A 70,678-nucleotide genomic window follows, 5' to 3' on the forward strand; every position below is an offset into this window, starting at 1 on the left:
AAACTGAAATTAAACATTCGTATGAGAGGGCTGCATGTCAGCCACAAGGAAAAAATAAAATTCGTATGATGTGACAAATGCTTTTCTCCACAATGAACGAGAAGATGTTCACATGACCATACATTTTGGATATAAACATGTCCATAAGGGGGGTATGATTTGTAAATTGAACAAAGAGAGATAGATGGAAACTGAAATTAAACATTCGTATGAGAGGGCTGCATGTCAGCCACAAGGAAAAAATAAAATTCGTATGATGTGACAAATGCTTTTCTCACAATGAACGAGAATAGGTTCACATGACCATACATTTTGGATATAAACATGTCCATAAGGGGGGTATGATTTGTAAATTGAACAAAGAGAGAGAGATGGCAAACTGAAATTAAACATTCGTATGAGAGGGCTGCATGTCAGCCACAAGGAAAAAATAAAATTCGTATGATGTGACAAATGCTTTTCTCCACAATGAACGAGAAGATGTTCACATGACCATACATTTGGATATAAACATGTCCATAAGGGGGTATGATTTGTAAATTGAACAAAGAGAGATAGATGGGAAACTGAAATTAAACATTCGTATGAGAGGGCTGCATGTCAGCCACAAGGAAAAATAAAATTCGTATGATGTGACAAATGCTTTTCTCCACAATGAACGAGAAGATGTTCACATGACCATACATTTTGGATATAAACATGTCCATAAGGTTGGTATGATTTGTAAATTGAACAAAGAGAGATAGATGGAAACTGAAATTAAACATTCGTATGAGAGGGCTGCATGTCAGCCACAAGGAAAAAATAAAATTCGTATGATGTGACAAATGCTTTTCTCCACAATGAACGAGAAGATGTTCACATGACCATACATTTTGGATATAAACATGTCCATAAGGGGGGTATGATTTGTAAATTGAACAAAGAGAGATAGATGGGAAACTGAAATTAAACATTCGTATGAGAGGGCTGCATGTCAGCCACAAGGAAAAAATAAAATTCGTATGATGTGACAAATGCTTTTCTCCACAATGAACGAGAAGATGTTCACATGACCATACATTTTGGATATAAACATGTCCATAAGGGGGGTATGATTTGTAAATTGAACAAAGAGAGATAGATGGGAAACTGAAATTAAACATTCGTATGAGAGGGCTGCATGTCAGCCACAAGGAAAAAATAAAATTCGTATGATGTGACAAATGCTTTTCTCCACAATGAACGAGAAGATGTTCACATGACCATACATTTTGGATATAAACATGTCCATAAGGGGGGTATGATTTGTAAATTGAACAAAGAGAGATAGATGGGAAACTGAAATTAAACATTCGTATGAGAGGGCTGCATGTCAGCCACAAGGAAAAAATAAAATTCGTATGATGTGACAAATGCTTTTCTCCACAATGAACGAGAAGATGTTCACATGACCATACATTTTGGATATAAACATGTCCATAAGGGGGGTATGATTTGTAAATTGAACAAAGAGAGATAGATGGGAAACTGAAATTAAACATTCGTATGAGAGGGCTGCATGTCAGCCACAAGGAAAAAATAAAATTCGTATGATGTGACAAATGCTTTCGTCCTCAATAAACGAGAAGATGTTCACATGACCATACATTTTGGATATAAACATGTCCATAAGGGGGGTATGATTTGTAAATTGAACAAAGAGAGATAGATGGGAAACTGAAATTAAACATTCGTATGAGAGGGCTGCATGTCAGCCACAAGGAAAAAATAAAATTCGTATGATGTGACAAATGCTTTTCTCCACAATGAACGAGAAGATGTTCACATGACCATACATTTTGGATATAAACATGTCCATAAGGGGGGTATGATTTGTAAATTGAACAAAGAGAGATAGATGGGAAACTGAAATTAAACATTCGTATGAGAGGGCTGCATGTCAGCCACAAGGAAAAAATAAAATTCGTATGATGTGACAAATGCTTTTCTCCACAATGAACGAGAAGATGTTCACATGACCATACATTTTGGATATAAACATGTCCATAAGGGGGGTATGATTTGTAAATTGAACAAAGAGAGATAGATGGGAAACTGAAATTAAACATTCGTATGAGAGGGCTGCATGTCAGCCACAAGGAAAAAATAAAATTCGTATGATGTGACAAATGCTTTTCTCCACAATGAACGAGAAGATGTTCACATGACCATACATTTTGGATATAAACATGTCCATAAGGGGGGTATGATTTGTAAATTGAACAAAGAGAGATAGATGGGAAACTGAAATTAAACATTCAGATGAGAGGGCTGCATGTCAGCCACAAGGAAAAAATAAAATTCGTATGATGTGACAAATGCTTTTCTCCACAATGAACGAGAAGATGTTCACATGACCATACATTTTGGATATAAACATGTCCATAAGGGGGGTATGATTTGTAAATTGAACAAAGAGAGATAGATGGGAAACTGAAATTAAACATTCGTATGAGAGGGCTGCATGTCAGCCACAAGGAAAAAATAAAATTCGTATGATGTGACAAATGCTTTTCTCCACAATGAACGAGAAGATGTTCACATGACCATACATTTTGGATATAAACATGTCCATAAGATGGGGATGATTTGTAAATTGAACGAAGTGAGATAGATGGGAAACTGAAATTAAACATTCGTATGAGAGGGCTGCATGTCAGCCACAAGGAAAAAATAAAATTCGTATGATGTGACAAATGCTTTTCTCACAATGAACGAGAAGATGTTCACATGAACACACATTCTGGATATAAACATGTCCATAAGGGGGGTATGATTTGTAAATTGAACAAAGAGAGATAGATGGGAAACTGAAATTAAACATTCGTATGAGAGGGCTGCATGTCAGCCACAAGGAAAAAATAAAATTCGTATGATGTGACAAATGCTTTTCTCCACAATGAACGAGAAGATGTTCACATGACCATACATTTTGGATATAAACATGTCCATAAGGGGGGTATGATTTGTAAATTGAACAAAGAGAGATAGATGGAAACTGAAATTAAACATTCAGTATGAGAGGGCTGCATGTCAGCCACAAGGAAAAAATAAAATTGTATGATGTGACAAATGCTTTTCTCCACAATGAACGAGAAGATGTTCACATGACCATACATTTTGGATATAAACATGTCCATAAGGGGGGTATGATTTGTAAATTGAACAAAGAGAGATAGATGGGAAACTGAAATTAAACATTCGTATGAGAGGGCTGCATGTCAGCCACAAGGAAAAAATAAAATTCGTATGATGTGACAAATGCTTTTCTCCACAATGAACGAGAAGATGTTCACATGACCATACATTTTGGATATAAACATGTCCATAAGGGGGGTATGATTTGTAAATTGAACAAAGAGAGATAGATGGGAAACTGAAATTAAACATTCGTATGAGAGGGCTGCATGTCAGCCACAAGGAAAAAATAAAATTCGTATGATGTGACAAATGCTTTTCTCCACAACGAACGAGAAGATGTTCACATGACCATACATTTTGGATATAAACATGTCCATAAGGGGGGTATAATTTGTAAATTGAACAAAGAGAGAGAGATGGGAAACTGAAATTAAACATTCGTATGAGAGGGCTGCATGTCAGCCATCAGGAAAAAATAAAATTGCACTGAGGCAAAAGCAATTGAATCTTCAGTTGTAGAGAGCCCAACAGACGCACTTCTAGACCAAAAATCGATGACCCATCATGGATAATATCAATCAATGAGAGGAAATGACATAATTGTCCTGTACGAGGGCTCCCTGTTCTATACAGTGAGAGATGCACCATTATCATCTGCTGTCAGGCTCAGTATCATAGTTGCAGCCTTCGGCGCCCTATTCAGTCAAGAAATAAAAAACAAAGACATTTAACCATAAATTCATTGAATCATGTGACATTAAGTGATTCAATTTGTAAATTTCCATTGTGTAGAAAAGGTATAACATCGCGCAAATAAAAGATCAATCAAGATAAATATTGAAGCAGAATGAAACTAAAAGAGTGTTCCCCAGAGAATAGTGAAAGTATTAGAGTAAATGATTGAAGGATGGAGATACCAAGATTCAGGAGATTGATAGAGACTTGCGGAGTTCCCAAAGCAGGATGCAAGCATATCAGTGTTCACAACTCCTGGGTTGAGCGCAACTGCCGCCATTCCAGTTGGTAGTTCTTTTGCAACAGATCTAGTCAAACCCTCAATAGCCCACTTTGAAGCGCAATACGGTGACACCTGAAAACCACATGTATTTTTTAAAGATATTTTTTATGAATTTTAACAGGACAGAAGTATAGGGTAGTCAGTCGATGACAAATTCCTCATCATCATAGTCATCCATTTTTGGTACAAAAGAAATGATGCGACAAAGATGACACAATGACTAGATTACTGGACAATGACGAATTAGCCATCTGATGATTTTGGCCAATGCTGATGATGATTTATCATTGTCATTATCATCATCATCGTCATTGTCAAGATCATCGCCATCATCATCGCCATTGTGGACAGCAAACACATCCCAGCAGATAACACAAAGCTTTAGTTCAAAAAGTATGCATCTGTTTCCTTGTTATCTCAGTTAAGAGGGTAGAGACGGCCCACAAATGATAAAATTACCTCTGCAGCAGTGGATCGACCCCATCCAGATGACATATTGACGATGATCCCTTGCTTCTTTTCTATCATCAGTGGCAGAAAATGACGGAGTACATTGGCCGTCCCCTTTATATTGATGTCTATGACGGAATCAAACTCTTCGGGGGAGATCTCCCATAGCTTTTTATTTTTGTTTATCGTTCCTGCATTGTTAACTGCACAGTATGTTTTACTTCAGAAATCGAAATTGTGATACCATCATCCATGAAGAAAGAATCAGACGAAGAACAAATGACGTAGATATAGAGAAATAAAGAAATCAAAATTTCAAAAAAAGATGTGGAAAATAAACAATAATCAAGACACATGGACCGTTCTTATTTAAATTACGGATCTCAAAGCAATCGATTTCATTGTATTTTCCACTTTCAGCTTTTGAAATTTCTCTCAATCTTTAATTGCATTTTGCGGAAGGAACAGATCCTCTTTCCAGTAATGTAGATTGAACACGGAGAAAATGGGATAAAAATAAGAACAAAAAATAACCTTGAAAATGACGAATAGAACAGGCAAAAAAGAGCGAAAAAACAATAACCTAAAATTTATGTGCCTTCATCGGTTGAATAAGGCAAGGAAATGTCAAAAAAAAAAAGAAGATTTTTTTACAGTAAATCGTACCCAGAACATCCGGCACCTGCTTCGCATCCACCAGAATCCTCGCCAGTTCCCGAACACGAGCATCGGAGCTCTATTCGCGAAAAAAAGGTCAACAGCATACATTAATCCAACGATTTAGTCGTAAAAACAAACAATTCAAACAAAAACAAGGCCACATAAACGAAATCCAATCGCACCACATCGAGATCGGTGAAGAAGTGCTTCTGAGCGGCGACGCCGGCAGGAGTAACGGCGGCGATTTCGGCCTGCAAAGCCTGGACCTTTTCAAGGGATCGCGCGCAGCCAACGATGGTGTGGCCTCTCCTCGCCAACTCCAGAGCCAGCACCTTGCCCAGACCTCTGCTAACTCCCGTGATCATCACCGTCTTGGAAGAAGCCGGCGAAGCTCCGGCCATGGCGACGAAGTTCTCTTCCCTTCTCTCTCCGCTTTTCTGCAGCCATTAGAGCTCTCTATTTCAATTGCTTCATCACGCGCGGTAACGGACGACGAGCTCGACGTCCACGTGGCGCGCATCTGACCGCACGTTTCTTCGATAATTTCATCTTTTTTAGAAATAATTTCTCAGAAAGATATTTGTTTTTAATTCGATATTCATCTATTTCTTCTTCTCTACTGGAGTTTTCCTACCGGTATTCGGACCTCATATAACATAAAAAGTAATGTCTCGTTTATTTTTTTTATTTTAATGATAGCAAAAACAACCTTGGTTAAGGGCATTAAGCATCAGTCTAATGATAGTGTGGAAAATATGATTAAATAAGTGTTTTACATTATTTTAAAAAAAAAATATCAAGAATCACTGTCACGAGTTAATCCAAAAACTGTGATTAAAATCCCACATAGGCATCGTTAAAATTCAAAAACTTGAATCATATCAGGAGCTCAGTGCATTATCTAATGCTAATCATTTGAGAAAATATATTAGATTTTAACTGTTGGTTATCTGCGGACTCCATTCGCGACGAGTTGGTCAGTAGAATGTGATGTATATTAGCAAGTAGAGTGTCATTATCAAAAACCCCTTCCCACATCAAACTTATTTATTAGGTAAATATGCTTTAGATTACATTTTAATAAATGTATTACAACTCATACTGTTTTACATATTTACGACTTAATTTTTTTAAAAATATATATAATAATTTATTTCCGCAAACCAATATCCAATATCAGCATCCATGTAAAACTGATTTATATACCAGGTACCAATACCCTCTACCAAACTTATCTGTCATCCAAAAATGGTAATATAATATTGGTTGCCTCAAATATCATTAAGACCTTAATGACATCCCATAGTGTTAATAGTCAAAATGACAGTGTCTGATATCTGAGGCTGATATCCATTTAGATATCAGTATCTAATGAAGGTGTCCAATATCTGAGGCCGATATCGATTTCAATATCGGTATCCAATGTCAGATTTGGACATGCAGGAAATACTTCCCAGCGAGTTATAGCAAGTGATCATGCTAGCACTAGTGCACCAGATCCCATCAGAAGTCCGAAGTTACACGTGCTCGGGTGACAGCAGCACCGGGATAAGTGGCCTCGTGGGAAGTCCTCGTGTTGCGCCCCTCGAGATAATTTCTTGGAAAAAAAAACTACACAAAATGACAGGACTTTTTTACACATATACCCATCTTTAGAGGTTTATAAGAGATGTGTCAGAGCCTTTGGGGAAGGAGGTTTTTCCTGTATCCTGAGAAGGCAAAAAATTGCTTAGATGGGCCGGTGGGCCGTCCAACTACGAAAGATCTTCATGGTAGAGGTGAAGGCCCAGCCCGAGGCGCGCACAGGCCCTGCGAAAAGCCATTCCTTCTGCCTTCTGCACTGGATCTCCATAACTTGTGTCGTCCACGGAGGCTGTGCCCGTTGATTCGCGGTAAATCTGGAAAAAACATCAGTTTAATCACAGTTTGAATATTTTAATTTCATATATTTCATCTAAGTCATTGCATACAGTGATGCTTTTATCCCAGCCAACGTTTTTCTCTTTGATTTTGGTTTAAAAAAAATGAATAAATGGGCATAAAAATGACGACGATTATTTCTTTAATTATGTTTGATAGAAATTTTATGCGATGGATTCTTTGTCTGGATAAATAAGATATTTATAAGTAAAAACATAAAGGGTGGGCAGAAGATGAACTGAGATCATAATATTAAACACAGATTGAATATTGTTTTCTTATTTAAACTTTGTTTCTAAAGGACGATCTGATTTTATCAGAAAAAACATTGAAGGAAAAAAAAAACGATCCGGGTATTGGGTAGGCATACCTCTGCATCAGTTCCATAGAGAGTGACACGGTAAATAACTGAAACCGACTTGCCATCAGCAGAATATGTGATGTTTTTTACTTCACCAGACCACTCTACAAGCCGAAAAATGGAAAATATGTGTTTATGTCGTATAAACACCAACTTGGACGAGAGAGCATCAATAATAAATGATAATAAACATGATATTAAATGATTGTTTTGATCTCTAACACAAATGTACCTGGGGCCTGCATATTCAGAATCCGGTTTACAATATGCCTGTGACAAAAATAAAGATGATTATCATTATAGAAGTTGACAGTTTCCTCGCAAAGCAGAAAACCCAAGACACATTACACTTCAGGAAAATACAATTTTCTAAAATCTAGATAAAGTCGCTAGAAAGTATTCCATGAAAAGTCAAAAGCAAAACAACAAATTAGATGGTACTACTATTAGATATCATTTAACTTTAAGAAATATTTAGCATAAATATCCCATGGAATTTTTCGAAAGAAAAATAAAATTAGCAGTTTACTAATAGAAATGAGATTTTATCTTCAATTGGATTTTCTAAAACCTAAAGAACGATGAGAGAAAATGTACATGCGAAGTCAAAAAAGAGATATTAGACTATTTAAAATCGAAATTACATGGTATGTTCAACAATATTTTATAAAACCAAAATAATATTGCTAATATCCACTGAAAGGTCAAAAAAGAGAGAAAAATAAACGATACCAAAATATGAGATTTGTTAACAATGAAAAACATAGCTTTAATATCCCATGGAAAATAAATAAAAAATCAAATTAACTGATATCAAAATCGAAATCAGATCTTCAAATAAATAGTGTTGCTAAAAATATAGAACGGAAAGTAAAATAATAAAATAGAAGTTAGATGTTATCTCAAACTTGATAACGTGTCTGAAAAAAATATCCCAAAAAATACACTTATAAGATCTTATTATAGGGCTCTAAAATTGACTAAATAAAGAGAAGTGTGACATCAACCACCGAAATCTAAAATCATTCGCCATTAAGATCGGCTTTGCGAAATTGACGAAAGATGGCATGCCAGGCTGTAATTCGGATTCAGATAAATTATAATTGGCTCATATTATGCACAATAATTACTAAGGTCCCGGTTGAGTCCAGAGAATGTCATACTATTCACCCAACAAGGGGATCATGATCCTTTTACCAATCTCTTTGCAAAGGTTTTCTCTAGAGCGCGTGAAATTTCGAAATTTAAGCGAGGAATCATAGGCGGATCAAAAAAAATCAGCATAAAACCCGAGAAACACGCAAATACGGCAGCAATCAAAGGGCAAAGCACTTCGGAAACCGCACCAGGGAACATATTTGACTTGCATCCCATCTTCAAACCGAGTTTTGATGAAGGATTCGGGAACTCGCTTGCCGAGCTCGCGGAGGATGTCTGAAAGAGGCCGGCTGATTCCCGACGTCGGGACATCCTCGATCGATTCCACAGGAGAAGGAATACCCTTCGCGGCAAAACCCCGACTCGCTAGAAAGCTCCACGCCTTCCTCCTCGACGAAGATTCAGCCGTCGCCCTCGAGAAAACCGCTCTCGCGCAAGAAGAAGCCATGAACAGTCTCTGTAACTCTTCTCCTCGAGCGGGGTTTTATAGTCCGAGGTTTATGCAGTGTTACAGTCACCGACGGTCAGCGTTAGAAAGCGGTGACCAGTAATATTGAATTTTCGCAATTTATGGGAATTTTTCTATTTATGGAACTTTGTAAATGGGCCGAGTGTGGGGAAGGAATGCGGCCCAATTAGAGTGGAATCTCTAATGGGGCTCTTGGCGGTTAGGGGAGACGTGCTCCTGAGCTGCATGACCCAACTGCCCCATGTCTCTCTCCTCCCTCATCTCTCTCTCTCTCTGTCTCTTCATATCATTCACACAAGCTCTCTCTCTTTCTTCTTCCCTCTATATCTCTTTCTATCACTCACGCAAAATCTATCTCTCTCTTGTCCCTCTTCTCTTTATATCTCTTCATAACACTCTCTCTCTCTCTCTCTCTCTCTCTCTCTCTCTCTCTCTCTCTCTCTCTCTCTCTCTCCTTCATATCACTCACAAGCTCTCTCTCGTCTATCACGCACAAACTCTCTCTCTCTTCATCTTCATATCACTCAAAAACTCTCTCTCTCTCTCTATCTCTCTCTTATTACCACTCACAAACTCTCTCTCTCTATCTCTCTCTTAATATCAGTCACAATCTCTCTCTCTTCATCTTCATATCACTCAAAAACTCTCTCTCTATCTCTCTCTTATTACCACTCACAAACTCTCTCTCTCTATCTCTCTCTTCATATCACACATAAGCTCTCTCTCTCCTCTATAACTCAAAACTCTCTCTCTCTCTTCATCTTCAGATCACTCACATACTCTCTCCCTCTCTATCTCTCTCTCTCCTCAAATCACTCGCACAAACTCTCTCCCTCTCTATCTCTCTCTCTTCATATCACTCACACAGACTCTCTCCCCCTCTCTCTGTCTCTCTTCATATCACTCACACAAAACTCTCTCTCTCTCCCTATCTCTTCATATCACTCACACAAACTCTCTCCCTCTCTATCTCTCTCCCTATCTCTTCATATTACTCACACAAAATCTCTCCTTCTCTATCTCTCTCTCTTGATATCACTCACACAGAATCTCGCTCTCTATCTCTCTTCATATCAGTCACACAAAACTCTCTCTCTCTCCTAATCTCTTCATAGCATTCGCACAAACTATCTTCCTCTATATATCTCTCTCTTTATATCACTAACGCAAACTCTCTCCCTATCTATCTCTCTCTCTCTTATTGTCCATATAAGTATATGTGCCCATCATTTAATGTCTGTTTTCTCTCACTCTTCTACACCTTCCATAAGAGAGGGTTACCCCCACGGTTCCTCTCTTTCAAGCAGACGCATCCTTCCCCTTCATCTCAGGTATCTGATGGCTTCCCTTCTTTTCTCTCCTTCTTTCTCTCTTTTTCTCTCATGTTATCTATCTTTATCCTTCTTTCTCCCCATCTTCGCCCCTCTATACATCTCTCATCCCTTGCTCTCTAGTTCTCTCTTTCTCAATCTCTACATTTCTCTTCTTTGTTCTCTCTTTCTAGTGATCTCATCTTCTCAACGTCTACCTTCCTCTCCGTTCTTTCTACTCTCCATCTCAAACTCTCTCTTTCTATTATATAGCTCTTTCTTCATCTTCTCCTCCCTCTTCATTTGTTTCCTTTTTACTCCTTGATATGTACATAGCTGTCTCTCTTCTCCCCAGTTATCTATCAATCTGTGTACCTCTCTTTCTTCTATTTTAAAATCTTGATTCTCTATATCTGGCTGATCGATTTCTCACTCATCTCTCTATCTTCATTTCCTTTATATTATTCATAATTGTATCTCTCTCACACTCATCTCTTAACACCTTCTCTTCCTCTACTCCATGACTCTACGTGTCTCCTTCTCTCCAATTATCTATCGATCGGTATTTCTCTCTTTCTTCTATTTTAAAATCTTTCTTCTATATATCTGGCTGATCGATTTCTCACTCATCTCTAAAAACCTTCTCTTCCTCTATTCCATCAGCCTATGCGCTTCCTCCTCTCCAATTATCTACCAAACTATGTCTCTCTCTTTCTTCTATCTTAATCTCTTACTTCTCTACTGGATGATCGTTTTCTCACTCATCTCTCTCTTTATTTCTTATCTATAATTCTCTCTTTATTACTCATCTCTTAACATCTTCTCTTCCTCTATTTCATGAGCCCATGTGCCTCCTCCTCTCAAGTTATCTATCAATCAATGTCTCTATCATTCTTCTATCTAAATATATTTTTCTCACTCATCTCTCTCTCTTCATGTCCTTTCTATCTATAATTATCTCTCTCTATCATTCATCTCTTCCATGAGTTAATTTGTCTCCTTCCCTCCAGTTATCTATCAATCAATGTCTCTCTCTTTCATCTATCTCAGTATCCTTTTCTCACTCATCTCTCTCCCTCTTCATTTCCATTCTATCTATAATTTTCTGTCTCTGTATCACTCATCTCTTAAGGCCTTCTCTTTCTCTATTTCATGAGCGTCTGTCTTTATTTCGCTGTGCGTGATGGCAGAGAATGGAGAAGAAGGCGCTGCGAGGAGGGAAGACTCTTCCAGGGAAGGCGACGACCACGCTCATCGCCGCCTGCTTTATCACCGGCCTGTTTCTCTGCCGCCGAATTCTACCGCCGTTGCAGACCGAGAAAAGCTCCACACTAGTGTCTGAAAGAGACTCCATGACGAGCCCAATCGACGTAATCCAACAAGTCAAGAGTACCCGCGAAATTCTTCAGTACGTCATCTTTTCTTCTTCTTCTTCTTCTTCTTCTTCTTCTTCTTCTTCTTCTTCTTCTTCGTCTTCTTCTTCTTTGTCTTCTTCTTCTTCTTCTTCTTCTTCTTCTTCTTCTTCTTCTTCTCCTTCTCCTTCTCCTTCTCCTTCTCCTTCTCCTTCTCCTTCTCCTTCTCCTTCTCCTTCTCCTTCTCCTTCTCCTTCTCCTTCTCCTTCTCCTTCTCCTTCTCCTTCTCCTTCTCCTTCTCCTTCTTCTTCTTCTTCTTCTTCTTCTTCTTCTTCTTCTTCTTCTTCTTCTTCTTCTTCTTCTTCTTCTTCTTCTTCTTCTTCTTTTTCTTCTTCTTCTTCTTCTTGATTTTCTTGTTATTCGGTTCTTGTTATTATTTTTTCTTGTTCATGGTCTTCTTGTTCTTCTCTTTCTTGTTCTTCTTGTTCTTCTCTTTCTTGTTCTTCTTGTTCTTCTAGTTCTTGTTCTTCGTGTTCTTAGTGTTCTTCGTGTTCTTCTTGTTTTGGTTCTTATTTGTCTTGTTCTTCTAATTCTTTTTCCTGTTCGTGTTCTTCTTCTTCTCCTTCTTATTTTCTTGTTCTTCTAATTCTTTTTCTTGTTCGTGTTCTTCTTCTTCTCCTCCTTCCTCTTGTTCTTCTTATTCTTCTTCTTGTTCGTGTTCTTCTTATTTTTCTTGTTCTTCTAATTCTTTTTCTTGTTCGTGTTCTTCTTCTTCTCCTCCTTTTTCCTCTTATCCTTATTTCTCTTCTCCTTCATCCTCTTCTCCTTCTTCCTATTCTCCTCCTTATTCTCCTTCTTCTTCTCCTTCTTCCTCTTCTACTTATCATTCTTCTCTTTCGTCCTCTTCTCCTTCTTCTTCTCCCCCTTCTTCTTATACTTCTTCCTCTTCTACTTATCATTCTTCTCTTTCGTCCTCTTCTCCTTCCTCTTCTCCCCCTTCTTCTTATACTTCTTCCTCTTTTACTTATCATTCTTCTCTTTCGTCCTCTTCTCCTTCTTCTTCTCCCCCTTCTTCTTCTTATACTTCTTCCTCTTCTACTTATCATTCTTCTCTTTCGTCCTCTTCTCCTTCTTCTTCTCCCCCTTCTTCTTCTTATACTTCTTCCTCTTCTACTTATCATTCTTCTCTTTCGTCCTCTTCTCCTTCTTCTTCTCCTCCGCCCTCTTCTTAATATCTCTCCCATCATGCTCTGAGCGGCGGCATTTCCTGGAGGCAGGTCTCTGGACAAGACGATGACGTCGCTTGAGATGGAGCTGGCGGCGGCGAGAACTGGCGGTGGACCGGCGCCAAAACTTCGCAGGGCCTTCGCCGTGGTGGGCATCAACACCGCCTTCAGCAGTAGGAAGCGGCGCGACTCGCTTCGCCAGACGTGGGTTCCCCAAGGTGAGCTTGTTCGTACAGCATTAACTATATTACAAGGAAAAATAAATGAAAAAAATGAGAGGAATAAAGGGTTAGGTTCGGGGTTTCTGATGCGGCAGGGGATGAGGGAAAAAAAAGGAGAAAATTTTGAATATGAGTAGAAGTTGGATAAAATATTTTACAAGGACATAAGCTTGTTCTAGTTCCATTAAATATCTTACAATGGAAAATGCGTGAAAAATGGTAGGGGTTAGGGTCTGGTTTTTTTCTGGTGTAGTTGGGGATGAAGCTGAAAAGAGAAGATGCTGGATGAGAAGAGAAAATGGATTCAAGATGTTGTATGAGAAGAGGAGCTTGATCTTGTAGCATTAAGTGTATTGCAATGACAATGCGTCATAATGATAGGAAAAATGGGTCAGGGTTTGATTTTTGTGGTGCAACTGGAGATGACTCTGAGAACATAAGACGTTGGCTGGAGAAATTAGGTTCTATCATTTAGCATTTGACAGATATGATGTTGAAGATTTCGCCGGAAATTGAATTAGGATTCAACACTAAAAAAATTGAAGCAGAAGTTGCATTTGGATTTAGAATAATTATAATTTAACAAAGTTTCATTAAATTATATTTTAACCTACAGTAACAATGTTTTACCCATAGTGGATTGCATGATCAAACTACGGTTAGGTAAATGGAAACTTGAAGATTTATCAGGAAACTTCAAGACTACGTAGAACAGAAGAACCTGGAGGATAAAGAGAAGCTTAAGAGTTTAACATTTAGGGATGAAGCAGAATAACCTGGATTGTAACGATAGTAATTAGAGACTCGGATTGATGGATGAAGCAGCAGATGCTAGAGGATACAGATGGGGTCTAGGGTTTAACCCCATCAAGGATGAAGCAGAAGAAGCTGGAGGATAAAGATAGGGTTTAATGTATTCGGTTTAGGGATGAAGCGGAAGAAGCTGGCGAATAATTATGGGGTTTAGAGTATAAGGTTTAGTGATGAAGCAGAATAAGCTAGAGGATAATTATAGGGTTACAGTATTGGGTTTAGGGATGAAGCAGAATAAGCTGGAGGATAATTATGGGGTTAAGGGTTTAACCCCACTAGGGATGAAGCAGAAGAAGAGGAAGTATAAATATAGGGTTTTGGGTTAAACCCCATGAGAGATGAAGCAGAAGAAGCTGAAGGATAGAGATCTGTGTTAGGGTTTGACTCCCTTTGGGATGAAGCAGAAGAGACAAGATGAGGAAAAAAGAATGCAAGAACAATGGAAAACTCTTCAAAAATTCATTTATCTCAATAATTTCGCAAGAACAAGAAGAAAAAGAAGAAAGCAAAGGTTTAAGTTGGAGGACATAAACAGGGATGAAGCTGAAGAAGTTGGAGGAGGAGAAGGGAATAGTGCTTCGGTTCGTGATCGGGCGGACGGCAACGGCGGGAAGTGCGCTGGACAAGGCCATCGACGAAGAGGAGGCCGAGACGAACGACTTCCTCCGCCTGCAGCACGTGGAAGGATACCACCAACTCTCCGCCAAGACCAGGGCCTTCTTCTCCGCCGCTTGCTCCCTTTGGGACGCAGATTTCTACGTCAAGGTTGACGACGACGTCCACGTCAACCTCGGTGATTCCCTCTCTTCTCTCTTCTCTCTCTTTTCTCTCTCTCTCTCTCTCTCTCTCTCTCTCTCTCTCTCTCTCTTTCTCTCTCTCTCTCTCTCTCTCTCTCTCTCTCTCTCTCTCTCTCTCTCTCTCTCTCTCTCTCTCTCTCTCTCTCTCTCTCTCTCTGCCTCTGTGTGTGTCTCTCTCCCCCGCTCTCTACATCTCTCTGTGTCTCTCTCCCCCCCTCTCTCTCTTTGTGTCTCTCCCCCTCTCTCTCTTTCTGTGTCTCTCTCCCCCTCTCTCTGTCTCTGTGCGTCTCTCTCTCTGTCTCTCTCTCTCTCTCTCTCTCTCTCTCTCTCTCTCTCTCTCTCTCTCTCTCTCTCTCTCTCTCTCTCTCTCTCTCTCTCTCTCTCTCTCTCTCTCTCTCTCTCTCTCTCTCTCTCTCTCTCTCTCTCTCTCTCTCTCTCTCTCTCTCTCTCTCTCTCTCTCTCTCTCTCTCTCTCTCTCTCTCTCTCTCTCTCTCTCTCTCTCTCTCTCTCTCTCTCTCTCTCTCTCTCTCTCTCTCTCTCTCTATATATCTCTCTCTCTCTATCTCTCTCTCTCTCTCTCTCCCTCTCACAATATCTCTCTTTCTCCCTCTATCTACAGATATCTCTCTCTCACTGTCTGTCCATTTCTCTCTCTTCCTATCAGTCTATCTCTCTCTTTCTCCCTCTCTCCCTCTCTCTCTCTCTCTCTCTCACAAAATCTCTCTTTCTCCCTCTATCTATATATCTCTGTCTCCCTCTGTCCCTCTCTCTCTCTCTCTCTCACTGTCTGTCCATCTCTCTCTCTTACTGTCAGTCTATCTCTCTCTTTCTCCCTCTGTCTCTCTCTCTCTCTCTTTCTCCCTCTCACAATATCTCTCTTTCTCCTTCTATCTACATATCTCTGTCTCCCTCTGACCCTCTCTCTCTCTCACTGTCTGTCCATCTCTCTCTCTTACTGTCAGTCTATCTCTCTCTTTCTCCCTCTCACAATATCTCTCTTTCTCCCTCTATCTATATATCTCTGTCTCCCTCTGTCCCTCTCTCTCTCTCTTACTGTATGTCTATCTCTCTCTCTTACTGTCAGTCTATCTCTCTTTTTCTCCCTCTGTCCCTCTCTCTCTCTCTTACTGTATGTCTATCTCTCTCTCTCTTACTGTCAGTCTATCTCTCTTTTTCTCCCTCTGTCCCTCTCTCTCTCTCTCTCTCTCTCTCCCTCTCTCTCTCTTTCTCCTCTGTCCCTCTCTCTCTCTCTCTTTCTCCCCCTCTCTATCTCTTTGTCTCCCTCTGTCCCTCTCTCTCTCTCTTACTGTATGTCTATCTCTCTCTCTCTTACTGTCAGTCTATCTCTCCTTTTCTCCCTCTGTCCCTCTCTCTCTCTCTCTTACTATCTCTCTGTCTCCCTCTGTCCCTCTCTCTATGTTCGTCTCGCTCCCTCTCCCTCTCTCTCTGTCTCTCTTTCTCCCTCTCTCTATCTCTCTCTCTCTCCCCCCTCTGTCCCTCTCTCTGTCTCTCTCCGTCTTTCTCTGTCCAGCCCTTCCCCCCACCGTGTCGCTTTCTTCTCTTTCTCTGTCCGTAATTGCTTTCCTCTCTCCCCCTCGCTTTCTTCTCTCTTCTCCCTTTCTCTTTCTTTTCTCTCTCTCTCTCTTCTCTTTCTTTTCTCACTTCTCTTTACTCATCTCTCTCTCTATCTGGACAGGGACGATGGCGGGGACTCTGGCGAGGCACCGGGCCAAGCCGCGGGTCTACCTGGGCTGCATGAAATCCGGCCCAGTGCTCTCCCAAAAGTCTGAACTTCTCCCTATCTCCCTATCTCTCTGTCTACCTCATATCACCATCTCTCTCTCCACACATGAATATATACATACATAAAACATGATGCAGGGGTGTCAAGTACCACGAGCCCGAGTTCTGGAAGTTCGGCGACCAAGGCAACAAGTACTTCCGCCACGCCACCGGCCAGATCTACGCCATCTCAAAAGACCTCGCCTCCTACATCTCCCTCAACTCGTCCGTCTCCCTTATCTCTCTCTCCTCCCCCATCTCTCTCTCATCTATACATGCATGCATGCAGGCACATGCTCCACAAGTATGCCAACGAGGACGTCTCCCTCGGCGCGTGGCTCATCGGCCTCGATGTCGTCCATGTGGACGACCGCGCCATGTGCTGTGGGACCCCCCCAGGTTAGTAGAATACAGTTATTGTTCTGAATCGTCTGGGACATGGACAATGGACAGGACGGGACGAATATCATCCCATCCGGTGTCCATATATTTCAGAATTGTCCGTCCTGTCCAGGAATTCATGCGCAGACGAGTTCGTCCGCGTCCCGAGTCTGCCAGATTCATCCTGTCCTGAAAAAAATTCATCCCACCCTCCCTCTCCATTGCTCTCTCCTCTCACGATGCCAAATGAAAGATCTCAACTGTCAAAAGCGAATCCGGCAGATTTTCGTCCATCCCTTATCGTCCATCATCCCACACCTCCAAATGGAACGATTTTTTCGTCCGACGATAGCAAAACCATCCCATTTATTCGTACCGGGATGAATTTCTGTCCCGGATTTCGTCCAATCTCGTGAACGGGACAATTTTTTCGTCCTGGGACGAAAAAATCGTTGGTTCCGCATCCCTGCACTAGAGAAGTAGTTACTCTCCACCGATTCCCCCCCCCCCCCGCGAATTAAATTTCAGAGAAAATCCACGTGGCAGACTGCGAGTGGAAGGCCCAGGCCGGGAGCGTCTGCGTGGCGACCTTTGATTGGTCCTGCAGTGGCGTCTGCAAACCCGTTGATCGCATGAGGCTGGTCCACAACACGTGCGGCGAGGGCGAGGCCGCCGTCTGGCACGTGCCACTCTAACCGGCTCAGCTCAACTCCTTCCAATTTGGCCAAAATTTTTGGTCGAGTGGAGAAAAACTGAATGACGTGGGAAAATGTTTACCATAGATCCTGCTTTGCCGGCGATGAACGGTCGGATCTCATTCGCTGCGGACTGCATTGTACTTCTCGGCCATCGCCGATTGGCTCATGATCTTCTGCATCAGGGTCTTGAACTTCAGGCTGCAGTCCCCTCCGCTGCAAGAACAGCAAACGATGATGAGATGAAGATGATGATTATCAAAATAAAACGCTTAGACTGAAGTAATTGATAACTATAATTTGATGAGACGGAAGATGATGAATCTCATAAACTGAAGAAATAATGATGATGACAATGATAGTGATGATTATGGTAATAAATGGCTTCGATTGGAATAAGGGATGACGACAACGATGATGATGATGATGATGAATCCCTTAAATTGAAATACATGATGATTATGATTATGATAAATTACTTAAATCAAAATATGTGATAATGATTACAGTGATAATTATGTTGATAATTTGCTTCAATTCATAATGATGATGATGATGATTAAGATGATAAATCACTTAATTCGTAACACGCGATGAATACGATTATGGTGATGACAATGACAATAAATCCCTAAAATATCCAATGACGATGCGATTATGAAAGGTACAATGATGACGATGATGATGATGGCTTAGATTAAAAAACTTGATCATGACAAAGGAGCTTACCTGATTCGATTCAAAGATGAAATGGCCCGAAGGGCGCTGCGGATCATATCTTCGTTGCGATCAACTTCCTGTTTGACAGCGTCCTGCTTGGGTCTGTGAGAAATTGTTTTCTCCAGAGGTTCGGAGAGCGAGTCCAGCACTGAAAACGTACAAAAATAATCAGTTCAACAGCACTGTTCTTCATAAAAATAAGATAAAATAGATAAATCAGCTAAACAACGAGAGTACGAACCGGCCAGCACTGCAGATGGGCATTTGTCGGCCAACTTGGAGAGAATCAGATGACACGGCATCTTCACATCATAATGATCTAAAGAGAAAAAATGTACAGAAAATTTCAATTCTAGGAAAAAAAGGGAAAGTTAGATGAGAAAAGGGGACACACCACCGAGGCCGGATATTAGGTGAGGAGCGATGAAGGAAGAAGGATTCATCTGATCGAGACAGCTGTCCAGCAAAGTGTCTACGCACTCAAAAGCGGCTTTTCTGAGTTCGAGGCCATCGTCGACAACATGCTTGAAAGGGCCAAGGTCGACTGTTCTTATAAGTTCTTTCTACAAGACAAGTTAGACAGAAATCAGAAAATATTGGGATATTTCAGAGGAACTATAATATGAACACATAAGAATGAGATAAAAAATGGATAAAATCGAAATAAATAAAGACTGATTTTTGGAAAGAAATAGGAGAGGAAAACAAACCTTGACGACGGTCTGGTCATAGAGGAGGGGCAATAATTCGGGAAGAAGACCCTTAATGAGGTTAGGCTTGTTGTGGGCCGCCGTGCTCAGTGCAAGAACTGCTGCTCGACGTACGTGCTGTGGTATCATTGAGAAGGATAAACCTTAATCATAAAAAGGTACCGGGTATTTTTGCAATCAGCCGGGTAAGAAATGTAATTTGACTCACTCGATCATCATCCTTAATCAACATCAAGAAAGAAGAGATCTCATGGAATAATATATCATCAATTTTCTCTGGGCGCTCCACAATCGCATACTTCACTGCAATCACTGACGTCGCCCTAGTGAAAGGAATAGAACTTAAAGTTCTGGCCTGCAAAGTGTGTACACCACTGATTAATTTTAGAGCGAAAAGATTGGATTAAAACATCAAACATTTGTCATTTAAATTCATATCCAATATATTCAATTAATTAATAAAGACGGATCCTTTAAAAAAAGTCAAAACGCACAAAATCTCAACCAAATAAGGAATAAATTTGGGGATTGGAAACATCACATTAAATGTATATTCATTATCTCCAATCTCGATTATCTTGTCTCTACTTCCTAGATAAATCTATTTCTACTTGTGTAACTAATCACTCTTTGAAATTTTAAAATTATTGTTTTAAATACCTTCAGAGTGGGTACAAGCTTTTGGGGGTCGATGAGCGCTATTTTACCAAGACACTCAGCAACAACGTTGCGGACTCCCTCTTCTTCACTTTGGCAGTGATTAAACAACAGATTTAAAATTTTCTCAACGTTGCTGTCCTGAAACTCGGCCTGACCGACTTTATCCACCGACTGTCTCGCAATGACCTGGAGGATCACACAAGCCATGCTCAATACCAAATGAAATAAAATCCTAAAAAATTGGACAAAAAGGAAAGAAATAAGACAAGGAAGATACCTCCTTCAGGGAATGGAGCAAAAGGTATTGCTTTTTCTGTTGATTATCGATCTGATCCAAGATGAAGGGAAGATACTTGGATAAATTTCCAACGGCAATGTTCCCAAGAGCATAAGAGGCAGCAGACTTTATCTCCTCAAAGGGAGATTGGAACGACTCGATCACGATATTCTCAATGTGAGCATGCACGCTAAGGTCCTTCCTTCTCCCAATTTCTCCGAGACAAAGCAAGGCAAGGTGCTGCTTTGCCTGCACAATTGAAAAGAAGAGCAAATACTTAATAGCAAAAAATAGACAGCAGAGTGTTGATTTCGACTTTAGTGTTTCCATTCTCTAATCACAAATAATAAACTCAAAACTCTCAGTTTTGAGTTCTGTACATTTGAACGGATGGTCACAAAAAGGGTGATGAAATAATGAAGAAACCAGGTAATTGATATGCCAACCAATTGAAACAGCCTATAATGTTATTGTTATTCATGAGCCAGTTTTTTTACAAATAGATTCTTCCCAGCATTCAGAGAGAACCATTAATCGTAAATGAGTCTTATTCAACTGTTGCAAATAAACACCCAACAGCACAAGGAGTTAAAATCTGACGAGAAGTAAAAAAACTTACAAGGACATCTTGAAAAGAAAATTATCGGGATGTAAAAGGAAAGACTAATACATTTGGGGTGATATCTTACCGAGTTACTACTAATATCATCTCCAAGTATATTCTTGAGCATTACGACGGTAGATGAACATTTCTGATCGCCAGCAGCAAGGCAAAGCACAGCGACACATTGTGCCACAGAAGACAAAGCTTGCTTCGCAAGACCCCCAGCCTGAGGTGAAGGTTTTGCAGTCGAGAGAAGAGCATCCAGCAAGGAATCAAAACTGTTCTCTGAATGGACCAATGATGCAAAGAACCTCTGCAGTGACTGCCAAATAAAGATGAAGAAGCTAAGACATGTGCAGAACTTGATTATTATATTTGATTTTTACAGACTTTGATTTTTATTCTCATTTCTCATATTTTTCATATTTTTATAGTTGTCAATTTTTTAACTTCTTAATTATTATGACTTAAGTCTGACTTTTACTTTGAATTTTTATTTTTTCTTCTAAGTTTAAAATATTTCATTTCTAATTCTTATTTTTTAAAACTGTAATTTTTATCACTATTTTTTTAATTTTTAATGTTTAAATTTAAAATTTTAATATGAAAATTTTAATTCTCAATTAATAATACATAATTCTTACTTTAATTTAAACTTTTATACTCCAAAAATTTTCAAGTAAATGGCTTACCTGAAGAGCTTGGCCTTGTAGTAAGGAGCTTCTCACTAATGCGAGGGCTTGCGGAAGAACTTCATTTCTAACAATCAAGCCAATATTATGAGGCTTTCTGTCAGTCATCAGTGTGCAGCAAAGCTCCAGTGAAAGGGCAGCCATGTGCAAGTCTGAATCGCTGCAAGATGATAAAACGAAACTTCATGTGATGACTCAGAAGAAATAGACAACTGTACATCAAGAGAGATTGGAACCTTATTAGAGCTGATAATTCAGCGACAATGACTTCATAAGCGGATGAATTGATATTTGTACCGTATGCTACGACCAGAGAGTTCAAAGTCTCCAGTGTAGCTTGCCTCAGCGCACGATTAGCCTTTTTTCTCAAAAATAGAGGAAATTTCAATATTTTACACCTCCCCCACAAAAACTTTGAACTAGGAACGCTGAAAGCCTCTCACCTTACGTAGAAATGCTGTCAATTCAGACACAATTTGGTCGAGGACAATTGAAAGATCGATTCGAAGAGGCGAACTAGATATCACGGCAAATGCCTGGTTAAAATACACAGATGACAAAGTAATGGAGAAAGGGTAAGAAAACATATATTGGAAAAACAATAAGCCAAATTTATTTCTTTTGGCATAAATATTTTGGTGAAAACTCAAGTTGACCAGATCATGATCCCTACGATGCAAAACAAAGGATTCATGAAATTTGAAAAGCAGTAACATTCGTTAAAAAAAAATTAATATGGAAACTTTGCCATAATGGTTTGAAAATTCTGAATGTTAACTCCTAGAAGAAAAATAGAAATTGACCGATTAAAGATTCAAATAGCCAGAACGCCAAAGTACAAAATTCAATAAATCCTTCTACCGCCAAAGTACATATAATCAAGGCAGAATCGAGAGAACTTTTGATCAAGAGACCATCAAAACTGTCAAAAGTTAACCCGTGCTATTCTCAAAGGAACCAAAAAACACCAGAGCCAGATATTTAAATAGTGCAAATATAAAAAAAGCACATTAATGCAAAACGTGGACAGGAAAAATGATTAACATCCCTACACTTCAAGGCATCAGTGGCCCAGAATAACCAATTTATGGCAAAATTCCATTTATACGAGTTACTAAGTCCGACGATTAATGTAAAATAAATAGTTCCTGATTTCCGACCTACATCACTATCAAATTCATCTACCTCATCTTGGCGAAGGTATTGGCTAATCAACTCTGGCAAGTGATCAGCGATTTGGTCTGTCCTTTTCGATCCGCATTCATTCTGGATCAACAGTGCAGTTGTGGCAGGGGAAATCATAACAGCATGGCAGAGAGAGCCCAAGAAAGGTTTTATGTAGAAAGTAGATTTTGCTAAGGCATACAACACGCTGGATTGGGGCTTCCTGTGGACCTCAATGAAGAAGAACTTCTGAATAGAATTAGTGAAATGGGTGAGGAGGTGTGTGACATCACATTTGTTCTCCGTCCTTGTGAATGGCAAACCTGAGGGCGGATGGATCCACCCTCAAAGAGGAGTTCAACAGGTATACCCATTGGCACGCCTTTAATTTGTTCTAGCAGTGGATGCCCTGGCCACCTGTACAGTAAAGGTATGCGCACGTGGCAAGTTGAAGGGTTTCCGATCCTAGAGTTTCTCAACCGGTTTACCACTACTTCAGTACGCAGATGACAATACATTCTTCATCGAAGGGTCAGCGGATGAAGCCCAAAATCTTTCAACGCTATTAGATCTCTTCGCAGATTTCTCAAGTTTTGCAAATCAACTGATTCAAATCTGCCTTTGTGACGTTCGGCCTTACACAGGAGGAAGCTCAATGCTCGGAAGTTTTGGGGACTCCAATCGGGACCCTACCAATGCACTACATGGGATTGCCCTTGAAGAGGGGGTGGCTGGAAAGCACGAATTGGGCACCAGTTATCGAGGTGGAGAGGAGACTACAGGGCTGGCAGAGCTGTCACAAGCTGGTCGGCTGGTATTATTGAGATCGGTACTCTCAGCAATAACAATATTTTACCTCTCAGTATTCAAGACACCCAAGGGTTTGTAATCTTTGATGAGGCGCTTCTTCTGGATAGGGTCCCGGTCAACAAACGGTTGTGTATAAGTTATGGTATCATAGGGTACCACACATGCAAGCCATGAACATGGCATTGTTGACTAAATAGGTGTCCAAGTTTATAGGACAAGAGGAGGACATGGTCACAAAAATCTTGAGAGACATACGGCACAATTGAGCTGGGAACTGAGATCGACCCCAATCAGTGGGGCCTCCAGTATTTGGCAAGGCATGGCCAGATTTTCCAGCAAACTCAGGGGGTTTTTGAATCCAAACTAGGGGACAGAGCCTGTTTTAGAAATTGGATTTATGACTGGTCAGTCCGAGGCCCGATGCACAAAGCTTTCCCGCCTCTTCGCTTTGGCAACGAATCCTGAAGCTTCAATGCGAGAATGTTGGGATGACACATGGAATCCGATTATGCAGGGTGCACTATCTGATCAGAGATTGGAAGACCTCCTGAACATGCAACATACCATAGTGCACCTACGGCCCATCATTGGGACACAGGATGGTTGGGTATGGAGGGGTGTGCCGCTTTCAGTTCCGGAGGTTTACAAGAAGATCAGGGAGAGTACAACAGAAGATGCAGACATTATTCATACATGCAGACACTTTTGGAAGCAGAAAGCCCCATTAAAAGAGCAGATTTTTGGATGGATGCTTATTAGGAGACAAATTATGACATGTGTTCTCCGAAAGCACATGATCCCGAACACATTATCAGCATGTCCCATGGGAGGCCTAGGAGAAGAAGACTGCTCTCACCAGTTTTTTGAGTGTTTTTTTTGCGCAGACCATTGGGAGATCACTTGGGTGGGGGGGGGGGGGAGGGGGGGAACGTTTGAGAGGGGGAACGACCCTCGCGGTGCTCTGGCTGGACTGTAATAAGTTGGTATTTAACGGAAAGACCACGTCGCTGGACTCGGTGCTACATGATGTGGAGAATTGTATATCCTACCGGTACAGTAGGAAGCGAAGGAGGGAAAGGAGGCCAGGCTGGCCGGGCATTTACTTTTTCACGGTCATAAATATTATTATTAATTTTGGGTTGATCACCAATTTCAGGTGATATTCCCTCTTTTCATTCAACAAAAAAAATCAATAGTTTTTGAAGAGGCTATTTGGCAAAATAAAGCAGTTTGTGAAGGGCTATTTGGTTAAAGCAACATCTTGTGAACTACGTCTCTTGACTCTGACAACTCAACAACTACAGACTTGTTACAGGAATTTATTTAACATCAACTTAACAAGTTGGCATCAATGTCAAAAGAAATAAAACACTACATATCTGATATGTTCTTCTCAAGAAATTACCAAAGGGGAGACAAGAAAAGAGGCAGGTCCATGCCAGCAAGCGAAGAGTAAGTGGTTTAATCACGTAGCTCGTAAGAAACTAATTTAAGAAAATAGATCAAACAGAAACTGGAAGACTAAAACTGTTCATAACTGCATACACCCAGAAAATACTATTTGCCGCTAAAAGTATTCACAGATCTAAAAGGTACAGAATGAGAACTCAAGTAATTAGAGGAAGTGAGAGATCAAGGGAACACAATCACAATGAACTTTGAGGGAGGTTCATAGGTTACCTTGACAGCAGTTAGACGAGTTATCTCATTCCCCATTCGATCAACAAGTACTGAGAGACAGGCTGGCAATTGGTCCTTCAGATAATCACCAAAAGTTGATATTGCAAGGCCCATACAAGAGATTGCACATTCCTTGACTTCCTACATAAAGAAAATAAAAATCCCATGAGATAAGATGTACCATCAGGTCTAGATTTCAATCGTAACACACCTGATCTTGATCCTGGTTTGCCAATCGTCCCAAAATAGCATCATAGATAGGGCGGATAAAGGGGGTAAAGTCCAGAGTTGACGACTACATGCAAAAAAGATTCGTCAAGTCAGAAGGGGATAACAATGGAAAAATATAATGATAGTCCGTAAATTTACCTCTAAATTCGGACGAACAATGCGAACAAGTTCACCACAGACCCTCAAAGCCTCTGCCGTAACTTTGTAATATCGATCGCCAACTGCAGATAGCACTGGACCAGATAGTGGCTGTCACAATTAAAAGCAAAAGAACAATCATTCAGAAGGGGAGATTTCTTTATCATGTTGCAACCAGAATAAGAGATTTTCCAAAGGATTTCTCCATCTAAAAATCAACGAGCTAACATCTGTAATAATTTGAAAAATGATGGCTAGAGACATTATCAAGAAAGAAGCAATAATTGAGAGGACAAAAATAATGACATAATGGTACAGTGTGATAAGGATGTGATAGATGACAAACACATATGTTTCAGATCTGTGAGAAGATGGATTAGAAGGTATAAGATTTTGGACACAAGCTGGCACTGAATTTTCAAATTCCATCTAACTCAAATGAGTGGATACGTTCTCTAGACCTATAGAGGTAGGTGGCAGATCAAGGAACTCAGATGTATCCGAAACTTTGCAATCCCTTCACCAGACGCTTACACTGGTCGTGATCAGAGTAGAGGAGAGAAGTCCAGAGCTTGATCAGATTTGGAACTTGGATGGAGAGGCATTAAGAAGAGAATACCCATCTGTATACAAATATATCTGGGAAGGATCACAAGTGAGTCAGTTCCTCAAGTTTGATCGTCTTCCTCTAACAAACTACTTGGGCCTTACCAAAAGCTTTCACCTTGTCCTTAGGGTTCATGGATGGATGATGGCTCATCATCCATCTCGCTCCCAACTGCGATCAGTAATCTGTTTAAAGCACAGGATGGTGGACAGTCAGTGTAAGTTTATAATGTTTATATCTCTTTTCTTGTGTCCTGATCTTTATTAGGAATGGAAACAGTTCTCAGACAGGTAACGTCAGGGATGGACTCAGTTAGGAACCAGTATTTGCAAGGAATGGCAGCATTTGAACGATATCCTCACAGTTGGACGAATGATTGAATGGGTAGTTGTTTAGTCCTGCCCAGTTCGCCCCTTTGTGGTAACAATCCAGGAAACCTACTTGTTCCTAAGATGAGAAACAGGAAGTCTCTGTATATCAGGGCGGCTTCCCAATGAATCAACAGCTGCAGTATCTGTACAATATATTGTTGTCTAATTCAGTGCTGACTGGTTAATAGCCCAGCATACCTCTCCCCTTGTGTAAATCTAAGATATACCTGTGCTGAGAAATAAAAATGATTTCTATAGAGTGAGCCACTTCAACGCCCAGAAAGTACTTCAGAGAGCCCCAGGTTTTATCGTCAAACTTCTACACCAATTCCTTATTGACTGTCTTAATCTCTTCTTCATCTCCAGTGATGAGAATATTGTTAGTGAGATACTGTTAGTGAGATACTAATCCTCATGGGCTAATGGGCCCTATTCTATAAGCCCATTAGCCCTCTTATCATCCTCTCTCTCTCCTAGGGTATACATATACCCACACATGTACTCTCTTAAGGTTATGTCATTATCTTCCTCCTTCCTCACTTAACAAATATCATCGGCATAGACAATGAGAACTGTCAGTCCATACAGCTGTCGATGTTTGAAAAATATTATGTGATCTCTATTGCTCTGTTTGAAGCCAAAGCTTTTCATTGTTTGAATGAACTTCCCAAGACAAGTTATTGGAGACTGTTTAAGACCATACAAGGCTCTCCACAGTTTGCAGACAACATTTGAAGAATCTGTGAGGTGAAAACCTAGACGTATTGACAGATATACCTCCTCTTCAAAATCTCCATGCAGAAACACATTGTTGAAATCAAATTAACATATATCCCAATTCAGCTACACAGCAAGGGCAACTAGGATCCTAACTATGTTGAGCTTTGTCACACGGGAAAAAGTCTAAAAAAAATTTATGACGTAGGGCGGAGTGTAGCCCTTGGCAACGTGTCTTGTCTTATACCTTTCCAAAGTTCCATCCACATTAAACTTGGGCCTGTAAACCCATCAACATACAACCACCTTCTCTGGAGGAAGTAAAACCAGCCCCCACATATTATTCTTCTCCAATGCAATCATTTCTCCATCCATGACTCTCTTCCAGTTCTTGTCGGTAAGCTCTTCAACAAAATTCTGAGAACTGATATCCCACTTAATGTATTCAAAAAAATTAGTGACTGCCCAAGTGATCATAAGACACATAGCGCCCTATGGGATATTTTACCAAATTTTTGTGCATCTTCTCACTCTTTTGGCATAGTGCCATAGGCCAATGTAGATCTTCTTCCAATTCCTTCCCTTCAACTGAGTGGTCTTTGTCCGCTTCAGTTGGGTCTTCTCTACAGGTCATCTACCATGTAGACACAATGATACGAACCTTGAACTAAGCTTGTATCGGAAGGAGTGGAGGACCAGGCGAGGTGGAGATTCCCACGGTAGAGAGGTGAAACGGGAATGGTCCGAGAGGAGGCCGAGCAGAGGATGTAGGGATCGGCCAGGGACGAGCCGCCTGAAGACGCGGTGAGGCAGAGACGATCGCAGAGGGAGGCGAAGTGTGGATGTAAGAAGAGAGGAGATGAGAGGGAAAACCAACATTTACTTATTTGACAACTTCCAGTCTGCACTCCCAGGAGGAGGGCTGTGTTATTTAAAGGAAACATAGAGGGAAAGGAAACCGAGCAAAATGACGAGAATGCCCCCAACGCAGCCCGGGGAATCCTATCACACAACTCCATTTCTGGGCTGAGCGGGACAGGTATTTCTGTTAACTCTTCACTCTCTTGAGTTGCACCTTGGTCTAAGATAGGGTGGCTGTCTTCTAATTTAAACACATTTGGTTCTGCATCGGTTGGCTGACAGAGTACACAATTAACTGATTGTGTTCTTTCTGGCACCATCGACAGTCTGAATTTACCAGCCTGGACATCAGAGATATCCTCTCCACAGAAATTATCTGAATTCATTCATTGGCCTTCATAGAACATTACATGTTCCAAAAATGTCACATCGGCAGAAGACATTTTCAGTTGGATGGATGATAAAATCAATAGCCTTTCTGGGAACTAGAGTACTCTACAAACACACATTTACATGATCTGGGATCAAGTTTCCCAGCCTGGACGTGCACCTGGGCAATGCACCCAAAAACTCTTGATGCCAAGCCAGTTGTCAACTTCAGGTCTGGAAACATCGAACTCGGTAAATTAATTGGACATTGGTGCTCACGTACTTTAGAGGGAATCCAGTTCATTAGATGACTGGCGGTCAAACTGCCTCCCCCCAATATAATCTTGGCATCTGAGCTTGAGACAAGAGGGCACGTGCTGTGACTAAAATATAGTCAATTCTTCTCTCAGCCAATCCATTTTACTATGGAGGGTTTACACATGATGACTTGTGTATAACACCCTTTTTGTCAAAAATATGAGTCAGTGGAGTTAAAGAACTCATTGTTGTTATCTAGAACATTTAATTCCCACTCCAAAGAGATTCAGAATCATGTCACAGAATTGTATAATGACTTGAGACACCTTGACCTTTGATTTCGAGAAATAAAGCCATCCTGTGTCCAGTCGTCAACAAAAAATACAAACCATTGACATCTGGAGAAGCTGTCAGGGGGGGGATGGTCCCCAAACATCACTATGAATACGGTTGAATATTCTCAATCACCGATTACTTAATGATTTAAGAGGTGTTTTTTTTTTAACTAATGATTTAAGAGATGTATATCTGTGTTTAGCAAGTTGGCAAGCTTCACACGCAAGTGATTGATATTGACTCTACTCAAAAGAGAGGGGTAACAGGTCTTTAATAACTCAAAGGGAAGATGACCCCTCCGCCTGTGCAGCATCATAACTGGATCTTCATCTGCACCATGCAATTTCACTGAGGAGAGACACGTCACAGGTAGATCATACAACAGCAACAGTCAGTCTTCTCTGCTACAGGATGAAATCTTCCTCCCAGATACCTTGTCAAACAGAAAACAATCATCATTATCCAAAAAAAACTGTCATCCTGTATCACATACTAATTTCTGTAAAGATATATTTGGGATCATCTGCCTCAGCTTGTCAGGATAGGTTATTAGGACCTTGTTGATGCTGCCACCGGTTGCCCTGAGCAGGCATGTATTCACACTTCTTCAATACAAACGCAGCAGAATTGTTTGTAGGTATCTCTGGCACCATCTTCCAGCGATCTTCCTCTCCCATCGATGTTCCAGTGGCTTGTTCAAGAGCAGCATTTTTTTCCCAATGGAGTATCTGGCTTCTTGGGCTGTCGTATTCAGGGTTAGGCCCATCAAGAATATCAACAACCTCTGTTTGAGAATATATTGTCTCTCCAAGGACTGGGGATCCTTGCTTGGCCATAAGCAGTCAATTTCTCTCAAAATTCCCTTTAACTTGCAGGCATAAGTCATCACATTATCACTTCCCTGTTGGGTCTAAACATCCTTGGCATTCAGCTCCTGAATGTGCCAATCATGATGCTGCTTCAAACTATACTTGTGGATGTCATCCCACGGCTTTTTCGCAGTTCCCACATACAAGAAGTCATTTCTCATTCCTTGAATCGTTGTGCCTAGAGTCCATTGCCCGATAAGGGCCTCTTCAGCTTTCCATCTCTTGTCTTTGGAATCCTTTCTTGAAACTGGGTCTTCAGTCAAATGATCTCCAAGCTCCGTGCCCTCTAGGGTAAGCTCCACCAATGTGCTCCATTCAAACATGTTCACGCCATCGACTTGACTTTGATGTTAGGAAAGACTACAGAAGTCCTCCCAACATCAATGAGTGGTCATATCAGAGACCTCAGCAGACTTTGCCATCAATGTTGTAGAAATATCTTCTTCCCTTTCTCTGAGATATCAGATACCAAGGGACCGACCAAAAGACAACAGAGAACACATGAACACAGGGCAGAGAACTGATGAAACAAAATTTCACCAGGTAGGAACGCGCTCTGATACCATGTCAGTCGGAAGTCTCCTCGTAGTGGTAAGTCCTATTAGGCATGGACAGAAAGAGAGAAGAAAGAAAAAACCATTTCGGAATTCACATGAATCGCCAAGTTAAATACCAGTGCACATGGGCCACTTAGAACGTGAATAAGCACTTACACATGAATCATGTGAATCAGCACTTACACATGGTCCACTGGCACAAGTTGGAATAAGTCGTGTGGCCACTTAGAACACATGGCCCACTAGCACAGAATAGACAAAACTGAAAGAAAGATCTACGAATAAACTAACATGGCTCAATGCCCGCTGCATGGCCATATCGAAAGAGAAACATCTCAACCAATTTTCAAGATATCTATTGCTTAAATAATCGCAGTCTATGAGAAATTAAAAGATTTCATTTGGAGCTCTACCCCTTGGAGTTTACGCAACTCTGTTCACAAGAAACTGAGAAATATTTTCCCATGATCAGAAACAACTGATGCTATAAACTGATCAAAACCCACAATTTTCATCAGTAACTATTTGAGTAATCTTCTTATCTTAAAAGGTTGTTGGAGTGCTATTATGTGAGCATATTGGCTGAGCTTATCAAGCTCCACAATAATCAAGCCTTAGCTAGCTGACTTGCATGAAATCCATCGAAATGTCCTCCAGACTTGTTCTGGACTGGGCAGAGGCTGTAACACCCCCGGCTTGTCACAGGACTTATTTTGAAGGTCAACAGGGTATATGTTGGCCTTCTTCCTACCACTCCAGAATAAGTGGTAGGTGTGTTCTTTTGATTAAGCTTTTTTAAGCTTTAAAAAGATTTATTGGGGTTATGGAGTCCACGCAAACGAATCCATTTTGAATAGGTGTGCCCAGTCTTCCAATACAGGCACAGTGGAGCTATAAACCTCCTGTAATAGGTCGTCAATCATAGGAAAGCACTCCATTTCTGACATTTTGAGGTGCCAGCCAGTTGTTAATTGCTGATATAATCTCTTTGTATGCATAGACACCTTCGGCAGATGTCCAGTGGCCCAAGTACTCCAGACTGGCCTCACCAAACTGATATTCTTTGTATTTATTTGGAGAAAATTGTATTCTAGTTTAGAAAAAATCAACCTCAAAAGAATATCATGCTCCAAAATGTCATCAAAAGCATACCAAAAAAAACCTGCACTATTACTCCTTAAAGATAGTGTTGATTAATTGACTGGGAAGCAGAAGGATTGTAAGACAACGCAAATGACATCATCTTAAACATTTGGTTACTGTAATGTGCCTTGAAGATAGTTCTATGCATTCTTTCAGAAAGATTGTCTCATGTGTGTCCTCTTTTTGCATTTGTATAATTAGATTTTAAGACGAGTTTAGAAAATACGGACATCCCATGTGACTCATCTATTAGCTCATTCACCACTGGAAGCCAATCAGAATCTGGAGTAGTGGATCAGTGTAGCACACGATAGTAAACAAGAAACCCCATCCCTTGTCCCTTTTGACCAGGAGTGGTGGACTATCGAAGGAGCTGCCGGAATCCTGAATGATCCCTGCATTGACCAATTCCAGGTCTAGCTTCTCAATCCCGTTCTCATAGAAATGAGGGTTTCATATGATCTGAGGTTAACCGGAATTCCCCTAGGACCAAATTAAATTCTGGTAGACACCATAATAGCAAGATTGGCTCCATGCTAGGAGAAAAGTAAACGTGAGATCACAGTTCTTAAACTATAAGAGCAAAGCTTATCTACTGACATAAGAACAATAAGGTTACTCAAAATAGCCCTCCTACGAGGATAAGATGTTCATGACTTCAACACAATTAAAAACTATACAATAAAGCACAAGACATGTTCAGGACTTAAACACAATAAAAAACTATACAATAAAGTACAAGACATGTACGTATCTAATGTGAGGCAATCAAAATTCTTGACTTGACATAGATCAGAAAAAGGAGAAAATTCACTTTACCCGGATAAATGGATGGAAATTTGAAGGCGAATGTGAAGCCATGACCAGTCTCGTGAAAACTAAAGCCTCAATCTTCAAATTAGAGTTGGACGACTTGTCCTGCCAAGAATGGAAATGGTGAAGAAGATAGTTATAAGTAGCATAGAGAAAAGTCAGACAGTAAAACGCTTTTCAGGAGACACAACTACTAACAGTTAAGGCCTTCTCAATCCCCGAGACAAGAGACCCAATATGGTCGGCCAGACAGTCAGGCAAAACAACTACAAGTTCCTTCAAAACGGAAAATGCACCGATCTGAAAGAAGCCAAAATATATAGGGTGAGAAACCAAGAGAATGGGAAAACAGCACCATAGAAGCAGATGAGATGCTAACGAGCACCTTGGTCTTGATTGACTTCTCCTTCAATTGTCTATTCAAGGACTTGACAATTTTTGGCACCTCTTGTTTCAGTAACCACCTCGGACTGAAAAAAAAAGTCAATGGCCACAGCACGGTAAGTGTTTTTGGGAGAAAATGACAAGAGAAATAAGTAAAATCGCAAACAGGCCCGGATGCAGTAATGATGTGGATTTCACTAGCCTTTTCATGAAAAATTAAAAAATGAGGTAACATGAACGACTGGAATTAGAATAACCACAGTCAAGAAAAAGACATTCCATCCCATAAGACCGGTAAAGTAGGACCTTGGAGCAAGCTTTCCCAACATTTGACAGTGGGCAGACAGAATACAAAAATAGCTAATCAATTTTAGGTTTAAGGACCACCAATTATTTTTATAGTTTGAGAATCATTATAAACTCTTGATATTAAAAGGCTTCATCTGAATTCAGAAATGACAAGTAATACTAACTCCGAGTTGATAAAGACATAAAAGGATGCAACAAACATTGCTCAGAAGAAGCAACAAAAACCTTGAGCAAGGGAAACATAGTATCACATTCATTGAGAAGTTGAATTTACGTCTAAAGCTTCATACATAAAATCCAAATTTGGAATGACCAATCCCATTCTGAGGCATAAAACTGATGTTAAGGCCTCGGAGAAGTTAAGATCTTAGCCAGTCACTAACATGTATTCGATGTGTACATCTACGATTCTAGATGACACATCTGAAAAAACAACCACAAAGGCAGAAACAGCAGGTATTACTGACAGATAATAATGTGTAATGACTTGCCTTGAATCATCTACATCCATTTGACCTTTTGTCACATTTGCAGTCTGGCGTAACAGTTCGATAAAGGTGTTGAAAACATCAATCTGCATCAAATTTTAAAGCCGGTTTTCAACTACAACAAGACAGTAAATGATCTCAAAACAAGATCTAAGTTATTTACTTTCTTTCATCGACGATACACAGTAACCATCTAATTACCTTCACATTCTCTTCTCTCTCCCTAAACCTGTCGATCAACTTGGGGCAAGCCTGAGAAGAAAACGTCAAACTATTTAGGTGTACGTTCATTGACACAAGTTTTAAACATTTTAGTTCAAGAAAGTGCAAAAAATTAAAGTTTAGAGGATTCATGCCTCGTGATATATTTTAACCCATGAGATAAAACAGATATCAAATCTCTTCATTTGCAAACCGCTTATTCTCTACCATGAGCAATGTAAGAGTAAAAATATTCTTGGGAAGACAAATATTTTTGTTCCAAATTAAGTAAGCTTAGTTTTGCTTTTGTAGGTACAACACCATGTGTAATGTACTTTCCATATTCAAATGACGAGGTATTATCAATTAAATGAGGCTCTCAGATAACGAAAACTAGAGCTCCAATGTCCAACAAAAACAAAAGGGTAGTGAATACGAATTACTTTTTAGTATTTACACTTCATTTTTATAGTTAGGGTAGGGTATGCAGAATTTTTCCCCCAATTTATTCAAATTCTAGAAAAGAGAAAGTTTGGCCGAGATGAAAGTTACGTAAATTTGTAGCTGATGAAAAAGAAGTACCAGTTGTAGTCACTTTTCTAGAATATTAAGCTGAAAAGCCAAAAACTGAGAAGAGGGCCAATCAGCATCTTCAGCGAAAAAACATCCAAAAGGTAAGATCAACATGGTTGAAAAGGGAATATGACTACTACAAACGTGCCTCATGGTAAATCTTTGACAACATCTCTGGACGTGAAACGATGATGGCAGATAAGCACTTTGCTGCCGATCTCCTGACCTTCCAGCTAATATCTTCATCATCCGTATACTCGTTCGCACTTTCACTTCAGATACCAAGAAAGATTAGCACATAAATTTTGTGATTTCTAATAAAAATAAAGAGAACTTCCTACGATAATAGTCAGAAACGTACTCATCATCTTCCTCTTCATGATAATCACTATCCGTGTCCTCCTCCATATTATCAGTAAAGTTCGGGTCGTAACTCAAATACTCCAGGGCAAGAAGTAGTATTTCATCACAGTATGTGGATATATCCCTGGGGCACCTAAGCAAAAAACTCTCGAGTGCCTAGAGAAAACCAAACTGTAGAATAGTTACAGCAGGAAAACAGTGAATTCAAATTAAACAAAGCAAAAGACCAAAACGGATGAACCTGTAAACTATATTCTCTCAACTCTTCATCGGTTTCTGATTCATTTGAGCAGTAACTAATGAGCAATGGAACAGTGTCACTGAGGTGTGGCCCAAAACGATACCCAACTGCACGACTATAAAAGAGTTACTTTAGATGAAAGGTACATTTATGCCGTAGGAAGAACACAAGTATTTAACATGAAGGGCAAACATCACGAGAACGGCAAAAAAGGGAATTGCATCCACACCAATATGAGGATATCGCCAATTTATCAGATTCGATTAGTTTCATGACAAAACTTCATATCTGTCGCCATTTTATTAAATTAAACCATAAAATTCGTGAATAAATGCAGATAACATCGAGTTAGTGACTGATTAAAGACTAATATGTTATTCGCAACTTCTTTAAAACCCCAAATATAAAATCCAAGGCACAAAAGGTTAAACAAAATGTAGATAAACATAAATTAGGATAAACAACCCGAGGCAGTAACTGATGATAACCTGAAGAATTTATCTGAGAAAGTGAAGTGAGAGAGAAAATGCGAGAGCACAAGAGACTTAGGGATATCAATCAACAAAGAGGGAGAGATTGATTATGGGGAGTTGGCTGAAGATCCAGCGAGGTGACAGTAGGGAGACAGGGTATTTCTGAAGGGCCACAAGGAACCAGGACGCCACAAGGGAGAGATACAGAGCCAAAACCCAGACTTCACTGGTCATCTTCTTGACTCCCTTCCCAAATGCAAGCAACACTTATTTAAAGGAAAATTCACAGGATGGAAATAGCCAAAATACCCCTAATGGTCTGAAGTGCCCATTACGAACCAACCTGATTTATTGACCTCTCTGATGATCACACTCATACTAGCCTCCAAAAATATATGATATATAGTTACTTTGTGAGTCGTTTTGTTCGCTATATCAAATTTTTTTAAGGTAAGTTTCAATATTTGGCTCTCCCTATAGTTTTGGCCCGGTAAAATTTTTCCGTAAAAAGAATTAGATAAACATGGGACGAAACATGACAAAAAATGGCAAAAGCGAGGAATATGGAAATATCAACTGAAAAACAATTATATACCTTAAAGCGCCAATCATCTGAATGTTGGTGCGAGCTATCTCAGGCCTTATAGTTTGACTTCTCAATAGATTGACAACTTCGACTGTTGCCTTTGCCAATAGATCATCTGACAAGCTCGATGCAAGAGAAGCTGGAATGCCAAGGTCAATACAATTCGATCTTAAATGTAGTGCTTCTAATTAATGCCGCACTAAAAGTATGTTCTCACTCACCTGTGCAAGCAATTGATTTCTTTCTAACACTAGTTTGGTTTGTTCCCAACAATGATAGCAATGCATAAAGAAGTTGGTCGTGATCTTTGGTCATTAGATTACCAAACCTATGAAGAACATCACACATTATATCCAGGCATTCACATCTGACTTCTGTACTCTTCCCCTGACAAGAAAGAGGAATAAAATATCGTCAACTAGCGAAATCTGTGCATGGATCAAGAAACAGAGCTAAGTAAAATTGTCTTGAAACTACCACAGGAACTCTATCGCCCCCATCAAAGAAAATTATCAGCGAACCTTAAGGAAAATAGGAATTCTTAAGATAAAACAGTGAAAGTTAGGCTTTTCCCTAAAAAACATATTATTTAACGGAAAAGCAAAACACAGAAATAGACCACGCGGTGTAGAAAATTATAAGAGAAAGTTGGTATAATTAAGCTAAAAAATGCTTAATAATCAAAAGGTTTCAGTAATTACGAGATATGTGATCTCCAAGTACATTTCAAATAAAAAGAAGATAAATCACAGTTCATAGATTGGTCTTCAAAACCATATTGGAGATAAAAAGCACCTTTTGATGTGTAACTAAAACATTTCCATTATACATCCCTTGATGAACCAATGAAAAGCTTGAACATTATCTCTCAATCCCAATAACTATGTCGTTTGGCCAATATTGTCAGGTCTAGAACAAAATTTTGAAATTTGAATTCTGACCAACAACTTATAAGTTTTCCTTTAAATAGGCCAATGGGTGATCTGCTTCCAAAAAAAGCCAGAAAGAAGCTTAAGGTACATCATAAAATGGAAAGAGAGATGCGTTCCATGGAGATTCTATTTCCACCCAATGGTTCAGGAGAAGACTCGCTAAGACGAAATACAGATAAACATATTCTGTGAATTTAATCAAATAAATTGAGCTCTTTAATTGAAGATCCTAAAATACTTGTATTCTGATTGTGTTCCACAGATATGAACTGAACAGAGTATACATCAGATGACACTAAATGTACTGAGTTTAGAAAGTGCCATTGAAAACTTTCAACTATGAAATCATATAAATCAGAATCATCGTGAAAAACAAGATATATGTCGCCCAAACTAAGATAAATGTTATTCATGCTAACCAGAATAAATTTGAAACAGCTGACTTAAAACGTTGCAACAAACATCGCAACAATTACTGATCATTTCAAGGCAACATTAAAAGTTGCAGCATAGTTTTACGGATAGGTTAAAGAATCTTACAGGATTCGTCATTCCAACTCTCAGTTTGGGCGAAAGACAGTCAACTACTCGTTGTGCAAGAGCTGTAGAAATAATTTCTGAAACAATAGCCTTAAGAGCAATACTAGCTACATCACGGTGTTGATCCTTTCCACTCAGAAGTTTATCACATAATTTTTTCGTCATCTCCAAAACCGTCTCCTCGCTAATCTTTTTCACAAGAGGTGCAAGGCTACAGTAAAAGAAGCAAAGGGTAGTTATTTTCGAGGAATTAAAGAAAAAGGTGACGGAGGAAAAAATGTATGGTCCATTGACATTCTAGATGAATAAACGGCTACAACTACTTGAGATCTTGAGTGAGATCACGCCATTAGTAGCTCATAACGGTAAATACCATCTGTCCTGAAAAACTAGCTAAACCCCATGAAAATGTAGTCTTCATAACAAAGGGAGAAAAAATTGAAGGACTTAAAATTCATAGGAGATAAAATACGAAAGATTCTGCAGGTTCTACAAATGCAATAAAATATACTTCATTTAGGATATGTAAGAGCTGAATGGTTCACCAAGGCGTGAAGATATTTAGGTAAATAAAATGTTCAGAAAGTCGCGGGTGTTTTTGACGCATAATTTTACAATATTGAGTCCCAGCGGGATTTGGAAGAATGATCTTGAAAGATAAGAATTTTTTTGTAGTAGAATGTTCAAAAATCTGCCAAAACCATGGGAGGAAGCTGAAGTAAACCGGTTGATCAACCAAACAATGAGCCCAACGGAAGCCAAGAAATGAACGGTCAAAAAGTAAGCTGAGTTTATCAACCATAAAATAATGATAATATGAGTCACATCTATGACCAAGAATAACAGCATACCATTTGAATTTAAAAAATAAATAAATAAAAAACATACCATTTGACAGCAAGCCCAGAAACATCTCCAGAAGCATCTTCAAGCTGTTGTAGAACCACAGTCGAGAGTTTTATTTCAAGCTCGGCATCAACCTTAAAGCCATCCTTATTCAATTCACCCAGCAAATCAGACGTCGCCATGTATCGATAATCTTTATCTTTTCCCGTCATCTGCAGAACAGGGACAGACCCAAGCGTCAGGAAACATAAGTGGAAAATGCGAAAGGCCTATAAGAACCGTAAATAAAAATTGGCAGTTTTTGTGCCTTCTCCAGAATACTGTTTAGCGCTAGGCTTGACATTGTTATAAGAATGCCCAATTCAGAAGTTACGCCCAAGACTTTGCTTCCACAAGAGATTTTACGAGCCAATAACTAATCCCTGCGTTCTGAAACGTGAGGTGAATCTAGTATCACAATTCAACAGAAAATGATTGGAAAAGAAAAACATGACAAGCTGTGCATCAACTGAAAATTCAAAAAAGTGGTAGTCTTATAATCAACTACCGTGAAATAAAAATAAAACCTCGTTACGAAAAATAACAGCTTTAATGAGAGGTCACAAGGAGAATTCCGCCAAAGAACTTTAACTCGGCCTGCGTTGCGAGTTAAGTTGCGAGTTAAATTGCGAATTAATCCCTCTCTGTCACAATGGGAGTCGGAAAGGTCCTCAATAGATCCAAGAGAATCAGAGCGAAATAATAATTTAACTACAGCGGGAAAAAGGAAAAATTGACGTCGGCATAGATGAAGGAGAAAGGGGGCTTCTTAATCAGATGAACTTTTCAGAAAAACTTAAACATCACCGAAAAGTAACCCGAGAACGGGAATATTGGAGAAATGCAAAAGCGATCGTAGTCCAGCAACAACACTTCCGTCAATAACTCACTGACAACAACAAGATCAACACCAAACACAAATTAAAGAAATTATCACAAAGAATCGTGCTTTCTGCAGTACCGAAAACCCTAGAAAAATGCGAGTCGAGGAAATCGCCCTTCTTCACAGAATCCCGAAGGAACACCGGAAAACGCCTGGGCCGTGGAGAACAATAAGGAAGCGACGTTGATTCAAACAGAATTACAGATTTACCCTCCCCGTGGCCGTTGTTTCGCAGTGGCGCTTGCAACGCGGCCGCTTCTTATTGGCCGAGAATATAACGCACAGATTCATTTTTCATTCTTTTTTTAATCATGCTCCCGTAAATAACAAAATAATTATATAATCATGCTCCAGCATTTTCTGATTTTTCTTATGCATCCAAAAATCCAATCGAAGAAAAAGCCAATGATTTCAATTTTCGGAAAAATAATTTAATAAATGTGAAAAATAAATATAAATGATAAATTATTAGGTGTTTTTACCATTTGTCTTATATATATGAGAGATAAAAAAATGTGAGAGATAATTTCTTCGAGTGCCCAAAACATGATACTTGTACCTTCTAGCTTAGTGGAGGCTATTTTATCAGGAATTCAGAGCAGTGATAGAGGTATTAAGAGGAAGGTTACGTGCACAATGTGTAGTGAAAATAAACCCACAACTTATAGGACTGTAAAATATTTAAGTTTTTAGTTTTTTTTCCCTTTTTACATCACTATCATTTTACTACACAATTTTTGGGTTCAGTGCCTTGGTTCCTCCATGGAAGAATATGTTTCCATGGATGCGAAAGCGTGTCGATCAATCCATAATCGATCTTCAAAATCAACATCAAATGTACCTTTTTGGGGAACTTATTCCACCCTTTTTATGCTCACTTTGAGATCGTTCCGAAGTCATTCATGTGTCTGGCCTCGAGAAGTACTCACGCGATCACTCAGCGCTTGGATCTCCACCTCTTCTTTTTTAACTCTCCTTGGAGGCTCTCTCCTTGGTTGAGTAGTGATGTAGAGAATGAAAAAAGGGAGGGGCTCTCAAATCTGGCTTGCATGGATGCTTGAAATGAGAGCCCTTTCCCTCTTTATATTTCACTTAAAGTTTTTCTCAAAAACCCTACAAAGTAAAATATATCCACCAACGCCCTTATGACTTTGTGCATGTGACCCTCTAGGCCCATGTATTGGTTAGTAACTTTTGTGGCCCAATAACATTTGTTGACCAACTATATCAACATATAGATTAATTAAATAAGGATCGATTTAACCCAATCGATAGGTTAAGGTTCCATCCCATGGGGTGCCAAGCTACACCTCGTGCTCTATAAGATACCGAGTAGTCTCGAACTTTCTCATGGAACCTTTACCCTCATCGGTTACCGTATATGTATAGTCCACCATTTGTCCAAGACTCTCTAACAAATTAGGGTATGGTTTACTGTCAAACCCTGATTTGTCATTCGATTAGTACTAATGCGTCACGGGGAATATTGGAAAACGCCTTCTCCAATATCCTCACTACCCTGGCTTGGGATTTTTCTGCATCGTCTTCCTTGGTTCGATCTCCTCTTATGCCATGGCCAGATGATCTCGTCTTGACCACTCAATCGTCTCCATGAGCTTCTTATTACATCCGAGCTATGACTTGTTTGAATCCCATGATTAGAGGCTCGTACGTCATAGTCAAAGTTTAGCCATACACTCACGAGACGTCCTTGGTGTCTCATGTCAGTGCATCACTTATACAACTGTGACATGAATCAACGTGATTGACATTTAGGTATGATACCATTCAGGGATTCATACGGATCAATCTGGTGAACCCTTTCTCCAAAGAGCACCCACTATATGTCCTTAGCGTCAACATACTAATAGCCACAGGATCTACTATACTTATCAAATAAGTAGGATCATTTATTGCTATTCTATCTCGATAATTCGATGTCCACCTCGACGATCCATCGAATTGGAATATATAGAATGCATGTTTAAATACTAGTGATCACTGTATTATAATGTCATAATAATTCATTAAGTCATTGCACAAATTCATGGACTTCATTATAAACATCACCCAGAATAATAATGAACGTAAATATTTTATTCAATAAACTTAAATAAACATGGTAGTATGATTGGCTTGACGGCCACATAATATCCATCAATGATATCTTATCATCATATGATACATGATATTTTACAATATTTTCTATTTAAATATGTCTCAAGTTTCTTGACGTGATTTGCTAAATCAGCCTTTTTATTCTATCTAATATGGATAATTTTAACCAAAGGTAATTCATTATATACATTGATTGTGTGTCCTTACTTTTCACATGGTTACTCACTTATATTATTCTCTAAATGTGATGTGAATTATTTTGTATATAATTTGAATACAAACTTGTTCATATAGGAATTGTGTGCATAATTTGTATATTATGAATTGGGGTACTGATAACATGCATTTCTAATGCCTTATATTATTATATTTATGTGTCTTTATGCATTAAATTATTCATATTTGCATGTTATCAAGCTTAACATGATTAAATCTATTTTTAGAACAATTTTCTGAAATTTCTGTATTTTTTAGGATATTTCTAACAATATATTCTAAAAGAATATAACTTTTGGAACATAATATGATTTTTCTGGAATTTTTTGATATTAATTTTGGAAAGATATGATTTTTCTGAGTCAAAATATATATTTATACGTATTTTTTTGGCTTTTATTTTATTTAATATGTAATTTTAAGTATTTTGGTTTTTTTATGGCATAGGGCGATGTGGCGTGCCGATGCGTCGTCACGTCAGCATCGAGAAAGAGATTTTTTCCTTTATTTTTTTGTCCTTTTGTCATGTACATGTGGCACGAAATGTGAAAAGCCACGGAACGCGAAAAGCCACGGAATGCGAAAAGCCGCGGAATACGAAAAGCCACAGAATACGAAAAGCCACGGAATATGAAAAGCCACGGAAAATGAAAAGCCACATAATACCAAGTGCTTTGACTTCTTAACAGGCACAAAACTGATGACATTGATGAGGAGAGAGAAGAAATTAAAGGCTAGGATTGCTTCAACTTCCAACTGCCATAACTTTTGATCTTCCCCTCATCTTTCTATCCATACCCTCTGATCTATAAATGGAGGCCTGGATCATTGTAAAAATCATCTTGAACTTGCTTCCTACTTTTGTAGGCTGATTGAAAGGGAGTGAGTTCTTGGTGTCTTGGGTGTGTGGGAAGAGACAAAAGAGAAGAAGGGGAGCTTACCGGCACTCGCAAATCGCCATGATCCTGGCGGAACGTAAGGATCTAAGGTAAGTGTCTTCGCCTTACGTTGTTTCTCTCCCAACATCATCGTTATTATAGTTATAGTTTTTTTATCAACATTTCATTTATCACTTCACTTACGTCCCCACTCTCTCATCTCTCCATCCTTGCCATCGTACCATTCCATATCCAACCACTATCCTCGTTCATACCATCGTTCATTATCGTGTCCATCACAATCACGTACTCTTTTATTTAAGTTAAATTAACATATAAATTAAGTACTTCTTAATCGATATCACTCGCTCATATCCTTGAATTTTGTTTTTGTTGATCGCTCATTGATCATCACTAGTATAAGAAAGTAATTCCTTAAGCATCGTTCCCTGTGGAGATGATCCGTACTCATCACTAACTAAGTATTTTCAAGTACGGTCAAATATATTTTATTGAATAATCTCAATCACCAATGACAACTTTTAACCCTAAAATTCAGATTATCAGGTAGCGTAATATTTTAAGCTTATTTAAAATATTTTTTACTTCTAAAAATACTTAAATAAAACTTCAGACTCTCAGACCTAAAAAATATCCAGATTTTCTATAAATTATCGGTCTATATCTTTCAGTATATGTTAGAATAACTGATGAGCATATCATAAGCAGAAACATAAATTTTTCTGACAAAAAAATTTGATGCAGTTTGAGAATTTATTTTCCAAAGGTTTTATTTTTTATCGGTAATGCGATGGAATGCATCATTTATAAGTCTTTTTCATTTACCAGGCTCATAGAGCATGTATATGTTTGTTTGACCATTAGTTTGTTGAATCACTGGCGAGAGTCTTTTTGACATGGACTGACAGATATAGTATTTATCATGGATCTTGTATTTTGTAACATAAGGGTGTATATATATGGATATATTACATGTATCCCTTTATAATTTAAGTGGTTCTGGCCGAAATAAATATATTTAATGAACGTTAGATATGCCAAATGAAATGGCACTATCCTATCGAAGTGCTTTAGAAATTTGGGGATTGAGAATTTTTATTCAATTAATAGAGGGGTGTATTGGAGATGATAATCTATCACAGCATCAATGTGAGGATACATGAAATCTTCATGCCCTCATGTGTACACTAATGACATGCATTCACAAGTCATTATCATCATTCTATGCATTAAATTTTATCATAATGCTACGTGTTTTGATTTTTTAACTTTCACATTTTTAATATTTTTAATTTTTAATCCATTAAATATGTAATTTTGTAAACAAAACTATCCCCAAACTAATTAAGCAATTTCCTTGGGTTAAAGGATTTTATAGATTTTAATTTGTATTTCATATATCAATTATTTTTAAATATACTTTACAATGTAACGTTTTATATTTTTTAAGTGACCATGAGCTACTTGACACCGCCTACTGGGTTGCACCATTGGATTGTGGGTTAGGAGATCATGGTGCAGGTCAGCAGGGATGGGAGTGGGTCAAACGTGGTTATGAATTAGGCAACCCAGCAAATCAATCAATCAGTTTGACTTAGCTCAAACAGATTCAACCTACATATTGAGTATATGGCATTGGTGGTCATTGTGATCTCACCCCTTTGTTTCTTATTTCTCAATGACATAAGCGATCAATTCTAATCTGATGGCCATATTATTTCATATTAATATAGTTATAACCCCCCCCCTTTCATTTCTTATTCAAGAGAATGAGCTTGGTATGGAAGAAATTTAAAGGATTTAGTTGACCTTCCCTCTTAGACCATACCATAGCCACTCAAACTAACATAAAATATCTGAATTATGTGTTTTAAGTGAAACTCGTACTAAGTACTTGAAATGTACAAGATTCTAATGCATCAATTAATCCTTTAAATATATTTTTTCCCGCGAGGAGTAAATGGTCAAATATATTATAGCCTTGGGATCACTACGAGTAGATTTCTACTCGCATGGATATTTAGGAGCATCTGACCATACTTTTTAAGACGTTTAAATTGAAAATTATTTCCATAGTGTATTCCTATGTGTTACACTAGTAATCTCAATTAAGACAGTATTCTCGTAAAACATGAAGTGTACGAAGCATCAATGAGAAATGGTAGTAGATGATGGTGATAAATGTCAGGCACTTGTATAGGTGACATGATACTTATTTAAATGACATAAATCAAGGTGTAAGAGATGGGGATTCATTCAAAGCAATAATTTTTTGATTGAGAGATTCTGAGTACCATACTCTATAATAAATATGGTTTTGAAATATGGCTTCCAATTATCCATATTATCTTAGTTACATTCAACTATTTTTTAATCATTATCAAAGCACTAGTCTTTTTTTGATTAATCATGACCTTCAACACTCCCATTTCAAGTTCCACATGGTAATTAACCTAATAAAATTATGTTTCTGCCTAAAATTTTGCGTTTTAATTTACCTGGAGTGTGAAGAGTAATGATTTATTCTTTGATTTTTCTCTTTTATGCTCACAATATGCTTTTGAGGATATTTTGCAAAACAAAAAAAAGCATGGACTAAGAAAATGCTTCGAGGTTATTATTAATAGAAGCTTTTGAGATGACATCACAAAGAAAACTATATATGTTTCAAAGTAAATAATATCAAGTCAGATATTGTAAAATAGTTAAATTTGTCCCCAATTTCTGATCAATAATCTAGTTTACATAAATTTAAGAAGTTTTCATGCTGAAGAAACGAGTTGGAAAACTTTAAAAATGTGTTGTTTAATTTTAGAATCCTTGATTTATAATAGTACTATATTTTTATAAGTCTTGTAACAACTTTCCTAAATATTAATCTTTTTTCATAGAATGGTATTCAATGAGGAACATTATAAATAATTGTTTTAACATACATGCAATATTAATTATGAATTTCCAATTGTATATATTTTAATTACGTAAAAATATTTGGATGATTCCAGTCTTATTTTATTAGTTCTACTTACACGTTGAAATATTTTTTAACTATTTAAGCTCATGATTCAAATAACTTCAATTTATCAATTTTTATGTTAATGACTAATTCATCAAAAAATAAAATTTTAATTTTAGCTAAATATTTATCATTTATCTATTCTTATGTATGATCAATCTGGGTATGATCAATCTGATACTAAAGAATGAGACTATTTTACGCAGTGTCTAACTCGATCTTCATTGAATTTGTAAAATGAATTGTCATATTTACTGTTGGATAAATTTAATCTGTTTTAAAATGTCCATTAACTTTGTGATGCATATATTTAAATTATTTTTTCTAGTGTTTCTCTTAAATGAAAATTTTAATTTCATGAATATGAAAGACAGGCGTGAAATCATACACAGAAAAGTTATGGGAAATGATAATTTATTAATTTAATAAAGTATAATTGGTTTTATTACATAATAAAGTACCAACACAATATTTGTGAAAAATTGTAGGGAGTACTGGTGTTCTCGTCTTAGTGTTCTCACGCTGTATACTATGTTTGAAAGGGGGCTCGGAAACTCGAGGAGAAACAAATTATCTCATGAAAGTAACCCAATGTCACAAGTTCTCCAATTTCAGTGGAATATTGTTCCCAAATACTAACTCCCGCTAGAATTATGAAATCATAAACTGATATCATGATAAATTTTCCCATAAGTCCATGCATTTTATGTTAATGCAATAATGTAAATAGTAAAATTATCATGTTATTTGAATACTTTCTAATTTCTTAGGAATTACATTTTATGCATATACAGCACATTTTTAACTAACACTGATTGACTAAGATGTTAATAGTTATTATTAAATATGAGTATTTTCAAGTGCCATGCACACAGAAATTCACAATAATTAAATGTGATCATAATCAATGGGCTGGAGCATTCCATGTGATATTTAAGGCTATTTCTCGGATTCATTGGGCCAACTTGAAGGATTTTTTGTGCTTGCTTCAAAAGGTTAATTAAAAGAATGTAGACCAATTGATGTATCCATCTCCTAATCCCTCTAACTTTCTTACTGAAGAGGAGTGTATAATTCGACTGAAAGAGCTCCCAACCAATCAAAAAAGAGGAAGAAATATCATGTAGGGAAATAGAGAATTAATAGAAGGGAGTGTGTTTAATCATGCCCACATATAAATATTACATTACTCTCTCTCTATAACTCTCTACTTCATTTTGGCTGTTCTCTAGTAGTGGCTTGCTAGCAGAAAGAAGCTCCCCAAGATCCTAATTGTTCAACATGGTTGTAATTATGATTGGAATTATTTTCAAGAGTTCACCCTTTCTTCGCCCTTTTCTTACAAATAAAGAAACATGATTCGATTAAAAGATAAGGATAAAAGTTTTGAGAAGAGGTATTGGAGGCTCAAGAAATGAGAATTAATACTTTAAGAACCTAGTCCTAAATTTCACCATCATCCCCATCCATATCCCCATTTTTTTGCTCTCTCGATATCTGCTGATTTTCAAACACTATGCCGTGAGGATGATGTTTTCCTAGTCGATCTCCAGATGTGGGATGGAGAAGAGGTTATCCTTAGTCACCTCTATCACTTGAGAGATAAGCAAAGTACAGAAATAATCAACGCTAACGGCTGCCAACTGATCAGGATCCTATTTGTATGCCACCAATAAGGATGTGATCTAGATCTCTATTGGATCGAGGCAAGAAAGAAATGTGTCTTTCTGTCACCCTCACAAAGCCACTAGATACATGATTTATGAAGATAAAATATTTTTGTCATCACATAGCCTCAACAAGCAACTCATTAGTATTGAATCTTTTACTTCCAAGCTGCTTCAGCTCAAGCAATTTGAAGTTGGCACTCCATCATAGCAATCTCCATCTTAAGCATCTCAATTTGTGTGCGCACGTTCCCGAATACATGCCTATTCCACCATTTCCAAGTGGACTTTGAGATTCCTTGGTAAATAATTGAAGTTCTCCATAGGCGAAGTAGATATCTCCTCGTGTCAATGGTGCTTCACAAAGATGTGAAAGGCATCATGTTGAATCCACATGGTCTGAAACTGAAAATGAGTGACACGAATGCTAGATTTCATGTTAGGGAGAAGGAGGATAATGAGTGATCAGAGTAATAGCAGGGACGAATCATCATTATGCTGGAGCTTTGCAACAATGTAGTGTTGTTAGTATAACAATGATTGAGCTTCTCGTACATACGTGCAATAGCTTGGCGCTCTTTGCACCAAGTCCAACTCTCCCCAAAGAGGAAGCTCAATTAGTGATATGCGGTGGATAATGTCCTTGAGTGCCTGCATAGACCGCATCCGAGGGGGTTTTCGTCTTCGAGTTCACTGACTTCACAAATGCAGTTGAAATCCCCAGCTAAAAACCAACGAAGATCTACAAGCCAAGGGTACTCCTGAAGATGATGTGTAAGTTCCCCACATAGGGTCTCCTGCACTAGCTATCGATATGATGCGTAGAATATCGTGAGCGTGTAAGGTTGTGGGGTACATGGTACAACAAGAGTTGCTTATTGATTCCCTTCAACAAGGAGCTCCAAAGATCAATATGTGACTAAGCGAGAGGGTTACCAAGTCATGTACAATTCCAAATAACACTTGATATCCTAAGACTATCGACTCGAGCGACTCACCCGTGATGGGGTGTTGTTGATGCGACGTAGCAAATAGCTATTCGAGTGATTACCAATAAGGGGGTCATATCAATATCTAAGTCCTTAGATATAGATGCATCATCATTCTCTTGTCCCGTGGAGTTTAGTCCACTATCATCTTCGTGAGTATCATCACTAGTAGAGTAAGGGAGAGACGTTTGAAGATCAATAGAAGGGAGGGGGGGTTGGGTGGTCGGGTCAGAAGTCGGGGGTTGTCATGGAAGTGGGGGAGATTAATGGACATTATGTGGCCGTCAAGACAATCATACTACCATGTTTATTTAAGTTCATTGAATAAAATATTTATGTTCATTATTATTCCGTGTTATGTTTATAATGAAGTCAATGAATACGTGCAATGACGTAGTGAATTATGATGAGATTATAATATAGTGATCACTGGTCTTTAAACATGTATTCTAAATATTCCTATTCGATGGATAGTCGAGACGTCCATCAAATTATCCGGATAGAATAGTAGTCGAGACGTATATTATATGATAAGTATAGCTAATCATGTGGCTATTTGATGGCACGACGCAGCCCGAGGCCCCAGGAACATCTTCGGAGAGGTCGCCATCGTCATCGACATCACCGCCGGTTCGCGTTCAGCCCACCCGGCAAGCCAAGGCAACGGCGCACATGCCCGGATTCAAATATCCCGGGGAACGGGCACACTATCATCATTTTCTTTCGTCATTTTCATCCGAATTACTATCTGTGTTTCTCACATTTTCCACCGCCGGTATTATCTCTCGTCTCTCCTTTTTCTTTTATCTCTTTCACCTATCAATTGTCCGTTGTAGTGAGGGGAAATCCAACCTATAAGGATTTTCCCCTCCACCCCACTAATGGGCCTGGAACCCCCCCTTTTTTCTCCCCGTTTCCCCCCCCCCTCGCCGGTTCACCCAACCTGTCGTCATCGTTCTGTGCCGTTGGCGCCTTATACTGCCGCCGTCCGCGCAACCGGCACCACGCCCTGCTCTTGCCCGCACAACCGGCGCCACGCCTTGCTACCGCCGGTGCCTCCGGTGCCGTGACATCCACCGGCAGTGCACGTCGCGCCGTGGCGCCAGCAACCGTGGCAACCGGCACCGCGGCTCCCATCGCCGGTGTCCACGGTGTCAGCCGACACGTAGTTTTGCGTTGCCCACCGTCGGTGTAGACTGTGACGTGATGTCGGCTGTCTCTCTCTCTCTCGCAAGCGCCACTGGTGTCTTGCCCTACGGCCGCTTGTGCAAGCCCGTGCCGCGGCATCCTGCCGCTGCCCTACTCCGATTGCGGAGGCCTTGATCAGCGCTCTCGGGCACCACACACCTAACTGAGCCTCCTCCCGCACACCAGATGCCCCGACTCTAAAGCATGTCTCTTATTTCCTTCAGTGCGCTTTTGTATTGCCTCCTCCGTGCTTGGGTTAGACGTAGGTGAGAGGGACAGGTTGAGTGAACAACAAGAGAATACAAGAGCATCTTACCCATTTGGTATGAGTCGGGCTTGCCCATCCCATGAGAGCAAAACCCAACGGAGTTGCTTCGTTCGGCACTGTAACCGTCTTCGTCCCCTCGGACGAGGCTCGAGAGGTCTAACCTACCACCACCGGGCGACTCCGTTGATTCCCCAGGAGTCGGAGTTCACCGTTAATCGACACTTGCACATACCATAGTTTGTCCCATCTTGCATCTCATTGTAATTTTCTACCGTTACGATTCACTGTCGGACGACGCCCCGCCGTAGTCCGATACCTCCATCTTTCATCGGCACCAAACCATCACATTCAGTGTCGATCGAACGACGTCCCGACGACGTCCGACATCACTTTTAGTGTCGCGACACTAAGGAAAGATAATGGGTGCTCTTTGGAGAAAGACTTCACTGAATTGATCCGTATGAATTCATGAATGGTATTATACTTAAATGTCAATCAGGTTGATTCAAGTCACGGTTGTATAAGTGATCCACTGACCTGAGACACCATGGACATCTCGTGAGTGGATGACTGAATTTTGACTATGACTTACGAGCCTCTAATCATGGGATTCAAATAAGTTATAGATTAAATGTAGTAAGAAGCTTACGGAGATGATTGAGTGGTCAATATGGGATCGTCCGCCCTTGGTATAAGAGGAGATTGACTTGAGGAAGACGATGCAGAAAAATCCCTAGCCAGAGTAGTGAGGATATTGGAGAAGGCATTCTCCAATGATCCCCGTTACACATCAGTACTAATCGAATTACGGATCAGGGTTTGATGAAAAACCATACCCCAAGTTGTTCGAGAGTCTCATGCGGATGATGGATTACACATATACGGTAACCGATGACGGTAAAGGTTCCATGAGAGAGTTCGAGACTACTCGGTATCTTGTAGAACACGAGGTGTGGCTTGGCACCCCACGGGCTAGAAACTTAACCTATCGATTGGGTTAAATTGATCCTTATTTAATTAGTCTATATGTTGATATAGTTAATTAATAAGGTTGGTCAATAAATATTATTGGGCCATTAACGTTATTCACTAGAACGATACATGGGCATAGAGGGTCACACGCACAAGGTCATAAGGGCATTGGTGGATATATTTTACTTTGGAGGATTTTGGAGAAAAACCTTAAGTGAAATATAAAGAGGAAAGGGGTCTCATTTGAAGCACCCATGCAAGCCTGATTTGAGAGCCCCTCCGTTTCTCCACTCTCTTCTCCACTCATCCAAGGAAGAATGTCTTCATGGTGAGGAGATCTTCTAGATTTTCAAGAAGAGTTGAAGAAGAAGACGTGGAGATCCAAGCGCCGAGTGATCGCGTGGATACTTCTAGAGGCTGGAAGCGTGAACGGCTTCAGAACGATCTCAGAGCGGCAAAGTCAAGGGTGGGACAAGTTCCCCAAAAGGTACTTTCAATTGTTATTTTAAAGATTGATTTAGAATCGATTGACCACGCTTCTGCATCCATGGAAATGTGATTTCCATGGACGAACCAAAGCACTGAACTCAATAGAGATGGGGTCAGATAGGGAGGAGGGTGGGGGGCATAAGGGGGCACACAAGGTGGGCTTTACTATCGAGGGATCAAATAGGGAGGGATGATATAGGCATAGAAAAGATAGGCAAAGGCGAGGATGTATGGGTTCGGGGGCTAACTAGAGGGGATGATAGGGTAGGAGGTGATTGGACATGAAGAAGGTCGAATAGGGGAGCAATTTGTAGTTCTAGTGGGGATAGATGCTTGACTAGATTAACCCTTCTCTATGCCAATACATCCACTATTGTCAATTACATCTGATGTGTCTAAGAGGGAAAACAGATTTGATGTTAGTGTAAGGTGCATGTTCTCTTTTCCCTTGTGTGAGGGTGGGGCAAGAGGCAGTACCTCTTTGCCTTTTGTAGGAGTTTTGGGGCGCTTCACAACTCCCTTCTTCACCCGTTGAAGAGCTACATATAAGGGTTGGGAAGAGGAACATCAACCAATGGCCAAAGTAGAGGGGGTGTGGCTGGTGGGCCACTCATCTCAAATGTCAGGACATTATATGATCGAGTGGTAGGTTGCAGACGTTGATTAGGGTGACGCCCTTCTATTGCACTCCTTGCTTCTACAATATACTCATTGTAGGGAAAAGGGTGCAAGAAAGATGGGTTTGGTCGTCTCTATAGCATGCTTCGCCATGTGGCAACAAGCATACTCCCAAGGAGATTATAATTTGTGTCGAACACTGGTAAGTTCTCATATGCTATGGTTTGATGGATCAGCTCGTCCTCATTCCTAACTAGGACCATACATTGAATAGGGAAAAATATATCAACCTCAAAACACACACGAGCATACCCTGGGTGGTTGAACAATTGTACATCATTACTAAGACGTATAAATGTTCCTACAATATTTGCTAATGACTTAAGCATAGTGGGCATGAAGAAATGTGGATGAAGGCCTGGAAACCCAATCCATACCTGAACAAAGTGTGTATGTTGATCCCTTGTACTACCCGTCATCTTTGTTGTCCAACGGTAAGTATGCATCATGAAGCCACATAGTGTGCCTTCATGCCTTCTTTAAATCCTCCTTGAGAGGAAATCTGATTAAAAATGTTGTTTTTGGGAGCACTTCAGACCAAAGGTTCTGCAAAATTATCAGGTGCCAAATACATCTTTATGATGTCATCTATATGAAGAAGTGTGGTGGAAAATCTGCCCACGAAGGTATAATCAAAAGGTGTTGTTTAATGTGTAACTTCCTCCTTGGGAAACAAAACAAGTCAAAGTATGTCTCATATAGTATAGCCACTCGTTGGGATTGGTAGCAGCATTAGAATGAGGGGGTATAGTCCTCTAGGGCCCCTACACTATAGGCTCTGGTACTTCAATGAGTTTGGCCGCCCAATTGATCAGATCAACCCAATTGATTGGTTTGACATAGTCAATCAAATTGATTGGTCGAATTGGGTTGACCCAATCAACTCGATCCACATTTGTATCAGGTGTTGACTTGGATTTGCAACCATGAGCAGAAATTGATTGAGCAAACATGAGCAGCATGACAAAGTCTAAGTCGTCCAAGGTTTCTATGGTGTATTGTCCACGTGGAGGATGATGGAAATATATGTGGCTGGCAAGCCAATCACACATTCCATGTCTCGTTCCATATTCATTAATGGAACATAATCATTATATGTGATGCTTATAATGAAGTCCACGAATACATGATCGGACCTAGTGAATTATGATTAGATTGTAATGCATATATCACTAGTCTTTAAACATGTGTTCTAAATATTCCTATTTGAAGGATACGTGAGAAGGACATCGAAGTATCCGGATAGAATAGCATTATCTAGCCTCACTCATATGATGAGTAAGGTCGTTCCCGTAGCCATTAGTGTGGAGACACTAACGATAGATAGTGGATGCTCTTTAGTGAAAAGAATTTACTGAATTGATACGTACAAATCCCTTAATGGTATTATACCAAATTGTCAATCATGTTGGTCACGTCATGGTTATGTAAGTCATCCTTAGACCTAAGATACCAAAGACATCTTTTGGACTAACATTTGTACTTTGACTATGACCTGCGTGTCCCTAATCATGGGATTCAAAATAGTCTTAGTTCGGGTGCAACAAGAAGTTCCCAAAGATGATTGTGTGGTCAAGATTGGATCGTCCACCATCGGTATAAGAGGTGATAGTTCAAGGAAAATGATGCGATAAAGTCCTTGGCCAAGGCAATGAAATATCGGCAGAAAAGTTCTCCGATGATTTCCAAATGCATCAGTACTAACTCGGATGACCGATTGGGGTTTGACAATTGACCATACCCTAAGTCATCCAAGGAGCGTCAAGTGGATGAGGGATTATACATACACGGTAACCGATGACGGACAAGTTCCATGAGTGAGTCAATACACACTCCTTCGTATATTCTAGAACACGAGGTGTAGCTTCGTGGCCCACGTGTTGGAGACTCAACCTATTGATTAGGTTAAATCGATTCAACATTAATTAATCTATGTGATGATATTGTTAATTAATTTGGAATGCTAATAAAGTTTATTGGGATGTTGTAGTTCTTAACTAGACTGATACATGGGCCTAGAGGGTCACACGCAAATGGTCTTTTGGATGTTGGAAGATATACTTAAGTTTTGGGGGTCTTTGTGAAAAATACCCACTTAATATAAATAGGGGAAGGCCCTGAACAAAATTCACCCAGGCCAAAATTGTTTAGGGGCCTTCCCCTTCTTCTCCCTTCTCCCCACACTCCCTCTCCATGCCTGATGAGATCGAGACGGGTGTAATGATGACGATGGAGGTAGAACAGGGATCATCAAGAGAAGGAGGAGATCCAACGTGTTGAGGACCATGTGGATACTTGAGGTTGCACACTTGAGTAACTCGACTCATCTTGTTCTAGGATCCAAGAAATCACAGATGCAATCCGTGCAGAGGTTCTTCAATTCAATGTTTTTTATGATGTCGTTCGTTTCCATTACGTGTTTTCCACTGTGTAGAATCTTCGTCTTCATCCAGATCTAGGCCTATAGAACCCAACATAGGCATCTCAGGTTGTTCGATTAAAGAGTCTTCAACATATCTAATGGTGCGAAATCATGAGAAGAGTCAACAATTGTGAGTGGCACAGAGAATGAAGAGTCTCTTACTGTAGTTAATGCATAGTCTCGTGTGGTTAAAGAAGCAGTTGGGGAATCAAATGAACGACCAAATATGTGGATTTGAGTGGATCTCATGACATATGAGATTCAATTTGACACATTAAACTCTTGTGCTTCAATAAGAAAAGGTGTATGTAATCTGTCAGTCAAAGCTGAATAAGAATCATCGCCCTCGTGGACTTCACATGGCATGGCAAAGGTGATGGGGGACATGTGTCTAGGTCGAGTTGTAATAAATGATGTCGCATTTAAGGTCTCGAGGAACACTTGATGTGGTGCTCGACTGACATCCTGGTTGTTGATATGATTTGAGTTGGCATCTTTGGCGGGAGAGATGGCATCCGTGTGGCTTCAAACCCAAAAAACATTAAATGGTGTCTAGGATGCATTAAATGGGGCTATGTCATTGATATCCAAACCGTCTGTCTAGATCCACGTGGAACCTTAAACGATATGGATATTTCATGAGTTATGTGCATTCTCGACAACATTTAATGTTGTCGATCATGGGGTCTCCTCTAGGCCATTTAAAAACTAGTTGTTGGATGTGGCCAGGTTGGTCCATCCGACAACCGGTGGGCATGTCCCTCATGATGTGGATGCCACATGTCAATTTGATGTGTTTAACGCATCAAATGGATGCAGTTGTGCCATGTGAAGGATGAGGGGCCAACTGGTTGGCTGTCTGACGTGTTTGACATGTCAGACACGTCAGGTTACACACGTAGGGTTCCATCCTGCAGGGTGGTTTGCATTGTACTGTGGCCGCGATGAAACATCTTCTAGGTCAAATTCAAATGCATGAATGTTTCTCAAGATGAGGAAATTTAAGCAATTAAAATAATAACATAAGATGAGTCTTGCCAAAAAAAAACAGTTTAGGCCCAAATAAGACTATAATACCTATCTTTTATGCATATAAAGTTTGAAATTAAAAACCACAAAATACTTCTGTTTTTTAATCTGCTAAATAGGAGCTACAATGTTATCTTTGAGATATTTTGGAGTCAAATACAATATATTACAACTTTACAAATCCAATGAAACTGGGTTTGGCTCAATCGGAGATTAGATGAGAGAGTTATAAGAAGTTTGGTCAGTTATCAACCAATAAAGAACTTGTGGGAGTTTTTTATTCCTCTTTCCAGGCCAATCAGTGAATAGGGTTCACAATAAGGTTGAGCAAGGGGGAAAAAAGGTCCACTTAGATGATTCAAGATCCAGGGAGGATGGTGTTGAGATGGAGGGACTCTGACGAGGGCATTGTCGAAGAGGCGGGTGATGGAGTTGAGCGACGCATCGCTGTCGTCGTTCCTTTGACATTTATTTATGTATGCTCCAACTCTATACTAAGAACACCATGTGATCTTATTTACATGTTTGGTGTAATCGATCATGTCGTCGTTAGTGTGCAGATAGTAAGGACAGAGGGTTGGTGCTCTTCAAAGAAAGAGTTCACTGAATTGATACGTATGAATCCCTTAATGGTATTATACGTAAACGTTACTTGTGTTTATTTATGTGACTATTGTACAAAGCGATCCATTGACCTGAGACACCGAGGACATGTCATGGATGGATGACTATACTCCCACTAGGACTTATGAGTCTCTAACCATGAAATTCAAATAAATCTTATCTTGGGGATATAGTAAGAGGAACGGTGAGGTGATTGCGTGGTCGAGACGAGATCATTCTCCCTCGGTATAGGAGGAGATTAAATTAAAGAAGATGATGAAGTGAAATCATTGGCCATGGTAGTGAGGATATTGGAGGCATTCTCCAATGATCCCCTTTATACACCAATACTAACCAAATAATTGATTAGGGTTTGACAATAAGTCATACAATTAGTCTTTTGGGATCTTTGTACAAACAAAGGGGTAAAAAATAAACTTGTAAGGATAAATTTAGAGCAACTCAAAGGACGAGAATAGAAAAGTGAGAAAACAAACCCCATGTACTCCCTCGTATCACATGTATTAAAGAACATGTTTATAAGAACAAAACAAGCAACTGGAAAAGGATTTTAAACATAGATATATTGTAATAAAAATAGGCAAAAGTAGCTCAAAATCAGATTATAAAATTTTAAATAATAATAAAAGTTCAAATAATAATATAAAGTTTAAATTATAATTTAAAATAAAATTATAAAAATTAAATTATAATTAAAATAAATTATAAAAAATAAAATTTTAATAAAAAATAAAATGAGCTAGCAAGTCTTGGGTGCGAGGTTTTTCCCATTGAGAAATCCTCAGCTTAGTACTTGGAGGCTTTGCCGATTCAGAACTCCTCAGCTCAGTCCATGGAGGTTTCGCCGATTGAGAACACCTTGGAAGCTTCGCCGATTGAAAACACCTAGGAGGCTTCGCCGATTGAGAACACCTTTGTCTTTAGAGGCTTCACTGATTTAGAACCCCTTAGTGAGGCTTAACCGATTGAGAACACCTTGGAGGCTTTGCCGATTGAGAACACCTCGAGAATGTTTACTCAGGTTAAGAAAAACCTTATTTTTACAAGTATGAGCTTATATTCAATATATCCTAAGGGTATTTAGATCGTGTAACCTTTGTAAAAATAAGGTTTTGGTGAACCCGAGTAAACGATAATACATAAGAGAGTCAAACACTACGCTTTATCTTTTTCAGCACAAGGTGTAGCTTGGCCCCCCATGAGCTGGAAACTTAAACTATCTATTGGGGAAAATTGATCCTTGATTAATTACTTTATATGTTGATATAATTAATTACTAAGGTTGGACAATAAATGTTAATGGGTGATTGTAGTTATTAACTAGATTGCTATATGGGTCTAGAGGGTCACAATCATAAGAATAAAAGGATACTGAAAGATATACATTATTAATATGATTTTTATGAAAATATCAAAATAAGTTGAAATAAAAGTGCTCATGTCAACAAGTCTGGGATCCCAAACCCTTTCTTCTCAACTTCACTCTCTACTAAATCCATTAGAGATTATTGATGGTGTGAGAATAAACAAGATCTTTAAGAAGAGTCGGACAAGGAGATCCTTTAGTCCTTTAATTACATGGATGCGTATCCTAGAAATCATGTCAAGGGTGGAACAAGTTTCCCACAAGCACACAATATTTCCCATCTTTTATAGATAAAATTTGAATTGATTTCCAGCTCATGGTTCTTGGAAGGGAACTTTCCCTACTTTCATTCAAGCTCGACAACCCAACGGTCATGATTGTGTCATCTAGTGTTATCTATAATGGAAACAAAAGCAATGATAACAACACTAGTTTCTCATGGAAGTGAAAATTTGAGAGATAGAGATAGATATAATTAGAAAGAGATTTAATGAAACATAATAAAAATAAGGTGATACAGTGTTTTCCTACCCAGGTCCCTACCAAAACAATATGTCATCCCTTCTCAAATACCTTCAAATGACTTGAGATAGGACCCTAGATGACACGTGACTCTGCATAATGTACCCATGGGAGAGATAGGATGACCGCCATTCAGCCTTATAGGTTGGGATTCCTGGTGTCGACCCATTCTTCAAGCCACGACGAGTCATGGGTTATTCAGGTCCTCTAAAAGATAAGTTGACGAGGCTTGTTGATGCCGGACATCATCATGGACGACATCCAGTCGGGTATTGAGACGATGCTCTGATACCAAGATGATGCAGGACAACGTTGGTGACGTCGTCTCGAGGGTACCGAGTTAATGCTCGGATACTGGGTTGATAGTGGATGTCGTTGAAGATGTCATCCGTCGGGTATGGATCTACGGAGATGCAACTATGAGATGCAAAGACTCCTAGGCAGATGTACATGCAGGCCCCGACTCGTGGGGTTTGCCAAGTTCTGAGTCCGGGACAGGTGATCGATGACGGTAACAGCGACCTCTTGACCCTCATCGGAGTGACGACAATGTCTACAGCACCGAACAGACTAAGTCCGTGGGTGCTTTCACATAACGGACGGGCTCGGCCCGTACCTAGGGAAAACACTCGACAGGTTCTCTCGTGTCGGTTATCTTGTCACTTATTGTAACCCGGGCGCAGTGGAGTGCAGTCGAAAAGTATACGACAGAAGATAAATTAACTTGGCGAGCTAGGGGAGCGAGGTACCTCTCAAGTGGCATCGCCCAAAGTAAAAAATACTCGTCGGTGTCAGGAACCGCGCGAGTGGATTTAGTGGAGTTGTGCCAGAGATGGGCATTGGCGTCGCTCAACTGGCGGTGAGGTTGTGGATCAGGAGGCGTGACATTGGGAGGAGACGGGGAGGGAGTGGAGGCTCATGGGTGTCACGATAGCGATTGACGGTGTGGCATGGTGCAGTGCAGTGCGGCGCGGGGGATGGTGGCGCGATGATGGCGCGACTCAACGGCAGCAACGATGAGTGACGGTGGCGCAATGACGAGTGATGATGGTGCCACAATGACGTGGTTTGGCGATGGACGACAACATCGATGCGTTCGTTAGATGCGACGATAGCGGCGTTGCAGACGCGACAAACGTCTATGGCAGCACGATGAGCATTAATGGTGGCACGGTGAGCATCCACAGCAGCGCGACGTCAGTGACGGCGTGGCAGGCATAGGGTCTGACGTGGTGAGCGACGACGGCAGCACGACGGGAGTCGACGGTGGCGCGATGGGCATTCGAGGTGGTGTAGCAGGCGTCGGCGGCAGTGCAGCAGGTGTGTGATAGTGGCGGTGGGCATCAGTGGCGACAGCAGTCGACGACGGCGTCGTGGATGCCGACAGTAGTGCGGCAATGCAGATCAGCGTTGTGACAGCGGACGATGGCGGACCAGCATCGGCGGCAACTACGGTTGACGACGGTGTCCCGAACACCGGCGGTAATGTGGCGGTGCAGATTGGCATTGAGATGGCAGACGATGGCGGCACAATTCGCGTGGGTGGCTGCGGCAAGCAGCCGCGCTCCCACGGCGGCAAGCAGTGCGGGTTGCGTCACAACACGAGCGTGTACGACGGCGCGGCGTGGATTGCGGCACTGCACAAGCACGTACGGTGGCTTTGCGCGGTCACAAGCAGCACTGGGTGAGGCGCGGATGCGAGCACGGGGGGCAGCCGCGGCCTGGGGGGTCGATGGCATTGCGGAGTGCGCGAGACGATCACGACAAGCTGCGGTGGCGGACTGCTTGGGGGCCACAGACGATTCGCGGGGGGCTGCTGGAGGGCCGCCAACGGCTGGCGTCGGCGGTCAGAAAGCGAGGGGTGCTTGGGCGGTGGTGACGGGCGACAGACGGTAGCGGCTGGTGCAGCGATCACCTTCTCCTTCCACCTCTTCCTCCTCTTTCTTCATCTTCTTTCTCTCACACTATTGTGGAGTGTAGTGGATCCCTTTCTAAAAATAATTTGACTCTGACCAAAGCATTAGGGCGCCCATTCCATCCCTTATCTGGGGATGGTAATGGGCCCCTTGAAAGAGGTCCAACAAGGGGGGCCCATTAGACATAGGGGCCCCCTTAAAAACCCAAAAACAAAGGGAAAAAAACATAGACAAAATAGAAAGAGGGGTCGAAATGAAGCGCCTTGCCGGTGGATATGGCCCGAAACATGTTGAAACTTATGAGCACGGGCGTGTCTACACCTTCACCTTGGTGTGCCGGTCAAGATGGGCTCGAACCGGTGGTTGTCAATGATGACAGTGTGGGCTACGACGACGTCTTTGATTGAGGGCGACTGCTCTCTCCATCACTTGTGTGACCAAAACCTTCGTGTGTTGCCTGTAAGGAGAAGGTCCTCATCGGTAAGGTCGTGAAATCATGTACTAGTCTAGTTAATTATTCCAAAAGTCAAATAACTATTTATTAGTTGACCAACATGTCAAACATGTAAATTTATAAATCTTAGATCGATTTAATCCAATCAATTAGCCTTGTCCATCATGTACGGTGCCAATATACACTGTTTCTCCCAAAGGTGCCAAGGATTTCATTAACTCTTTCTCAGAACTTTTTTGTCATCAATCATTTTGGACATATACTTTCTCATTTGTGTGACAGTCAAAAACAACTAACATTATAGTCAACTATCAAATCCTAATAGGTAATTCTCATTAGGATACGCATTGAGAAATCATCATGGAAATCATTCTCTAATATTTCCACTGCATAAGACAATGTCCTACTCAAATTGTTCTCTTTGAGTCAATCTCCTATTAAACTAAGGGCATAGAATCTTATTTTGATCACAAAATAATCTTTGTGGACCTATTGTTGCGTTTGAGCTAAAGACTCTTTGAATCTTTGTGGACTGGTAGGGCATAGTCAAAATAAAACTTTTCATTAACAAGATGTTTTTGTGTTTGTGGTCTAAGGACTACTTGCACAACTACAATGCAAACCCAGTTGATTGTTAGGTAAAATTAAATCTAAGAATTCATACAGACCAATTAAGTAATCTTTCTCTAAAGAAACACCACTGTAAATCCTTATACGTAGAATGAGTGATTGGCTTGAAGTCCATATATAATTCCATCAATTCAAGCCTCTGACATCGTACCCTACTTTACTTGAACTCCCCCACTATAATTTTAGACAAACCTTCCGAAATATATTAGCATTTCAATTGTTCATGATGATCGATTGATCATGATCGTACCAGTAGGATTGATAATTATTGACAAAATCTGCCATACTGATCGATGAAACCAACTGAGCAGCTTAATTATCTCACAATCAACGAAAAAAATCGATCATGAAGACTGATATATCAGCCGAAATATGTAGCGCTCTTTGTCACCGAAACTAGAAATTTCGGATCAATCATCATCGGAGGAACCCTGATGAGCATTCCATAGAGGCTCTACTGTTGCTCAGGAAACAATTAGGATCAATAGTTCCTTACACATTATCAAAATTATAGCTTTTGATTAGAATCTTTCGTTACCCGTTATCACCGAGGCGATTCTCCATGGCGGGTATCTCTGCTGGAGTTTCCACCATGATCGGAGCGCATGCAAAGAGCCCATCTACCATCGGCGCAAGTCAAGCTCGGGAAAGCCCTTTCTTCAATCTATCATCCTCGAGCTCGCAGTTGGGTTTTCTGCGGAATCTGGGAAGAATTCAGGGGATACCCACTTCGTTTTCGGAGCTACGTTCCATCAGGAAAACCCGGGAAAATGGCGTTTTGAGAATACACTGCTGTTCATCTTCGCGTGATCCTCCGGTAAAGGTTCTTAGGAAGATTCTTGAATCGCCGGGGATTCATCAGGGCCCCGCATGCTTTGATGCTCTCAGCGCGAAGCTCGTCGAACGCGCGGGGTTCAATTTCTGCTTCACCAGCGGTAGGTTTTCTCTATTTCTGCTTGATTTTATCAGAACTGGCGATCGTATCTTCCCGCTGAACAATGATCGATGCATATCATTCTGCTGTTCTTTTCTGAATTGCGTTTGATTTGTATTCTTCCTGGTTGTATTTTTTGTTTCCTCGTCTGATCATGGACCACAATGTCAATTAGAAAGTATAACATAGCATGGTTTGATGTGTTACAAGTTGAATGTATGGCTAATTTCTTGGAATTTCACTCCTGATGTTCGTGAATTGAGAACTTTGACAACTCCCAAACTCCGACCGCTTGGTATTTTTCACTGTTGAAAGTTTCAATGCATATAGAAAAAATGTCTCTCTCGATTGTTTGTGATTGAAATCATGGAACTGTAACACATTTTGGTGAAATTGTAAGTCATTTGATAATAAACACGAGAGATTTCTAGTTGGATCTGTGGGATTGAGTTATAGTCTGAGATTTCACATGCCCTGGCTTTATTTTCCAGGTTTTTCGGTTTCTGCTGCCAGATTGGGTTTGCCTGATGTCGGACTTATTTCTTACGGTGAAATGGTTGATCAAGGAGCCCAAATCACACAGGCTGTCTCCATTCCTGTGATTGGAGATGGTGATAATGGATACGGTAATCTTATGAACGTTAAGAGGACTGTCAAAGGCTTCATTAAAGCAGGTTTCGCTGGAATCATTCTTGAAGATCAGGTCAACTATATTCTCGCAATCAGCATTATAATTTAGTTTTTAATCATGCTTCTCACAGTAAGTCCATGTTGGTGTTCTGTTGACGTAGCTTAGGAGGAAATTTTATTATTTGGTGCGTTGTAAGTTATTAAAATATATCTCATGGAAAGCCAATGTAGGGTTCGGCACTTCCCAGTACGTTGACATTGGGACATTGACGGTCATGTTGACTACAGGTTGACTAATTAGCGCTGAAGTCATCAAAGACCGTCAACGTCATTGTTGAGGTCCAACATCAAATGATACGATCCTGGATCTAGGCTCGTATCGAAAGGACGGTAGAAGATGAGGAGAGGTAGAAATTCCCCGGGTAGAGAGGAGAAACGGGAAGGATTGGAGAGGAGGCCGAGCAGAGGGGGTAGGGATCGGCAGGGGACGAGCCGCCTGGAGATGCGGTGAGGTAGAGACGATCACAAAGACGGGGATCGTAGAGGGAGAGAGGGAGGACAGACCTAGACAAGGAGAGAGGCGACAAGAAGACCTTACTTCAATCAACTTCTTCTTGGCTGCCCTCCTAAATGGAGGGCATCCCTATTTAAAGGAAATACATAATCGCCAAATGACTGAAATGCCCCTGTGGGCTAAATGACGGAACTACCCCTAGATAGGTTTAGGATCCTCTCAAGGATCCTATCGGTGCTGGTCATCGTCGACGTCATAGCCAAGTCAATGTCATCGTCAATGTGACAGATGCGGTTGACTCCTGCCTCTGTCTACTCGGAGCATCCCTTTGACGATGATGTTGACTCGCGATGACGTGATGGTTCTAGGTCAACAGTCAACGTCACCATCATTGGCAACTACCCTGGAAACCGTCAACGACATCGTGAGCTGGGGTCATTGATGCTGACGACGAGGTTGACGGGTGCTGAATGGTAAATCAAACTGAAAGCATTTAACAACAAAAATGAAATCTGATAACCCAGATACCTTTGCTCAGGTGTCTCCGAAAGCTTGTGGCCATACCCATGGAAGGAAAGTAGTCTCAAGGGAGGAGGCTTTGATGCGGATAAAGGCGGCCATTGACGCACGCGAGGAAAGTGGCTCTGACATTGTTATCATTGCAAGAACCGATTCTCGTCAGGCAGTATCTTTGGAAGAATCTCTTTGGAGGTCACTGGCCTTTGCTGATGCCGGAGCAGATGTTCTTTTCATCGATGCACTCACCTCTAGAGAAGAGATGAAAGCCTTTTGTGACATTTATCCTCTCCTTCCTAAAATGGTATCTGTTCTGCTTTAGTTTGTCCAAATTTTATGATCGCTGGCTAAATTTTTACCCTGAATTTTTCTTTCCAGGCCAACATGCTCGAAGGTGGGGGCAAGACCCCAATACTGAACCCCATTGAACTTGAAGAGATGGGATTCAAAATCGTCAGCTATCCGCTCTCTTTAATTGGGGTTTCCATCCGTGCAATGCAGGTGGGAAATTTCACTACCTGGATGCCAGTTCTAGATGTTTGCAGAATTTGTTAGGTCAATAACAATAGATATGTCAAAATGCAGTTTAAATCACTCCCCATATATAATACTTGATAGAATGCGATACCATCCCCAATCCCTGCCAGGGGCATCTTTTTTATTTGGCTTTATATAGTTCCCTTTAAATACTTGGAGCTTTCCCCTTGAGGGCAAATAATAAAGATCAATGTTTAGGTCTCAATTGAAGAAGAAATCTTGGAACGGAGCACAACGATAGAGAGAAAGATAGGAAGATGACAATGGCTACATCTGCTGACTTTGCTCATCTGGGTAGGCTACAAGTATACAAAGGGAACAACACTGAAGATAAATGACGAAAATACCCCTCTAGGGATTGGTGATAAAGTCTGAAATAATTATTTGATTTTCGATCCTAGCTTTGGTTGAATGGTATAACTTCCCTAGGTAAATTAATAATGCATAGAAATTTCTCCCACCTGGTTCCTTTATTGGTTGTCATCAAGGAAAGAGCCGGCATACAGTGCAATCCCTTCAGTAGTTTGGCAGAATCTCATTTCATGTTCTTTCTCCTAAATTCTGTCAGGTTACTCTAATTTCTTATTCTCTACATTGTGTGACTATGACCATCAACTGTGTACCATTTGAAATATTATTGTCTTAGAAATTATTACCTTTTTCTAGGATGCTCTGGTGGCCATCAAAAGTGGGCGGGTTCCTCCCCCTGGAAACTTGCCATCTTTTGAAGAAATTAAAGAAGTTATAGGATTTAACGATTACTACGAAGAAGAGAAGCGTTACAGCATCACTCTCTCATCAGTTTCTTCTCAAAGAGGTCTGCTGGCCGACCACACTCATTATTTACTCAATTAATAAAAAATATTTACTTTATTTGGAAATGGCAGGGTGCCCGGTTGCTGACTTGGATCAGGACAATACTCAAACAACATCTGAGAGCACCACGTACCCCGTTATTGAAGTGCTCCCAAACGAGAGCTCGTATGAGTCGAGGGGCATTCTGTCCGGCATATGGTCTAGAACTCTGAGGATCAAGATCACAGGAAGGGATGGATTCAACAAGCTGGATATTCGGGTTCCTGTGAGACAAACGTCTTTAATCTACTTTTTACAGCAATCATTATTGCTTTTTCATTCAGATGACTTATCTGATGGTGACAAAAAAAATGCTCTTGCAGGCAGGATTTCTTGAAGGGGCGACTAAGATAATTCCTGGTATGGAAATTCTCATCGTCCAAATCAGAATTATTTTTAACGAATTTCACTCTGTGGGAAGATCGGCTTGAATGAGCCGAATAAATAAATTGACAATCAGCCCTCTTGAACAGATCGGGATCGGTTTGATCCCAATCTGGCAGATCATCTTGATCCGGGGCCATTTGATCATTCGAATCTTTTGGTTCGGGCCAATTGCTGATCCCTACATTATATACATTATAACCCTAAAAGAGGAAAATATGGCTCCCTTATAGACAATATAACCCGAAAACCCGTTTTTGACATTCCTGCAGGTATTAATGAGATTTTGGATTTATTATCACAGCAAAATTTAATCAGCTCCACAATGTTATCCTGCGGAGAAGTCACCCAAAAAAAAAAGTTATTTTTTACTCATTATACTAGCATCGCTCCTAAAGTCGCTTCTTCGCTTTGCTGATATCATAAATTTGCACACTCCTAAAAATTGCGCCTAAAGCAGCAAATTATAAAGAGTCCTTGTTTCAACGATATCATTGTGTCCAGGCTTGGCGGGTGTAAATATCATGGAAATGCTGGAAGATGTGGGTAAGGATGTCATCATCGACGGCTCGCAAGTGGGGAAGGTGCTTCTGGACATCAACGATGCGAGGGGCGACCGGATTCAAGTGTTTGTGGAGTGATCACCTTCAAGGCAAGTTTTAAAAATTTAAATCCTTTTCTATCATACTTCTCCATTGTGGTGGGCTTCTCTTGTGTCAGGCCCAGTTAGTCCTTTGGATAATGGGCCTTGACCTGAAATGAAAGCGTGACGTCAAACCCGTAATGGCTTATACGGGTTGTTAGAAATAGTGAATTACAGATCCCGACAAAATTTTCCATTCAAGACAGAAAATTAGTTCCCCGTACAGTCGGGACTCTCTCTCGCTCCCTAGAGCTGGAGGACGAAATGACGCTTTTGAATGGACAGAACGGACTTCCATTCCGTTGTCTGTCCGACGAATTTTTTTTGTCATTTTACTCATTCTTCATCATTTCGTCATTTTTACGATTCCGTCGTTCGTCCGTTCCGGCAATCGTCCATTGAAGTAAACAGAACGGAATGGACATCCCGGTGACGGAACGGAAGTCCTTGAACCCCTCCCCCCTTCCCCTCTTCGTCTATTGCCGCTCTCCCCCTCTTCTTCTGTCGCCGCTCTCCCCGTCTTCGGCTGTCGCCTCTCTTCCTCTCGCCGTCTCTCGTCTCTCTCCCTCCCTCCGTTTCTCGTCTCTCTCCCCCTCTTTGTCTGTCGCCTCCCCCCCTCTTCGGCTGTTGCCTCTCTTCCCCGTTTCGGCTGTTGCCTCTCTACCTCTCGCCTCTCTCCCTTCCTCAGTTAGCTGCTCCCTTTGTTGGTGTAGTAGAGCGAGGGTACGCGAGGCGTAGTCTTTGATATCTTCGGCAATCCTGACGCAGCCATTGAGTTTCTGCATTGTCTCCTCGGCCTTATAAGCGGCGTCACTCTCAAGTTCTTGCACGCTTTGGTTGTTGAATCCTCCATCGTGGAAATCGTTCTTGTAGCGGTTTCTCGATGCTGAGGATGCAGAAGTTGCGTGAGAGGATGATGATACATCTCTAGCTTCTCCGCCGTGATCGAGTAGCTGGGCCCTGCGGGTGACTTTGTCTGGCGCATGATTCTTTACAAGCTTGATATTTTGTTAAATACATTATATTTTTGTCATTGGTAAAAGTCATCCGTCATTACATCATCTGACATTCGTCACGAATGACGGATGACTCATGACCAATGACGGAAATCCAACTGTTCAGTCATACGTCCTTCGCTACAGATGATGATAGATGACGAAATTTAAACGGACGGATGGCGAAACCTCATCTGTCCTCCAACTCCATTGATCCCTCTCTCTCTCTCCTGCTCTCTCTCTCCCTCGTCTCAGTCTCTCTCTCCCGCTCTCTCTCTCTCTCCCTCTTCTCAGTCTCTCTCTCCCCCCGCTCTCTCTCTCTCTCCTCTATCTCCCTCTCTTCTCCCTCTCACTCTCTCTCTCTCTCTTCTATCTTCCTCTCTTCTCCCTCTCTCTCTTCTATCCTCTTCTCTTCTCCCTCTCTCTCTCTTGTATCCTCTTCTCTTCTCCCTCTCTCCCTCGCTCTCTCTCTCTCTCTCTCTCTATCTTCTCTCTTCTTCTCTTCTCCCTCTCTCTCTCTTCTATCTTTTTCTCTTCTCCCTCTCTCCCTCGCTCATTCTCTCTTTCCTCTCGCTCTCTTCTATCTTCCTCTCTTCTCCCTCTCTCCTACCTCCCTATCTTCTCTCTCCCCCTCTCTCCCTCGCTCTCTCTCTCTTCTATCTTCTTCTCTTCTCCCTCTCTCTCTCTTCTATCTTCTTCTCTTCTCCCTCTCTCCCTCGCTCATTTTCTCTTTCCTCTCTCTCTCTTCTATTTTCCTCTCTTCTCCCTCTCTCCTACCTCCCTATCTTCTCTCTCCCCCTCTCTCCCTCGCTCTCTCTCTCTCTCTCACTTTTCTCTATCCCTCTATCTCTGTCTCTCTCTCTCTTCTATCTCCCTCTCTCCCTCTTCTTCATCTCTTATCCCTCTCTTCTGTCTTCCTATCTTCTCCCTCTCTTCTATCTTCCTCTCTTCTCTCTCCCTCGCTCTCTCTCTCTCCTCTCTCTCCCTCTGTCTCTCTCTCTTCTATCTCCCTCTCTCTCTTCTATCTTCTTCTCTTCTCCCTCGCTCCTCACTTCCTCTCTCCCTCTCTTCTCTCTCCCCCTCTCTTCCTCTTTCTATCTTTCTCTCATTCTCTCTCTCATATTACTCCCTCTCTCCGGCTCTCTGAACCTTCTCTATCCCTCTCCTCTCTCCCTCTCTTTCTCTCTCATCCCTCTCCCTTTCTTTCTCTCTCTCTCTCTCTCTCTTTCTTCCTTCCTCCTCCTCCTCCTCTCTCTCTCTCTCTCTCGATTTCTCTCTCCCACTCTCTCTGTTTCTCTCAAGAGTCAAGCCAGTCCCAGAGGTTCTACAAAGAAATATTTGACGCAATAAATTCTTCATGAATTTCCCCTCTCTACCTGCAATGACAACCACAGATGCGCAGATAAGACATTTGTGTAACATTTTCCCAAAAATAAGCAATATAACAACATACTACATGCATGAGTCATAAAACCAGAAAATCATTACAGTCTAATGATGTTTACACTAGTCGGAGACCAGAAAAGAAAACATGAGCTGAATGTGAATCGAATAGAAAGGTTTTCTGAAGGTGGAAGGAGAGTTGATATTTATGTAATTATGTAACCGAGGGGAGCAGAACCAGGAGACTCGAACTTTGAACATTGACTGAAGGATTTTCTTGAAAAATAAAAAAAACTGTATGCATGTAATTATATGAAGGGGAGGGATGAAACCAGGAGTGAATGACTGAAGTACTCTTCTGAAAGTGAATGAAAAAGTAATACATATGTTGTGTCAATAAGAGGGGCGGAACAAGGACAGTCATAATTTTTGACTTTGACATGGATTCTCTCAGAACATCCTAGTAGGCTACTAGCATTTTTAAATTTTTTTTTTTTTAAGTAGGCTAGTAGCGTGAATAGGGAATGACGGTGTCGGTCTCTGTACCGATTTTTTGGAAAAACCTAAACCTATACCTAAACTTCGGCACAGTCTCGGTTCGGTCCAAAATCAGTTTGGTTCGGTAAAACCTATAGTTCGGTCATGAATACCAACCCAAAATCAAGATCAAAGTTAAAAAATTAAAATCAAAATATAGGTAAAATGCTTAATTAAAAAGTGAGTCAATCAATTTTAGAATATAATTAAATCATTTTCACTATTGATTCATCACATATCAAAGAAATTCATGTAAGATTTTTAAGAGTTCTTTACTTGAAATTTTCACGAGGAAAAAAGTACTAAATATAGATAAGTTATTGAGTTGTTAAATATGCTAAGTTTTTGTTCTAAGAGATCCCACAACACGTGGCTCCTTACATTTGCCTGCTCCAAACTTTTCTTGCTTTGACACCAATGTGACATTACATCGCTTTGAGCCATGCATCATTATCTATCTTCTTAACCTGTAAAAATCATACAAAAGCATCATAATATATGAGTAAGATGACACAAATCAAAAAAATGTTTTTCAAAAAGATAAGAATGCCACCTTAAACATAAAAAATATGACTCATTTGAGTTCTTCTACATCATCGTCTACTTCAGATTCTATTACCTCATCATCCACATGGTCATCACGAGCCCAAAATTTCATAGTCATAAGAATTGATATTGTTTCTGCTGATAAAATTCCTCTTTTAAATGTCACAATTCCTCGCCCTGCAGAAAAAAGACGCTCTGATGGAGCACTTGATGCACAGATTGATAAGAACTGTTTTGCAAGGATATCAATACGTGGGTATTTTTTCGATCCAATATGATGCCACCATTCAAGTGAATCATCCTCATCACCAATGCGAGGTTCACTGAGATAACCTTCTACTTCATCTCTAGTAGATATTGGTACCATTGTTGTGTTTGTTTGCTCTGGCTCCATCAATGCAATAATTACCTTTGATCATTTGGCACTTGGAACAGGTCTATCTTCAACAACTGAATGTGGATTTGAAGTCAACAAAGTAGTTTCAAGCAACCTAAGTACATATTGAATGATAGAATTCTGCTCACTTATTGGAATAAATGCAAACTTCATTTTTGGGTCGAGCATTGTAGCAATATACAACATAGGCTTAGTCTTTGAGAGAACCTCTTACTCTAGTAATTTATCTTTCATGGCAACATATGCACTTTTAAGAGACCTTGATTGTTCAAAGCTTAGGGGTACCCTTACTTCACTTTGAAGAGGGTTGTCTAGACCTTCAATTGATGCTTGCAATTTTCTTGATAGAAATTCATAAGCTCTTAAAACTGTTGATGATGTAACAGATTTGGACTTTGAAATTACCTCAGTTATGTCATGAAAATCTTGAAGTTCACCTGAAAAAAGCTTTAATTTATCTCTCTTCATCTGTGATGGAAAAGTTCACTTTGTTGGTGTTGAGATAGTCACTCGCCATCTTCTCTAATACTCTTCTTTTTTTCCAAGCTGCTTCAATCATATCATATGTTGAGTTCCATCTTGAAGGGACATATTCAATGAGTAGATTACAGTTTTCCATGCCCAAATTCTCACATATATTTTGGTAGTGGTGAAGTTGTTGCGGTGAAGCTCCAACAGCAATGACTAGTTTTCGAAGTCTATAGAGAATATCTTTGAATGACCTTGGAATGTTTTCTTCAATTGTACTTTCATGTTGCTCAGTACTCTCTTCAATTATATTTTTGGCACCTACATGTAAATAAAAAAACACTTTTATATATTTTAAAAGAATAACTTTCAAAAATCAATGAAATAAAAGTTTTACCAAAATTAAATACCTAGTTCATTCAAGCCTCACTGCACAGATAAGTTTAAAACATGTGCCATACATGGTGCATGTTGTTGCTTGTTGAACTTGGAGTCAGTATCTTTTAATAGCCTTTCTAAGGTTGCAACCATTGTAGTATTATTACTAAGATTATCAGTTGTGATGGGAAATACCTAGAAAAGGAGAAAAATAGTGTTAATTATTTAGTGATTAAGAGGAAAAAGCTAAGAAAACATCAATTACCTTGTGAGTCAAA

At 40.1% G+C, this 70,678-nt stretch overlaps 5 protein-coding genes across 9 annotated transcripts; 2 read left to right on the plus strand and 3 right to left on the minus strand.

Annotated features, from left to right (window-relative positions):
* Positions 1–3,575: 3,575 nt before the first annotated feature.
* Positions 3,576–5,735, minus strand: LOC144704883 (NAD(P)-binding Rossmann-fold superfamily protein). Its single transcript, XM_078577454.1, has 5 exons — positions 5,473–5,735; positions 5,297–5,366; positions 4,640–4,833; positions 4,080–4,252; positions 3,576–3,857 (listed from the first exon to the last, which is right to left on the minus strand). The coding sequence occupies exons 1-5, from the start codon at positions 5,689–5,691 to the stop codon at positions 3,788–3,790; spliced, it is 726 nt and encodes a 241-aa protein (XP_078433580.1). The 5' UTR covers positions 5,692–5,735; the 3' UTR covers positions 3,576–3,787.
* A 1,167-nt stretch (positions 5,736–6,902) lies between these two features.
* Positions 6,903–9,194, minus strand: RAD52-1 (cobalt ion binding protein). Its single transcript, XM_078577476.1, has 4 exons — positions 8,918–9,194; positions 7,804–7,841; positions 7,581–7,675; positions 6,903–7,188 (listed from the first exon to the last, which is right to left on the minus strand). Exons 1-4 carry the CDS (start codon positions 9,175–9,177, stop codon positions 7,045–7,047), a joined length of 537 nt encoding a protein of 178 aa, XP_078433602.1. The 5' UTR covers positions 9,178–9,194; the 3' UTR covers positions 6,903–7,044.
* A 1,279-nt stretch (positions 9,195–10,473) lies between these two features.
* LOC144704171 (putative beta-1,3-galactosyltransferase 8) lies at positions 10,474–17,790 on the plus strand. 3 transcript variants are annotated; one of them, XM_078576461.1, is made up of 8 exons: positions 10,474–10,529; positions 11,699–11,916; positions 13,138–13,304; positions 14,656–14,913; positions 16,614–16,701; positions 16,799–16,924; positions 16,989–17,098; positions 17,627–17,790. In XM_078576461.1, exons 2-8 carry the CDS (start codon positions 11,702–11,704, stop codon positions 17,773–17,775), a joined length of 1,113 nt encoding a protein of 370 aa, XP_078432587.1. In that variant the 5' UTR covers positions 10,474–10,529; positions 11,699–11,701; the 3' UTR covers positions 17,776–17,790. The 3 variants fall into 3 exon arrangements, with proteins under 3 accessions (XP_078432587.1, XP_078432586.1, XP_078432585.1); XM_078576460.1 differs by lacking the exon at positions 10,474–10,529 and adding an exon at positions 10,563–11,070; XM_078576459.1 differs by lacking the exon at positions 10,474–10,529 and adding an exon at positions 10,563–10,879.
* LOC144704170 (cullin-associated and neddylation dissociated) lies at positions 17,330–39,458 on the minus strand. 3 transcript variants are annotated; one of them, XM_078576457.1, is made up of 30 exons: positions 39,299–39,458; positions 38,606–38,727; positions 38,341–38,510; positions 37,453–37,663; positions 36,202–36,367; positions 35,990–36,119; positions 34,922–35,036; positions 34,679–34,836; positions 34,466–34,589; positions 33,745–33,795; positions 33,547–33,629; positions 32,748–32,832; positions 32,561–32,662; positions 32,369–32,467; positions 25,462–25,572; positions 25,304–25,387; positions 25,093–25,233; positions 21,882–21,974; positions 21,675–21,796; positions 21,439–21,598; positions 20,832–21,068; positions 20,143–20,391; positions 19,866–20,051; positions 19,414–19,560; positions 19,206–19,322; positions 18,890–19,058; positions 18,737–18,814; positions 18,505–18,643; positions 17,858–17,991; positions 17,330–17,756 (listed from the first exon to the last, which is right to left on the minus strand). In XM_078576457.1, the coding sequence occupies exons 2-29, from the start codon at positions 38,639–38,641 to the stop codon at positions 17,895–17,897; spliced, it is 3,660 nt and encodes a 1,219-aa protein (XP_078432583.1). In that variant the 5' UTR covers positions 38,642–38,727; positions 39,299–39,458; the 3' UTR covers positions 17,330–17,756; positions 17,858–17,894. The 3 variants fall into 3 exon arrangements, with proteins under 3 accessions (XP_078432583.1, XP_078432584.1, XP_078432582.1); XM_078576458.1 differs by having other exon boundaries at positions 17,330–17,771; XM_078576456.1 differs by lacking the exon at positions 17,330–17,756 and having other exon boundaries at positions 17,781–17,991.
* Positions 39,459–61,063: 21,605 nt separating this feature from the next.
* On the plus strand, positions 61,064–65,885 carry LOC144704606 (Phosphoenolpyruvate carboxylase family protein). The gene is made up of 8 exons (XM_078577086.1): positions 61,064–61,618; positions 62,109–62,320; positions 63,300–63,581; positions 63,656–63,778; positions 64,481–64,631; positions 64,702–64,895; positions 64,993–65,029; positions 65,558–65,885. The coding sequence occupies exons 1-8, from the start codon at positions 61,246–61,248 to the stop codon at positions 65,692–65,694; spliced, it is 1,509 nt and encodes a 502-aa protein (XP_078433212.1). The 5' UTR covers positions 61,064–61,245; the 3' UTR covers positions 65,695–65,885.
* The last annotated feature ends 4,793 nt before the right edge of the window (positions 65,886–70,678 follow it).

The sequence above is a fragment of the Wolffia australiana genome, chromosome 6 (genome assembly GCF_029677425.1).
Source record: "Wolffia australiana isolate 7733 chromosome 6, ASM2967742v1".
In the NCBI taxonomy this organism is placed as follows: domain Eukaryota; kingdom Viridiplantae; phylum Streptophyta; class Magnoliopsida; order Alismatales; family Araceae; genus Wolffia; species Wolffia australiana.

Excerpts from the sequence above, each read along its gene's own strand:
- LOC144704170 (XM_078576457.1), bottom strand. The coding sequence starts at position 38,641 with ATGTCAAGCCTAGCGCTAAACAGTATTCTGGAGAAG. Across the intron at positions 37,664-38,340 it reads TCTGGGCTTGCTGTCAAATG|CCTTGCACCTCTTGTGAAAA; the intron begins GTATGTTTTTTA and ends CTTTTACTGTAG. Across the intron at positions 33,630-33,744 it reads AGAGAGAAGAGAATGTGAAG|ATTGATGTTTTCAACACCTT; the intron begins GTAATTAGATGG and ends AATTTGATGCAG.
- LOC144704883 (XM_078577454.1), bottom strand. The coding sequence starts at position 5,691 with ATGGCCGGAGCTTCGCCGGCTTCTTCCAAGACGGTGATGATCACGGGA. Across the intron at positions 5,367-5,472 it reads TCTTCACCGATCTCGATGTG|AGCTCCGATGCTCGTGTTCG; the intron begins GTGCGATTGGAT and ends TTTCGCGAATAG. Across the intron at positions 4,834-5,296 it reads GCAGGTGCCGGATGTTCTGG|TTAACAATGCAGGAACGATA; the intron begins GTACGATTTACT and ends CATACTGTGCAG.
- LOC144704171 (XM_078576459.1), top strand. The coding sequence starts at position 10,835 with ATGTACATAGCTGTCTCTCTTCTCCCCAGTTATCTATCAATCTGT. Across the intron at positions 14,914-16,613 it reads CGACGTCCACGTCAACCTCG|GGACGATGGCGGGGACTCTG; the intron begins GTGATTCCCTCT and ends CTATCTGGACAG. Across the intron at positions 17,099-17,626 it reads GTGCTGTGGGACCCCCCCAG|ACTGCGAGTGGAAGGCCCAG; the intron begins GTTAGTAGAATA and ends TCCACGTGGCAG.
- LOC144704606 (XM_078577086.1), top strand. The coding sequence starts at position 61,246 with ATGGCGGGTATCTCTGCTGGAGTTTCCACCATGATCGGAGCGCATGCA. Across the intron at positions 63,779-64,480 it reads TTTCCATCCGTGCAATGCAG|GATGCTCTGGTGGCCATCAA; the intron begins GTGGGAAATTTC and ends ACCTTTTTCTAG. Across the intron at positions 65,030-65,557 it reads GGCGACTAAGATAATTCCTG|GCTTGGCGGGTGTAAATATC; the intron begins GTATGGAAATTC and ends CATTGTGTCCAG.
- RAD52-1 (XM_078577476.1), bottom strand. The coding sequence starts at position 9,177 with ATGGCTTCTTCTTGCGCGAGAGCGGTTTTCTCGAGGGCGACGGCTGAA. Across the intron at positions 7,676-7,803 it reads TCTGAATATGCAGGCCCCAG|AGTGGTCTGGTGAAGTAAAA; the intron begins GTACATTTGTGT and ends TTCGGCTTGTAG. Across the intron at positions 7,189-7,580 it reads TCTATGGAACTGATGCAGAG|ATTTACCGCGAATCAACGGG; the intron begins GTATGCCTACCC and ends TGTTTTTTCCAG.